Source organism: Lycium barbarum, chromosome 5 (assembly GCF_019175385.1).
Source record: "Lycium barbarum isolate Lr01 chromosome 5, ASM1917538v2, whole genome shotgun sequence".
Lineage (NCBI taxonomy): Eukaryota > Viridiplantae > Streptophyta > Magnoliopsida > Solanales > Solanaceae > Lycium > Lycium barbarum.
In genome coordinates this window covers 13,887,568-13,959,656 of record NC_083341.1, presented here as the reverse complement: position 1 = coordinate 13,959,656, position 72,089 = coordinate 13,887,568, and the positions used below count along the sequence as shown (strand labels likewise).

The following is a 72,089-nucleotide window of genomic DNA, read 5'->3' as shown; positions in this document are numbered from 1 at the left end:
ATACAATATCAAACTCACTTAGCAAAATTTGCCATTTGGCTAGCTTCCCAGTAGGCATAGGCTTCTGGAAGATATACTTGAGTGGATCCATCCTTGAAATGAGACAAGTAGTATATGCAGACATATAATGTCTCAACTTTTGTGCAACCTAAGTCAAGGCACAACATGTGCGCTCCAATAAAGTATATCGAGCCTCGTAAGGCGTGAACTTCTTGCTCAAATAGTATATTGCTTGCTCCTTCTTCCCCGTTTCATCATGTTGTCCCAACACACATCCAAACACATTTGCCGACACGGACAAATACAATAACAAAGGTCTTCCAGCTTCTGGAGGCACCAAAACAGGATTAGACAAATACTCTTTGATTCTGTCGAAAGCTTTTTTGGCAATCTTCTGTCCATTTGGTAGCAGCATCTTTCCTCAACAACTTAATTATTGGCTCACAGATCACCGTCGATTGTGCTATGAACCGACTGATGTAGTTGAGGCGACCGAGGAAACTCATCACGTCCTTTCGACTCTTTGGGGCAGGCAATTCTTGAATGACCTTTATCTTTGAAGGATCCAATTCTATACCCCTTCTGCTCACAATAAAACCCAACAACTTCCCAGCAGGAACACCAAATGCACTTTTTGCGGGATTTAACTTCAGATTGTACCGTCTCAACCTGTTGAAGAACTTCTTCAAGTCCGTCAGGTGATCTGAACTTTTCCGTGACTTGATGATGATATCATCGACATAGACTTCAATCTCCTTGTGGATCATATCATGAAAAATTGTAGTCATGGCTCTCATATAGGTGGTGCCTGCATTCTTGAGCCCAAAAGGCATCACCCGATAATAGTAGACCCCCCAAGGTGTGATGAATGCCGTTTTCTCAGCATCTTCTTCATCCATTAGAATTTGGTGATATCCTGTGTAGCAATCAACGAACGGCTGCAACTCATGCTTTGCACAGTTATCAATAAGTATGTGGATATTCGGGAGGGGAAAGTCATTTTTTGGACTAGCCCTGTTGGGATCCCGATAATCCACGCACACTCTGACTTTGCCATCTTTCTTTGGTACGGGCACGATATTGGCTAGCCACGTGGGGTACCTTGCAGCTCGAATGACCTTTGCATCAAATTGCTTGGAGATCTCTTCCTTGATTTTTAAACTCAAATTCGGTTTAATATTTCTCTTCTTTTGTTTTACCGGAGGACAAGATGGATCGATAGGCAACTTATGCTAAACAATGTCTGTGCTTAGACCCGACATATCATCGTAAGACCAAGCGAACACGTCTATATATTGTCTCAAAAGGTCAAAAGGTTGATCAATTCTTCCCTTTGTGACGGAGTCAAATAGACGTTGATTCTTATTTCCATCACGATTTCTGAATTTCCCAAATTTATGGTTTCTGTTTCATCCAAATTTGGTTTCGGCTTATTCTCAAAATGTTCAAAATCCTTAGTTAACCCTTCAGGTTGCATGTCCTCTTCATATTCTTCAGAATCTTGCTCGGCATTTACTATGGGCTCACTTGTTTCATTACGTGTCACATTCACAGTATCAGCAGATTTACTAGTTTTATTGCTGAAAAATAAAGAAAAGTTAATTAAATAAAGATGAAATAAGAAATATAAAAGCATAGTTCAGATTTGGCATTTAAGCTTTCAAAAGTTTGGAGGCAAAAACAACAAAAGCATAAACACGATTCAGGCCTCAATTTTGAATCGTGTTGTTTCATCAAACACTTAATACAAATTGTCTACAAGACTCCCGGAGAACCGGGGGCGGGGTACAAGTCCAATTGTTCAAAACATCTCTGGGTTCAGCATCCCAGATAGTGCGAATATGAATTAGTGACAATAAAATTTTAAATTCTTAAGGTAAAAAGAGAATTAATGGACTATATTCGTTGAAATTAAAGGAAAGATAAGTGATTAGAGGCATCATTTTTATGCTACAAGAATTGTACAAGATATTAATTTTAATAATAAAACTTTTTGGCTTAAGTATTTAATAAGAAGCATCTTTGTAACTTAATTAGGAAAATTTTAAAAAACTTTAGTTTGTTATTTCGAACTGAAAAAATCTCAATGTTTTAATTTACGTACCAACCTATAACTGATGCTAAAAAAGACCTATACCTACACTATAAATTTTAGTAGTTTTATAAGAATAAGAATCGTCCTCCCTAATCGATCATTAGCTACAAAAACTTAATCCACTCTCCTAGGAAAACACAAGAAGAAGAAAAAGAAATTAAGAGATCACTAATTATGGATGCGAATGAGATAACGAAAAAGGGGATGTATATAGGCAACTGAGTTCTTTTAAAGACATCGTTTTATTGAACAAACTTTTAAACTGACAAGAAGTCTTCTATAATGGTTAGAGGCTTTTTTTTTCTTTGTTTTAGGAAGGAATCTTCAAATTGAATTTCAAAAGGTACTTAATTTTTTTGGATTTAATTAGTTTTCATTTCAAGATGACATTAGTATCCCTTTTTAAAAGATTTGAGCCTAGGTAATTGCAGGTGATTAAACATGGTTTGCGAATCTGAATTAGTGACAATAAATTTTTAAATGCTTAAAGTAGAAAAGAGAATGTTTGTTAAAATTAAAGAAAAAAGACAAGTAAGTAGCAGAGTCAGCTCAATAAAATTGGTAGCCTAAAGCAAAATCTTAATAAGTGATCTCAAGTATATTCAATAAAACTAGCTCATGCACGTGCATTTCGTATGCCGCACGTGCATCCTATAAAATAATTTTAGTCGGATATGGCTAGTAAGATTTCTAGTGCATGAAAAGTACACATTGTTGTTTACCAACCAGTTTTTGGATATCACTAGTCATAATTTTTTCACATGCTTCCAATTGTTCAAATCTATATTAAAGTCTACTTTTATTTTTGAATTAAAAAATTATACTTTTTATTTTAAAATACTCATTTTTTTCAAAAACTAATTTATAAACCTAAGGCGATTGCTTTATGAGCTTCACCCTAAAGTCGGCACTGGTGATTAGAGACATTGTTTTTATGCTAGAAGAGTTGTACAATAACTTAATTTTAATCATCAAAAATTTTGGCTTAAGTTTTTAATCCGAATCGTCTTTGTAACTTAATTAAGAAAAAAATTAAATACTTTATTTTGTTACTTCATACTGAAAAAACCTCACTTCATGTATCATGTTTTAATTTACGTACCGACCTATAACTGCTACTAAAAAAGACCTATACCTACCCTATAAATTGTACGTAGTAGTTTAACAATAAGAATCGTCCTCCCTAATCTTTCATTAGCTACAAAAACTTAGTCCACTCTCCTAGGAAAACACAAGAAGAAGAAAAAGAAATTAAGAGATCACTAATTATGGCTGCGAATGAGATAACGAAAAATGGGATGTATATAAGCAACTGAGTTCATTTGACGACATCGTTTTATTGAAGTGAGTTTTAAACTGACAAGAAGTCTTCTATAATGGTTAGAGGCTTTTTTTTTCTTTGTTTAAGGAAGGAATCTTCAAATTGAATTTCAAAAGGTGCTTATTTTTTGGATTTAATTAGTTTTCGTTTCAAAATAACATTAGTATTCCTTTTTAAAGGATTTGAACCTAGGTAATTGCAAATTACAAGTGATTAGACATGGTTTGCGAATATGAATTAGTGACAATAAATTTTTAAATGCTTAAAGTAGAAAAAGGAATATTCGTTATAATTAAAGAAAAAAGACAAGTGATTAGCAGGGGCGGCTCAATAAAATTGGTGGCCAAAAGCAAAATCTTAACAAGTGGTTTCAGGTATATTCAATAAAACAAGCTCATGCACGTGCATCTCGTGTGTCGCAGTGCATCTCGTATGCCGTACGTGCATCCTTTGAATAATTTTAGTTGGAATATGGCCAGTATGATTTGTCATGCATGAATAGTACACATCGTTGTTTTACCACCCAGTTTTTGGATATCACTAGCACTACAAAAACAAATGCGTAATTTGCGGAGGTTGAAAGTTGCAATTCACGGAGGTTTTAGCCTCTTCTAGAAACTAGTGGAGACTAAAACCTCCGCAAATTGCAACTTTTAACCTCCGCAAATTACCCATTTTTTGTAGTGTAGTCATAAAATTTTCATATGCTTCGAATTGTTCAAATCTATATTAAAGTCTACTTTTATTTTTGAATTTAAAAAATATACTTTTTATTTTAAAATACTCATTTTTTTCAAAATCTAATTTATAAACCTAAGGCGATTGCTTTATGAGCTTCACCCTAAAGTCGGCACTGGTGATTAGAGACATCGTTTTTATGCTAGAAGAGTTGTACAAGAACTTAATTTTAATAATCAAAATTTTTGGCTTAAGTTTTTAATCTGAATCGTCTTTGTAACTTAATTAGGAAAATTTTTAAATACTTTATTTTGTTACTTCATACTGAAAAAACCTCACTTCATGTATCATGTTTTAATTTACGTACTGACCTATAACTTCTACTAAAAAAGACCTATACCTACCCTATAAATTGTACGTAGTAGTTTTATAACAATAAGAATCGTCCTCCCTAATCTATCATTAGCTACAAAAACTTAGTCCACTCTCCTAGGAAAACACAAGAAGAAGAAAAAGAAATTAAGAGATCACTAATTATGGCTGCGAATGAGATAACGGAAAATGGGATGTATATAAGCAACTGAGTTCATTTCACGACGTCATTTTATTGAAGTGACTTTTAAACTGACAAGAAGTCTTCTATAATGGTTAGAGGCTTTTTTTCTTTGTTTAAGGAAGGAATCTTCAAATTGAATTTCAAAAGGTACTTATTATTTGGATTTAATTAGTTTTCTTTTCAACATAACATTAGTATCCCTTTTTTAAAGGATTGGAACCTAGGTAATTGCAAATTACAAGTGATTAGACATGGTTTGCGAATATGAATTAGTGACAATAAATTTTTAAATGCTTAAGGTAGAAAAAGAATATTCGTTAAAATTAAAGAAAAAAGACAAGTGATTAGCAAGAGCGGCTCAATAAAATTGGTGGCCTAAAGCAAAATCTTAACAAGTGGTCTCAAGTATATTCAATAAAACAAGCTCATGCACGTGCATCCTATGAATAATTTTAGTTGGAATATGGTCAGTATGATTTCTCGTGCATGAAAAGTACAAATCTTTGTTTTACCAACGGGTTTGTGGATATCACTAGTCATAATTTTTTCATATGCTTCGACTTGTTCAAATCTATTTTAAAGTCTACTTTTACTTTTGAATTAGAATATTATACTTTATACTTTATACTTTAAAATACTCATTTTTTTCAAAAACTAAGTTATAAACCTAAGGCTTTTGCTTTATCAGCTTCACCGTAAAGCCGGCCCGGTACTGATGATTAGAGACATCGTTTTTATGCTACAAGAGTTGTACAAGAACTTAATTTTAATAATCAAATTTTTTGGCTTAAGTTTTTAATTTGAATCGTCTTTGTAACTTAATTAAGAAAACTTTTAAAAACTTTATTTTGTTACTTCATACTGAAAAAACCTCACTTCATGTACCATGTTTTAATTTACGTACCGACCTATAGTTGCTACTAAAAAAGACCTATACCTACCCTATAAATTGTAGTAGTTTAAAACAATAAGAATCATCCTCCCTAATTGGTCATTAGCTACAAAAACTTAGTCAACTCTTCTACGAAAACACAAGAAGAAGAAGAAGAAAAATAAATTAAGAGATCACTAATTATGGTTGCGAATGAGATAACGGAAAATGGGATGTGTATAGGCAACTGAGTTCTTTTAACAACGTCGTTTTATTGAAGAGACTTTTAAACTAACAAGAAGTCTTCTATAATGGTTAGAGGCTTTTTTTTTTTTTTAATTTGTTTAAGGAAGGAATCTTCCAACTAAATTTCAAACGGTACTTATTTTTTGGATTTAATTAGTTTTCGTTTCAAAATAACATTAGTATCCCTTTTTAAAAGATTTGAACATAGGTAATTGCAAATTAGAAGTGATTAGACATGGTTTGCGAATATGAATTAGTGACAATAAAATTTTAAATGCTTAAAGTATAAAAAAGAATATTCGTGAAAATAAAGAAAAAAGACAAGTAATTAGTAGGGACGGCTTAATAAAATTGGTGGCCTAAAGCAAAATCTCAACAAGTGGTCTCAAGTATATAAAACAAACTCACGCACGTGCATCTCGTGCGCCGCACGTGCATCCTATTAATAATTTTAGTTGGAATATGGCCAGTATGATCGGTAACGTCCAAATCCACTCCTCAAAGAGAAAGTGTACACGGGCATATGCAATATAATTTACGCAAATATGAGTGGGGGTCAAATCCACAGAGAACAATATAAAGGCAGTTGAGAAAGTGAAGGATTTATCACCAACTAAGCTAAGCCAAACACTTTTTCAATTATTTGATTTTTGATTTAACAACTAACAAAGATAAAACTAAGCTAGAAAGCAAGTAAAATGATCAATGATCACAAGCAGAGATATAAGAAACTCTCGAGTAACGATCCAATATATTTTATGATTTTACAATTAAGAGCGGGTTTATGTTAATAGATAATGATTTTTAAAATCTCATCGAAAGTCTTCCAACCAAATCAATGAATTTCACTCCAAGCTTTTCCAAGCCTTAGAGTGTGATATTAGACACAATCTATTTAACCTCAAGTAACTATCCTATTCTTCGCTCAAGTTATTAGATGGGTTTAAATCCCCAAATTCTTGTTAATTAATCCTTCCCAACCTCAAATTTCCTCTTCCGAGCTCATATCGAAGTAAATGGGCGAGTCCTAGGGTCAGCTAATCCTTTAAGAAACATTCTAGAAGAAGATTTGTAGACACCTGATTTTTGACCCTCCCTGGGGTGTTTCCCCTTATAGTGTTTAAATATTTCTTTTAATTTTAGTCTTGAAATGTCGATTTTATTCTATTTTTATTTAGTAGGTTTGTTTACAAAAAATAAGAAGAGAGACAAAAATATTTACTATTTCTAGAGTACAAGTTTTGTGTTTTAATGAAAGAAAAATAACAAAAAATAGATTTCTTTTAATCTAGTTTTTTTTTTGTTAATTAGCTTTTAAATTTTTCCTTAGTGTAATGATTTTTTTTAAAAAAAATTTAAAAGTAGTTGATTAATACTTTATCTTGGTGTTTTTATTTAATCAAAAGAAAAATAAAATGGAACTAATAATAGCCTATCACATAGCAAAATTCCACTCTATCCATATCCATGGCATATTTCATTTTGGGGAAAAACATATCCAAAAATATTTTAAAAAGGTTAAACTAAAAGCGGCACACCATAAATAGAAGCTCAGAACTAATTTCCTAATCTAGACTCAACGCCTAGAGACCAAACACACCTAATACACTACACCATAAAAATCAGCCATAATGAGCCGCAATACCAATTGCCTTCTCCGTATGAACTATGAAGCATAGTAGCTATACCCACTAAAATACTAAGAGGCAGCGTCCTCACCATTTTTTTTATAAATATATCTCAAAGATCACTACCCTTATCATACACAGGTCTTTTTCTTTGTTTTCCCGACACCATAAACCCATCTCCAACACCCAAAACAGAACTGAAAACAGCCCGTTCCACCTTAGCTCCACCATCCGAACCCATATTTCCACCAGATCTTCATTCTTTTTCTCAGTTGAAACAAATCTTTGAAGCATCACCTCCATTTTTGCCGACAAGCAGAGCCAGCGAGCTCAGGGTTTGATCGTTCGGAGTTAAACAAAAACAAGCGAGGTCAAAGTTTCCGACGAGTCGAGGTTTCCTGTCGACGGCGACAAACTGCAGTTCCTTGCAGGGGCGAATCCAGGTATAAAAAATGGGTCACATGAACATATGGTCACCCGACTAAACTCGGTATATTATGTATATAATCCGTAAAATATATCTAACATTAACTAAAGGAACACATGCTCAAACTACACCACTGAATGGAGCACTGGCTAAGTGCTACCTTTAATCCCTTAAAATTGTGGGATTGAACCCTACTAAATGCACTTTTTTTATAAAAAAAATAAAAAATTCTAAGGTGAACTCATGCACTACAAGAAAGTATAGAAATCGCAACAATTTTTTTTACATTTGGCAACAACTTAATTTTATTGTTGGCAAATGATTTTTTTGTTGCCAAAGAATTTATTTTTATTGCCATAATATTGATTATTGTTGCAAAAAGTACTTTTGGTAACAAAAAAAAAAAGTTGTTGCACGTTGTTGCAATAACAGCCGTTGGGAAAAGCTCATGCAACAAAATATTTTTTTTGTTACCAAATGTACTTTTTGCAACAATAATCAATCTATGACAAAAAAAAAATTGTTGCTAGATATATTTTTTCTTGCAGTGATGCTCTTGAAATTCTGGATTCGCCTCTAGTTACATGATATAAAGGTCCAATCTTTACTTTGTCTTTGATTATTACATGAAGTCTTCATGTTCAACATTACAAATTTAATTGAAGTTGGGATGAGATCTTGTTCTTAATGATTATATTAAGGCTCCAGTTCGCATGATTCATAGTATTATGTTTATCTCGTTTTTGTCTTTTTTTGAAGTTTAATGCCCGTAACTTTCTTTGCAATCCTGTTGCATTTCATTTTTGTCATGTGAAGTATTCAATGTTCTTTGTATTCTAAAATGATATGGAGGAATACTAACTCTAAGTTAGGTGCAGATTGTCGAGATTGTAAAAAAGATCTTTTATGAGTTCATTATGTCATTAGTTATTAATTAATTAGACTTAGATGCCATCCTATTAGCATATAATTGCTCGGTGGAGATTTAATTGTTTCTTTCATATTTGGTTCAAGTTTAATTTGTTCGGATAAGACTTGGTCCGTTAAATGTAAGTTTCATATTAATAACGACAGTACGGTTTCAAATTTTTTGGCCCTCGACATTGATCTCTAAATAATTAAGCCTAGATTAATTTTCAACAAGCCCGATTAATTAATTTTTTAGTGTGAGATGAGCGAGATGGGGTGCGGATTAATTTCAAACCCCGTTTTCAAGTATAAAAGAAAAGAGTGGTAAAACCAATTGTAAGGGAGTGAGACGGGTTGCGAACATGTTTCAAAATCCGTAGTCAAAAGAGTGAAAAATATTAACCAAATAATAATAAGTCTCGGATTTTAGAGACAAATAATTGACTTTAACGGTAGACTCTTTAGGCGCGTTTTAAATTGTGTTGACCATGTGGACAGACCCGTTCCTCGGCTACAACAACAACAACAACCCAGTGAAATCCCACATCGTGGGGTCTGGGGAGGGTAGAGTGTACGCAGACCTTACTCCTACCAAGGTAGCACGGCTGTTTCCGAAAGACCCTCGGCTCAAGAAAAGCATAAAAGCATAAAAAAAGTCAAATAAGGCTAAGAAATTCAAAGCGACATGGCAAAAAAATAATATAAAATAATGCAGTCGACACAGATACCACAGGATAATGAAAGCACACGAAATAGCAAATAATAGCATAAATCGGAGCACAGGAAATTATATTGCGATACTGCGACTACTAATAAGAACGGATAACGAGACTATCTACTAGCCTTCTACCCTAATTTGGGTCCTCCAAACCCTTCTATCTAAGGTCATGTCCTCGGTAAGCTGTAATTGCGTCATGTCGTGTCTAATTACCTCTCCCCAATACTTCTTCGGCCTACCCCTACCTCGTCTGAAACCATCCATGGCCAACCTCTCACACCTCCGCACTGGGGCATCTGTGTCTCTCCTCTTCACATGCCCAAACCATCTCAATCTCTCTTCTCGCATCTTGTCTTCCACCGAGGCCACCCCCACCTTAACCCGAATATCCTCATTCCTAATCCTGTCACTCCTGGTGTGGCCACACATCCATCTCAACATTCTCATCTCGGCAACTTTCATCTTTTGAACGTGAGAGATCTTAACTGGCCAGCACTCCGCCCCATACAACATAGTCGGTCTAACCACCGCTTTGTAGAACTTGCCCTTAAGTTTTGGTGGCACCTTCTTGTCACATAGCACTCCGGAAGCAAGCCTCAATTTCATCCACCCTGCCCCAATACGATGTGTGACATCATCGTCAATCTCCCCGCTGCCTTGCACAATAGACCCAAGGTACTTAAAACTACTTTTCTTCTGGATGGCCTGGGTACCAAGCCTCACTTCCACGCCAGCCTCTTGAGGTGCTTCACTGAACTTACACTCCAAGTACTCTGGCTTGGTCCTACTCAGCTTAAACCCTTTAGCCTCCAGAGTATGTCTCCAACCCTCCAGCTTAGCGTTAACTCCACTACGAGTCTCGTCAATCAGGACTATGTCGTCCGCGAAAAGCATACACCATGGCACCTCACCTTGAATTTGCCATGTCAATCCATCCATCACTAAGGCAAATAGAAACGGACTAAGAGTTGATCCCTGATGCAACCCCATCACAACTGGAAAGTGCTTTGAGTCTCCTCCTACTATCTTTACTTTAGTTTTGGCTCCCTCATACATGTCCTTGATCACCCTAATGTATGCCACAGGTACACTTTTAGCCTCTAAGCATTTCCATAGGATCTCTCTTGGAACTTTGTCATAAGCCTTTTCTAGGTCGATGAATACCATGTGTAAGTCTCTCTTCCTCTCCCTATACTGCTCCACCAACCTTCTCACAAGATGGATGGCTTCTGTAGTTGAGCGTCCCGGCATGAATCCGAACTGATTCTCTGAAATAGACACACCTCTCCTCACCCTCATCTCCACCACCCTTTCCCACACTTTCATAGTATGGCTTAGCAGTTTGATACCTCTATAGTTGTTACAACTCTGGATATCTCCCTTATTCTTGTACAGAGGGATCATTACACCCGCCCTCCATTCTTCGGGCATCAATGCCGTCTTAAAGATGACATTAAACAACCTAGTCAGCCACTCCAAACCTGCCGGCCCCGCGCTCTTCGAAAATTCCCCAGGAATCCCGTCAGGTCCGATCGCTCTTCCCCTACGCATCCTACGAACAGCACCACTAACCTCCTCAACCTTAATACTCGTACAATACCCAAAATCACGCCGCCTTCCTGTATGTTCTAAATCTCCCAACACAATGTCTCTGTCCCCTTCTTCATTCAAGAGTTTGTAGAAGTATGACTGCCATCTCCGTCTAATGAGAGTCTCCTCTACCAATACTTTGCCATGCTCGTCCTTGATGCACTTTACTTGATCCACATCACGTGCCTTTCTCTCCCTCGCCTTGGCTAGCCTGAACAATTTCTGGTCCCCTCCTTTCTCTTCTAGTTCAGCATACATGCGTTCAAAAGCTGCCGCTTTTGCCGTCGAAACCGCCAAATACATAAATGCATATAATTAAAGAAAAGTCATGTGGGTCATTCCGTTCCTTAATACTCTAATAATAACTATGTTGACCATGTGGACAGACCCGTTCCTTGGTTCAATGCACATAATTAAAGAAAAGTCATATGGGTCATCCCGCTCCTTGACCCTTTAATAATAATTGTGTTGATCATATGGACAGACCCGTTCCTTGGTTAAATGCATATAATTAAAGAAAATTCATGTGGGCCATCCCGCTCCTTGACACTTTAATAATATAATTAATGAAAAATCTTATATGCATGCACGCTCCTAAGTTTAAACAATTAAAACATTTCATTTATCCGAGAATTAATTATAACCGAGTATAAGCCAATAAAAGCGACCATGCTAGAACCACGGGACTCGGGGAATGCCTAATACCTTCTCACTGGTCAACAGGATTCCTTACCCGGTCTTTTGTTTTCGCAGACAAAATATAAAAGAGTCATTTCCTTTTGATTAGGGATTCAATAAGGTGACTTGGAACACCAAAACTCAATTCCAAGTGGCAACTCTGTAAATAAATAATCCCTATTCAAAATCGTCACTTCAAATGGAACAACCCTTTTAATAATAAAAAACACGTGTCCTTCGGGGCGCGAAAAAGGAGTGTGACAAGATTAAGTAAAGAAACAATGACCCACTTCATTAGAGATAAACATCATAAGCATAACAAGAGATTTCATCCAACTTTGCAAATGAAAATTTTCATAAACAAGATTAAAGTGATGGAATAAAATTCTACACACTTCGATATACAATACAAAGCAAGGAATTGAAGAAAAGGTTAAGAAATTTATCATTAAAGTGCTCCAATTTTCTCATCTAATGGTGTGGTTGATGAACCTTAGTTTCCAAGTCTTGTAAAAATGGCCAAAGATATGAGAAATTTCCTCCAAGCCTTCCTTTTGTAGTTCCACAATTTTCCAAATCAAAATATGACCAAAACAGCCCCAAACTTTCATATTTCAATTCTGACCCTTTTTTTTTTTTTGCAGTTTTAGCCACTTTTTTCATTTTCTTCAATTAGGCTCCTTTTTGTCTCTTTTTCACTTGGTTTCTTCCCGATCACTTCTAAATCACATAAACCTGCAAAATAGAAGTAAACGACAATAAAAACACTATTTTCTCAATCAAAACATAACAACAATCTAAGATTAAAGAAGAAATAATTTGGTAAAATATCAACTTATCAATGATTTCTCGTGCATGAAAAGTATACATCGTTGTTTTACCAACCGGTTTTTGGATATCACTAGTAATAATTTTTTCATATGCCGAATTGTTCAAATCTATTTTAAAGTCTACATTTATTTTTGAATTAAAAAATTATACTTTATAATTTAAAATACTAATTTTTTTCAAAAACTAAGTAATAAACCTAAGCCGTTTGCTTTATTAGCTTCACCCTAAAGCGGGCACTGGTGATTAGAGACATCGTTTTTATGCTACAACAGCTGTACAAGAACTTAATTTTAATAATCAAAAAATTTGGCTTATGTTTTTAATCTGAATCGTCTTTGTAACTTAATTAAGAAAACTTTTAAAGACTTTATTTTGTTACTTCATACTGAAAAAACCTCACATCCTGTAGCATGTTAAAATTTACGTACCGACCTATAACTGCTACTAAAAAAGACCTATACCTACCCTATAAATTGTAGTAGTTTTTTAACAATAAGAATCGTCCTCCCTCATCGATCATTAGCTCCAAAAATTTAGTCCACTCTCCTAGGAAAACACAAGAAGAAGAAAAAGAAATTAAGAGATCACTAATTATGGCTGCGAATGAGATACCAGAAAATGAGATGTATATAAGCAACTGAGTTCTTTTAACGACGTCGTTTTATTGAAGTGACTTTTAAACTGACAAGAAGTCTTCTATAATGGTTAGAGATTTTTTTTTCTTTGTTTTAGGAAGGAATCTTCAAATTGAATTTCAAAAGGTACTTATTTTTTGGATTTAATTAGTTTTCGTTTCAAAATAACATTAGTATCCCTTTTTAAAAGATTTGAACCGGCAATTGCAAAAATTTACGTATCGACCTATAACTGCTACTAAATTTACGTATCGACCTATAACTGCTACTAAAAAATACCTATACCTACCCGATAAATTGTAGTAGTTTTATAACAATAAGAATCGTCCTCCCTAATCGATAATTAGCTACAAAAACTTAGTTCACTCTATTAGGAAAACACAAGAAGAAGAAAAATAAAAAGAAATTAAGAGATCACTAATTATGGCTGCGAATGAGATAACGGAAAATGGGATGTATACAGGAGAATGAGGAGGCAACTGTGTTCTTTTAACGACGTTGTTTTATAGATGAGACTTTTAAAGTGACAAGAAGTCTTCTATAATGGTTAGAGCCTTTTTTTTTCTTTGTTTAAGGAAGGAATCTTTAAATTGAATTTCAAAAGGTACTTATTTTTTGGATTTAATTAATTTTTGTTTCAAAATAACATTAGTATCCCTCTTTAAAAGATTTGAACTTAGGAAATTGCAAATTACAAGTAATTAGACATGGTTTGCGAAAATGAATTAGTGACAATAAATTTTTAAATGCTAAAAGTAGAAAAAGAATATTCGTTAAAATTAAAGAAAAAAGACAAGTGATTAGCAAGAGCAGCTCAATAAAATTGGTGGCCTAAAGCAAAATCTTAACAAGTGGTCTCAAGTATATTCAATAAAACATGCTCATGGACGTGCATCTTGTGCGCCGCACGTGCATCTCGTGGGCCGCACGTGCATCCTATGAATAATTTTAGTTGGAATATGGCCAGTATGATTTTTCGTGCATGAAAAGTACAAATTGTTGTTTTACCAACCGGTTTGTGGATATCACTAGTCATAATTTTTTCATATGCTTCGAGTTGTTCAAATCTATTTTAAAGTCTACTGTTATTTTTGAATTAAAAAAATTATACTTTAATTTATACTTTAAAATACTCATTTTTTTCAAAAACTAAGTTATAAACCTAAAGCGTTTGCTTTATCAGCTTCACCCTAAAGCTGGCCTGACACTGATGATTAGAGACATCGTTTTTATGCTACAAGAGTTGTACGAGAACTTAATTTTAATAATGAATTTTTTTGGCTTAAGTTTTTAATTTGAATCGTCTTTGTAACTTAATTAAGAAAACTTTTAAAAACTTTATTTTTTTACTTCATATTGAAAAATCCTCACTTCATAAACCATGTTTTAATTTTCGTACCGACCTATAGTTGCTACAAAAAAAGACCTATACCTACCCTATAAATTGTAGTAGTTTATAACAATAAGAATCATCCTCCCTAATCGATCATTAGCTACAAAAACTTAGTCCACTCTCTTACGAAAACACAAGAAGAAGAAAAAAGAAATTAAGAGATCACTAATTATGGCTGCGGGTGATATAACGAAAAATGGGATGTATACAGGAAAATGAGGAGGCAACTGTATTCTTTTAACGATGTTGTTTTATTGAAGAGACTTTTAAACTGATAAGAAGTCTTCTATAATGGTTAGAGGCTTTTTTTTCTCTTTGTTTAAGGAAGGAATCTTCAAATTGAATTTCAAAGGTACTTATTTTTTTGGATTTAATTAGTTTTTGTTTCAAAATAACATTAGTATCCCTTTTTAAAGGATTTGAACCTAGGCAATTGCAATTTACAAGTGATTAGAAATGGTTTGCGAATATGAATTAGTAACAATAAAATTTTAAATTGCTTAATGTAGAAAAGAGAATTAATGACTATATTCATTAAAAGTAAAGAAAAAAGATAAGTGATTAGCAGGGGCGGCTAAATAAAATTGGTGGCCTCAAGCAAATTCTTAACAACTCAAGTATATTCAATAAAACAAGCTCATGCACGCGAATCTCTTGCGCCGCACATGCATCTCGTGTGCCGCTCGTGCATCCAGTGCGCCGCATGTGCATCCGATGAAATAATTTTTGTTGGAATATGGCCAGTATGATTTCCAGTGTATGAAAAGTACACATCGTTATTTTACCAACCGATTTTTGGATATCACTAGTCATAATTTTTTCATGTGCTTCGAATTGTTCAAATCTATTTTAAAGTCTACATTTATTTTTGAATTAAAAAATTATACTTTTTACTTTAAAATACTCATTTTTTTTCAAAAACTAATTTATAAACCTAAGGCATTTCCTTTTTATTAGCTTCACCCTAAAGCTGACACTGGTGATTAGAGACATCCTTTTTATGCTACAAGAGTTAAACAAGAACTTAATTTTAATAATAAAAAATTTTGGCTTAAGTTTTTAATCTGACTCGTCTTTGTAACTTAATTAAGAAAAATTATTAAGACTTTATTTTGTTACTTCATACTGAAAAAACCTCACTTCATGTACCATGTTTTAATTTACGTACCAACCTATAACTGCTACTAAAAAAGACCTATACCTACCTGATAAATTGTAGTAGTTTTATAACAATAAGAATCGTCCTTCTTGATCGATCATTAGCTACAAAAACTTAGTCCACTCTCCTACGAAAACATAAGAAGAAGAAGAAGAAAAAGAAATTAACAGATCACTAATTATGATTGTGAATGAGATAACAGAAAATGGGATGTATACAGGAAAATGAGGAGGCAATTGAGTTCTTTTTTGCAATGTCTTTATTGATGAGACTTTTAAACTGACAAGAAGTCTTCTATACTGGTTAAAGGCATTTTTACTTTGTTTTAGGAAGGAATCTTCAAATTGAATTTCAAAAGGTACTTATTTTTTGGATTAATTAGTTTTCGTTTCAAAATAACATTAGTATCCATTTTTAAAAGATTTGAACCTAGATAATTGCAAATTACAAGTGATTAGACATGGTTTGCGAATATGAATTAGTGACAATAAAGTTTTAAATGCTTAAAGTAGAAAAGAGAATATTCGTTAAAGTTAAAGAAAAAAGACAAGTGATTAGCAGGGGCGGTTCAATAAAATTGGTGGCCAAAAGCAAAATCTTAACAAGTGATCTCAAGTATATTAAATAAAACTAGCTCATGCACGTGCATCTCGTGCGCCACACGTGCATCATATGAAATAATTTTAGTTGGAATATGACCAGTATGATTTCTCGTGCATGAAAAGTACATATCGTTGTTTTAACCAACCGGTTTTTGATTATCACTAGTTATAATTTTTTCGTATGCTTCGAATTGTTCATATCTATTTTAAAGTCTACTTTTATTTTTGAATTAAAAATTATACTTTTTACTTTAAAATTCTCATTTTTTTCAAAAATTAATTTGTAAACTTAATGCGTTTACTTTATCAGCCTCACCCTAAAGCCGACACTGGTAATTAGAGACATCGTTTTTATGCTATAAGAGTTGTAACAAGAACTTCATTTTAATAATCAAAATTTTTGGCTTAAGTTTTTAATAAGAAACATCTTTGTAACTTAATTAAGAAAAAAATTAAAAACTTTATTTCACTACAGAAAAATGAGTGATTTGTGAAGGTTAAAAGTTGCAATTAGCGGAGGTTTTAGCTTCTTTTAGGAACTAGCGGAGATTAAAATCTCCGCGAATTGCAACTTTCAACCTCCGCAAATTACCCATATTTTTGTAGTGTTTTGTTACTTCATACTGAAAAACATCACTTAATGTACCATGTTTTAATTTACGTACCGACTTATAACTGCTACTAAAGTAGACCTATATTTATCCTATAAATATTAGTAGTTTTATAACAATAAGAATCGTCCTCTCTAATTGATCATTAGCTACAAAAACTTAGTCCACTCTCCTAGAAAAGCACAAGAAGAAAGAAAAAAAATTAAGATATCACTAATTATAGCTGCGAATGAGACACTGAGATAATGAAAATGAGATATATATAGAAAAATGAGGAGGCAACTGTACTGAGGTTACGGTGTCGTTTTGTTGAAGAGGACTTCGAAAAGGACAAGGTGTCATCTTCAACAGACAAGGTGTCTTCCATAACGGTTAAAGACTTCGAAACTGAAGTGCTTTTGTTTAATTTTTTTAAAGGCATGTCGTTGTCTAATGGTACTTCTATCCAATTTACGCCTCATCAATGTCATCTTGTTGTCAAGTAACACATACATCCTTTATCAAAGGTATACCACTTTCTAAGCCCGATTCTCCAGTAAGTGTTGTGTTTTCTCTAGCGCATTTCCCAATCAGCTCTTGTTAGTGTCATAACGTTGTCCAGCAATATAATGTAAATTAGTGTCACACACATGTTACTGCCAAATAAGATATTTTTATTTAGCACTTCATTAAGATCACAATATTTCAGTTTATGCTTTGTTAGTGCATGTGATATCACCCTCTAACAATACATTACTCTTCGATCATAGCCATGTTATTATCCATCAATATTTTCGTAGAAACAGCGAAGATTTCAAGTAAAGCTTTATAAAGGAGGCAACTTTTCACACCCTGAACCATGACTTGGGCGTAACACGACACTCACAGATTCGTCGTCTTGTAAATCAATGCATGCATCGTGAAATGTAGGCCCCGGGTAAAAGGAACGTAAGTACATTTGAATTGCACTTGTATGTAAAGCAACTGAATGGATAAACATGACACATGAAATAATAGAGATTGAAACTGCAACTGAAACTGTAAGCAGACATGAACATGAGTATAGCTTGGTATGAAATTATAGTATAACATGAGTAAAACATTTTTAGTGGGAGAGCCTTAGTATAACCGACATGTAACCACCACGTGAGCACGTGGCGTCTGATCTCTGCCTGATCAGCTAAGCCATCTCATACCTTGTTCGGGTACGAGACATGAGCATGACATGAATGGATCCATAAAATATCCCGAAATAAGAAACATGAAGGAATCGTCCTAACTGGGCGGAGTGATCCTTATCCTACGCTGACATATGTAGTTTCAGGTATTAAACTTTCTCGGTAATCTGTGCAACTCCCAAAATATGAACATGAACATGGTTGGCTGAATAGCCCATGATTTGTATTACATGACTTGTAAACATAATATGGCATGCATGGAGTAGAGTAATTGTAACTGAGAATTCATGGAATTCAAAACATGAGTATTCGTGGATTACGAATAGATTCATGGTAATCGAATTGATATTCATGACTACAAATAACAGAAACATGATTGATTAAGATAATATAGAATTAATGACATGTATCTAGAGTCTATCATGAACTGAGACATAATTCTCTAATTCTGAGGAGAAAACGTGTTTCAAACGTGGCGTGGGGAAGGACAATGATGTTTCGACATGTGGATAGAAACCCTATACACCTTTTTTTTTTTCCCTCCCATTTTACCCTATACACCTTAATTCCTTCCTTGAAGCATATTACAACACCTCTAGGTCTCAATCACGACACAGCAAATGGGAGTTACAACGTATTCTTCGACAAATGATAAATGAAAAGCAAAAACTTCTCATAAAAAGACCACATAAGGTAAAAGGTAGCATAACATAAAATAGGTAGCATAGAAAGTAGCAATATTATGGAATTTTTATTATATCGAAAGGTGAAGCCTTGGACGATCAAGGGTAATTAAGTCCATTCACATAAAATTCATTCCAGCTAAATATCTAGAATATAACATCCGTACATTCTGCAGTGAAGGTTTTATTTTTTTATTTTTTATTTTTTATGTTGTAGAGTCAATATCTAGGAAAATTAGCTATACTTTTAAGCAGTGAAAAGTCCTCTTAAATGCTAGGCCTTCGTCTTGCATACTGCATAGTTCAACATCTGACATATCATTGGAGTTTTCATATCCACATTCCATTAATTTTAGGCTAAATTTATTTCACTGTTGCATTATTGACAAATTTAGTTTTCTATCGCAATTTAATTCAAACTACTTAAACTTTGATTAATATTTCAAAATGTATCTTTTATTATATTGACATGAGAAGAACAACTTATAATATTTTTCATGTAATTTTTGAATATTTAATTTGCAATTTATAAATATTAAGTTGATCTAATCCAAATTATAGCTTCAAATATTAGTCAAATTATTTCTCGAAAAAACGAAGAGTGTCACATAAATTGGGTTGAGAAGATAATATGTTATTTTTAATATTTAATTCGAACCCACCTCAAAATTGTAGGAATCTATAATTTCTCTATTTGCTCGGATTAATTTTAAATGTATGACAGAACAAAGAATGTTAATTTGATAAGAGAATTAAATTCAACATATTTATTAAACAATTTGTAAAAACTTATTACTGTAATTGCGTATTTGAAATAAAATAGGTGGCTAAAATGATTTCACCTAATTACTAGAAAAATGATTTTTTGACTTAAAAAATAACAATAAACAAAACACTCTATGGACTTCATAGTCCTTACAAGATAAAGAAGCCTAGCTAGAAAATAGAGAGTGAACGAGCTTCACTTCTGTAATATGATAATGAGTTTGAACTAAACTCAGATTATCTTCCGAAAGAGTAATTTATATTTTAATAGAATTGATCAATAATTTTGAAAATAAAAATCCAAAAAGATTAGCACATGAAGTATAATAGAGTTTTTTGATATTATCATAATGTAGAATGTGAGAAACTTGTTAATAAAATATCAAAAGGTAAGTAAAAACGTACATTCTCTTCGCAACTTTTAAGAAAATGTATAAATTTTGTAGTTTAAAATTATAATGCAAGTTTTATAAACTTTTTATTTTTATTTCTTTCCTACGGAGGATTAATTTATATTCTTTAAGTGTCTTACTCTCATTCTTTTTAGTGCGTACTTCAAATAATTACAATTTTATATAATAATAATAATAATAATAATAATAATAATAATAATAATAATAATCGCAGCAATATAACAAAAAAAACTCTATTTTGAAAATCTAACAATTAGTTGCAGTACAAGATTTGAGATTTTGAGCAAATAAAAATTTAAGATGAATGACTAAAAAACTTTAGAAATTACAAGTGTATAACTTTCCTTGTTATAAAAAAGCAAAGTACCGCATGTGCATAGAAAATTAGAATATTCGTTCTTCTAACTTTGATAAACTCGCATTTAATCTTTTTACGACACAATGAAATAAGCAACAAGAGCATTAAAAGTGAAGATTTATTTAACTTTAGCTGTTGATAATTTTCACGAAAATGTTCATTCGACTATTTCGATAAAATTTAAATGATAGAAAGAAGTATAACTTCGTTTTTATAAGAAGATGTCACAAATAAATCAATAAGTGACCTATGAAATCTGTTGTGAGACTTCTGAACCAATTATATTGTGCCTATTTTGTTATCACTAAGACCACTACCTTCATATTAATATTGTCATAGGTAAATTTTTAGTGTAATAGACAAATCTATGATTGATAAAATGTCATGCTTCGGTGTATCAATTGACTATATGTTCATGAAATTCGTCTGTGTATTTTTTTTATTTTTTTTGAGAAGGTCTATGTGAAAAAATAAACAAAAGGAGAAGAAAAGACAATATTTGACGGCAAAAAACTATCAAAGGTTGTAATAAAATAACAAGTATTTTTCATTATTAACTAAGTTTGAGCCCTGGATATAAAATCGCTTTTAGTAGAAAGTGTTTTACCTTAACAGTTAGATTTTTTAACACAAATACAAATTAATCGAGTGCAAGACGGGTACGGAATATTGAACGAAAAAACAAAAGAAAATATTGGTGTCAAAATTATTGCGCCCGTGCAAATCTAATCTAGTAGAAACATAAACACTTATCATGAAAAGTCCACATAGTAAAAATATCTTGAACAGGGAGTGCCGACTCTAAACATGGGAGAAAACGCCAATCACCTTGAAAAATGGGAGATTGGAAGGCTAAACGAAATTGCTCCAAAAATAATCTATCAAGGCAATGACATTAATTTTTGTTCCATCAATGACACATTCTACTTCCACTGTGAAGATTATGAAAATATAAGAGAAAACGAATTTTTTTATGTTAGGTCTCATGGCACATAAAACAAAAATTGTGTCAGTCGCCACTCATTATTTAACAAATGGAAAAAAATTTATCTGTTTATTTTGCAATAAATTTGCACTAGTATGAACACAATTGAGCGATAGACCAAACGTGAGTAATTTCGAATGTGGATTAAAAAATTATTCATTTCTTAAGATGTTCTAAGTTGAAAAAGTGGTGCGACTTGTGAAGAGCACCTATTAACTGTGTACAAATTCTGCCAAACGTTTAGGTTGAGGCAGGGAGGGAATCACATAATTTCTTTCTCTATATAGTTTTTTGAATCGTTTGTCTTTTCTCCATATATTTCAATCGTTTGTCTTTCATGTGGTTTCAGTATTTGTTTCCTTGGAACATTTGCAGCAATACTCAAATTAAACTTTTCAAAATTGATACTCCAATAAAACGTCATGGTTATCCTTATCTCACTAACACCATCAAAATGTTTCTATTAAGAAAATGTATATAAATATATATGAAATAAAAGTATCAACAAATTAAATACTTTCTCAGTTTCATTTCATCATAAATATTAAATACTTTCTTTATTTTATTCACATGGCGAGATTCAAATAATGAGAGTCAAATAATTAAGAGCATGATTCTGCTGAACATCATTCCCCATTTTGTGGTTGTTAGCAAGTAGAGGGTATAATTATGCACCATGGCCGTGAATTCAACTTGCTGCTAGTATTTGAAAATTCACCACCGACATGCGATTTTGTTACTGTTAATATGATACCAGCATGCTCTTTATCTCCTCCAAGATCTCACCATGCCTTCGAGCTGTGTCAATTATGAATTTCTTGATATCGTCAAGATCTTGTCTGAGTTCTTCATAGCAGATATCATCTTTGATGGTAGCCATTGCTATCAAAGTATCGAATGCCTCTGATACCAATTTTATGTGCTTAATCAATTAAGAACAATTCTGTAAAAGCTAAGAATGCAAGAATAACTTCTGAACATTTAGACAATAAGGGAAATTCAGTCAAGTGTAGAAGAGAGCGAGAGAGAGTTTATTATCAACAAATTGAATGAATCTAAGGAGTATACAAACCAACCTTTGTATCCCTTATTATCCACCTACAATGACAAGTTTATCCTTCATTATTAATTGGTAAATAACAATTAAATACAACTATATAACTACCGACAATATGTTTTCAATAAGCATTCAATCAATTATTGATCATATTGATGTCCAGAAAGGTGACTGCATCCAAAAGTATATAGTCTGTACTCTGTCTCATGTCAACCTTAAGTCGTCGAGCGAGAAATATTTTGAGTTAATATATTTTTTATAATTACATTATAAAAGAGTTCTTTTTTGAAAAGGCATGTCGTTGTCCACCGGTACTTCTATCCATTTTGCAACTTATCAGTGCCATTTTGTTGTCAAATAACACTACGCACTTTATCAAAGCTACACTACCTTCTAAACACAATTCTCTAGTAAGTGTTGTGTTATCTCCTGTGCATTTTCCAATAAACTCTTGTTAGTGTTATGATGTTGTCCGAAAATATCCGTCAATTAGTCCTCAGCTTGGCCACACACATATTTCTATTTAGCACTTAATTAAGATTTAAGATCACATTATTTTCAGTTAATACCTTATTTAATGCATGCAATTTCACCGTCTAACAACACCATACTCTACGATCAGAGCTACATTTTCTTTCATTAATATTTTTTCAGTCAACTTTAATGACATACCTCTATATCAGATCATCAATAGGATAATAGCTTTTTAAGCACTCTTGATTTTTAAGTGAGCTACAATTCATTACAAAAAATTCTCAAACTAAAATATTATTCTCTTGATTAGTATTCGCATGGTACTAATGAATGTCAATCCTCTGTTGAGCAAAGAGACAAAAGAAAAAGAAAAATAAAATGTAAAGTTCATGCTTCAACAAAGACTAAAAGAAAAAAGAAAAATGAAAAAAGTGATATATGAGGCCCAAAGTGTTAGAAGAAAGGTAGGGTTATAGCATTAAGTTTTATTTTATTTTATTTTTAAATTTTCTTCAGTGTACGGTATTTGTATTGGGGCTCATTCAATCCGGATTCGCGCCGTGTGAGACCTCATTCAAGGAAGAAGTGCTCCCTAATTTTTTTCTATATCCTTCATAACTAAGGCTTGAACTCAAGACATCTGATTAAGAGTGACAAAATTATATCCATCCACCACATTGTTGGTTAGAATTAGGCTGATGTAGCTGACAAGTCAAGAGTAGTAATCTTCTATAATAGAAAAAGCAATGCTGAAATTTGTCTGTGGACCAATTAGCAATTCTTTTATAGGAGTAAATTTTCTCTTTCAGGTATAACTTTTTTATAATCTTTCTTTTATCACATATGTTTTCACTTAGATAATTTAATTAGTACAAATGCATAAAGTAGAATCTAATTAGAGGCTAATTTAGGGGGATAGAGAATACGAGATAATAATTATAAATTCTTTGCTTAAGATAACTTACTTTAACGGTACTCTTATAATGTACTTAAATACAAAAATATTCAAATTTAATAGATCAATCTAACTTTTTGAAGTATATAACAAACCCTTGATGAGTTGATGTTATGACTATCATTTGCCGTTCCAGAGAGTCACATAATGTGTGGAACTATCTAGAAGGTTAATTACTACATCTTTTTATTTTTGTACATTATATTCTTTTGAGTGTAAATGCTTTAATTAGGTTTTGAAAAGAAGTGTTGCGGCAATGCTCTGTGGGATAGGATCCCCTCCAGTAACAAAGTGGTTTCAGGCTATTATTTTCATATTTATGAATGTTGGTAGTGATTGAGTTTTTTCTTTTTCTTTTTTTTTTCCCGGGCCCTTCTGCCATCTAGTTTACCAAACATGGCTGGAGTATATAGTGCCCGTCTGCCCCTATACACTTCAATTGTATAGGTAGTGTATAAGTATGTATATTATATGTTTAGGTATGTATATTATATGTGTAAGTATGTATACATATGTATAGGTATGTACAGTATATGTAATTATATAGATGTATGTATATCTAGTATAAACTATACACTACTTATACGGTGTGCACATATTTTGTAAACAAGATAGCGGAATGGTATTTGACTGTAATTTTCCCTTTTTTTCCTTTTTGAAATAAAAATGACATATATTTGTTTTTTTTGTTTTTTTTCTGTTTATTGAATTGGTTTTATTTGTTCTTATATATTTGTTCTGTTATTCGATGTTTTTGAAGAGAAGAGTGAAATGTGGATTAGATACTGTAATTGCATTGAGTCGTGTATGAAAATGGAAGTTACAGGGGTGTCCATGAGGAAAGAATGGATTAACTTGATGAGCCGTTAAATGAATTGAGATCATAAATTGCTAATGAAGTTTTTTTCTTTTTTTGTTAAATGGAGAATTTCCTATGTTTTTTCCAATGGACTTAACTTTTAGCAGTTTTTAGCCTCATTTACAGAAAGGAAAAAGGAAAACAGCTGTTAGTACAGGAAAGCGTAAATTCCTCTTTGATGGTATATTGCAATGGGATAATTACATTTTTGGACCGCTCAAAAGAATAATAGCCAATAAATGTATATGTTTTGTACATTAAGTATAAATATACATATAATACTCGTACTGTATACACACAATATACATAAATATACATAATCAGTGTATAGGTTTTGTATATTTTGGCTAGCGCCCGTAACTAATTTTGGTTGTCGGGCCAAAAATGAAATAAATCCTGTATTATACTTGTGCATTCGATCAGAGGGAGAATGAACCACCAGCAGGGGGCAGACTGTAGACTTAGGATTCTTTGCTGGATGGGAGTTTACCTTTTGAAAATCTACTGCTTGCTTGTTAAAACTGGATAAAATTGGGCAATTTATCAAAGCAGAGAATTAAAGAAGGGGTTTGGAGGGATAGGCTTTCACTTTTATAATAATTTTGACAGAGGTCTACTACTGGTCTCTATAGTGATGAACAAATAGGATATTTTTTTTTATATTTGGATTGATGATTCGACTTTGGAGAACTCCTTGCGAGATGCATAGATGTTTGTCTTGAAGTGAAGGATTAATGTTGATCAGATTAGTATGGGCTTACTTATCTTGTGCTAATGCAGTTTGTGACATGCTAAATGAGGCATCTCTATTCTCTATGTTCTTTTATTCACTGTCATCCTTTTCAGCAAGCTAGATGTGATGCTTTATTATAATTTCTAGGCCTACTTTTCTGTAACGATGCATAATTGGTTATACTTTTGAGTGTGATTCTCCAACCTTCGATGGTGTTTTATCTTGGCTTGATTGACAGATAGACTAACTAGTTTTAAAGCTTCGTTTTCATTTCTTCTCTAAATGATACGTCAAATTCTGATTTGCTTTCCCAAACTATAACTCCTATGTATTCTACTTGTAACATAGCATGATTAGTGGTGTCTGCATTTTTAAGTTTTTCCTAACTTTTCACTTTCCCACGATATAAGAACAAGTGTAAAGGCACAAAACTGAATGCTCTTTATTGGATCACTGCAGCTTTTAATGCAAAATGAACAGCCACTTCCCTAAACTAACTCCTCTAGAGGAGGAGAACTAAACTACTTTGCTAAACAAACTCCTTGAATAAGGAGATTTATTGAAAGAATAAAGGAACAACTAAATCCTAACAACTAGCGACTGAGGTGGTCAACCAGTAACAACCTAAGCATTAAACAGTAAAATCTAAGCATAGTAATCAGTAATAAGGTAAACTTGCGCTTAGTACGCTCCCCTCAAGGTAGGCAGTGTGTAACAACGCATAGCTTGAATAAATGCCTGTCAAAGGCCATCCTTGGAAGAGATTTGGTGAGAGCGTCGGCGAGTTGATCTACAATATCAATATGAACAATGTGAACTTGGTTCTGCTGGATTTGCTTGCGACCAAAGTGAAAGTCCACAACAACGTGGTTCATGCAGCTATGGAATACTGGATTTTCGCATAGATAAGTTGCACCAACATTGTCATAGTAAATGGTTGGTGCTAGTGCAAGTGGAACATGTAGTTCTTTTAGCAGATTTGTCATTTGTCACCCAATTTGTTTCAGCAAGTGCAATTGCAACCGCTCGATACTCTTCTTCGCTTGATGAGCGAGCAATTGTCTTTTGTTTCCTAGATGACCAGCTCACAGGACTTTGGCCAAAAAACAATATTTAACCAGTAGTGGAGGCTCGATCACTCACATCTCCAGCCTAATCCGCATCAGAGTACATATACAACAACAACAACAACAACAACCCAATGAAATCCCACATCGTGGGGTGTGGGGAGGGTAGAGTGTACGCAGACCTTACTCCTACCAAGGTAGGACGACTGTTTCCGAAAGACCCTCGGCTCAATAAAAGCATAAAAAGAAGTCAGATAAGGTTAAGAGAATCAAAGCGATATGAAATGAAATAATGCAAGCGACACAGATAACACAGGATAATCAAAGCACAGGAAATAACAGATAATAGCAGAAATCTGAGCAGAAGAAATTATATTGCGATAATGCGACTACTAATAAGAACGGAAAACGAGACTATCTACTAGCCTTCTACCCTAATTTGGGTCCTCCAAACCCTCCTATCTAAGGTCATGTCCTCGGTAAGCTGTAGTTGCGCCATGTCGTGTCTAATTACCTCTCTCCAATACTTCTTCGGTCTACCCCTACCTCGTCTGAAACCATCCATGGCCAACCATCAGAGTACATATATAGCTTGAAATCATTATCAATTTGTATGCGAAGACCAAACTGAATTGTTCCTTGGAGATACCTGAGTACTCGTTTGAGTGCTTTCCGAATGTGCTTCAGAAGGGAAGTGCATCAATTGAGACAATTTATTCACAGAAACTTATGTCTGGACGAGTGATGCTGCCCAACAGTGGGGATCCTAGTTGCACACCTTTTGCATAGGCCTGAAGGTAGTAAAGGTGTTCCTTATACAAATTTGTTATGTTCTGGAAGTCACTTGTGATACTACATTGGACTATAATTCCATTGTCTTTTAACTTTTTGAAGTTGTCAAACAAATAATACAAGGCAAAATCTCACTGGAACTAGTTGCATTTTGACAACTTAGAAACTAAGATATGGACTATGAGTGGAATTAGTGAAGGAAAACAAAATTATTAGGAATATGAAAGTTAATGGAAGGTGTCTTAAAAGTGTCATATGAAGGTTCCTTCAAATGAATTGTGTTAAATTTGGAAATAGAATTGATCAGAAATTTCCTTTCTCTATTAAGTACTATCAAAGTTAGCGACTAGGTGGCATTTGGATAAGAAAACAAATTGCTGCTGCCCAACAGTGGGGATCCCAGTTGCACACCTTTTGCATAGGCCTGAAGGTAGTAAAGGTGTTCCTTATACAAACTTGTTATGTTCTGGAAGTCACTTGTGATACTACATTGGACCATAATTCCATTGTCTTTTAATTTTTTGAAGTTTTTCAAAATGTACTCAAAAGAAGAATTTTTGTCTAAAAAGACACCTCATTTTTTTTCAGGAAAGCAATTTACCATTTTGAAATACCGAGAAAGGGATTCATCTTTTTCAACTAAGAGCTTCCTTTTGGTACTACTATGAATTGGGTTAATCCAGGACTTTACTCACAATGGAGTCAACTGGTCTGAGAATAGACAGTTGCAATAAATTCTTTTATGCTAGAAATCTTTTACATTTATTGATTCAATTATATGATGAAATATTTTGTTTTGGTCGCATTATTTGAATCAAATCAAAGCTATGAATGTTTTTTGCTGTCCTCAATGTATGAGGTGTTATCTTTTATTCACATGGGATATAGACATCTTTCAAAGCAACTTTTTACAATTTTGCGTCTAGGCTATATGGTCTCACGTTTCTGAACTTCCATTCTTTATATTCTTCACCCCTCGACATTAGCCCATTAGCAAATTATTCCTTTTCTTTAAAGTGGACGCAATAGATGCACGTGCTTTCTGCTTGGGATTTTGGAAAATTTCCACCAAAATGTGAATCCATTAGTTCTTAGTCCCTCGACTAGGGGGGCTCGGGCACGTCTACTCCTTGTCAACCTAAAAATGACAGAAACTCTTTCTTAATGTCACTGTGACTTTAAGGAAGGACTTTTAAAGATTTTTCAGTCATTGCCCTAAACACAATTGAGAAAAAGCAGACACAATTTAGATAGCGTTTACACATTCAGCTTAACCTAAAGTTATTAGTACTTATATTAGCTTAGCGTGGAGTACCAATGTTGATCTTGTTCGCCATTTGCTATTGATATCAGTTTGAACAGACCTTAGTGCAGACACAGCGTGTGTCAGACTATCCATTTTGGCTTTGCAGTGGTATTGTCATTAGTTTCCTAGAGAAATATAATATATAAGCTTGAAAGCAGATAAATGAACTTTATTTTGATTCAGAAATTTGTTTAGAGGAATTTCAGGCATCTAATGGAGATCTGACGTGAGTGTTTACTTTTTCGTCAGGGTTCTCCTGATTTGAAAGCTGCCAGAGAGGTAGCTGACTATATTGGAACTCGTCATCATGAGCTCCACATCACAGTTCAGGTTTACTTTCCTATAACGTTTTAAATATTCCTCAGGTGCATAACTATCACTATTTTGACATTGTTTTCTTTTGTTTCTACTGCCAGGAAGGAATAGATGCATTGGAGGAAGTGATATATCACATTGAAACATATGATGTGACCACTACAAGAGCCAGTACACCTATGTTTCTGATGTCTCGGAAAATAAAAGCCTTGGCAGTGAATAGGGTTCTATGTGGTGAAGGTTCTGATGAGATTTTTGGTGGTTATTTAGATTGAAAGAGATTAATTCCGTGATTATTTTCATTGATGAAATTGGTAAATATACCATAGTTACAATGTCCTAATAGGATACAAAATATACTAACCTAAATTAGAAGATTTACAAAATATTCTATGACTACATATTTACATTATTTATCACACCCCCGCAGTCGAAACGGGAGGTTTACGAACGCTGAGACTGTCCTGAAAATCCTCAAATAAGACCTGCGGCAGTCCTTTAGTGAAAATATCGGCGAGCTGATAGCGGGACGGAACATGAAGGACACGTACGTGGCCGCGCGCCACCTTCTCACGAACAAAATGGATATCCATCTCAATGTGCTTGGTGCGCTGATGTTGGACTGGATTCCCAGACAAGTAAATGGCACTGACATTATCACAATAAACCAAAGTAGCCTTAGGGACCGGACAATGTAGCTCCAAGAGCAGGTTACGTATCCAGCATGATTCAGAGACAACATTAGCAACCCCCCTATATTCTGCTTCCGCACTGGAGCGGGAAAGAGTAGGTTGGCGTTTGGATGACCAAGATATCAAATTGTCTCCCAAAAACACGCAATAACCCGACGTTGAACGTCGCGTGTCGGGACATCCCCCCCAATCAACATCAGTATACGAAACCAAATCAGTAACTGAATATGGATAGAGATGCAAACCATGATCAAGAGTACCCTGAATATACCGAATAATCCGTTTAAGAGCAAGCATATGCGTATCTCGAGGAGCATGCATATGAAGACAAATCTGCTGCACGGCATAAGAAATATCCGTTCTGGTGAAGGTTAGATACTGAAGAGCACCTGCAAGACTCCGGAAATGAGTGGGATCTTCACAAAGATCGCCAGAAGCGGCACTGACCTTCGGCTTAGTGTCAACCGGAGTGGAAGAAGGCTTACACGATGACATTCCTGCACGCTCAATAATCTCCGTAGCATAACTTCTTTGTGAAAGAAACATACCACCCTTGTGACGGGTCACCGCAATGCCAAGAAAATAATTCAAAGGACCTAGGTCCTTCATTGCAAATTCTGAGCCAAGAAGGGCCATAATCGAACAGCGGAGAGTATCAGAAGAAGCAGTAAGAATATTATGACCCACATATAGTAAAATGTAAGCTAAGTCGTGCCCTTTGCTGTAGATGAACAATGAGTTGTCGGACCTGCTATTAACAAAACTAATGGAATAAACAAAGTCAGCAAATCTTTTATACCAAGCTCTCGGTGCTTGTTTAAGCCCATATAAGGACTTGCGCAACAAGCACACATAATCGGGATGAGATGGGTCTCAAAAACCCATTGGCTGATGCATATATACTGTCTCCTTGAGCTCGCCATGAAGAAATGCATTTTTGACATCCAACTGATGAATGGGCCAATGCTTAGAGAGAGCTAGACTCAAGACAGTGCGAATCGTAGCTGGCTTTACGACCGGACTGAAAGTCTCACCACAATCAATGCCAACCTGCTGTGTTTTTCCATCACCTACAAGACGGGCTTTATGCCTCTCAAAAGCACCATTAGACTTTTCTTTATGAGTAAAAATCCACATAGACCGAATAACATTCACATTAGGTGGACGGGGTACCAACTCCCACGTCTTATTTTTAATAAGAGCATCATATTCATCATTCATGGCCAATTTCCAATTCGGGTCACGTAGCGCATCCAACGGATTACGAGGTATGGGAGACCTGGTAACTGCCGTATGTAGATTAAATGGGTGCTTGGGCTTAAAGATCCCGCGCTGACTACGAGTGACCATGCGCGTTTGGGTAGGGGGCTGCTGGATAGGAGGAGGAGTGGTAGAGTTTTGTGGGCTGTTGGCAAGCTGGCTGGGCGTAGGTGCGGGCTGGTCCAGCGTAGAGGAAGGGAAACGTTGCTGCCCAGCCGAAGGTGGCGTGGGCAGCTGGCCCAGACCAGGCGGAAAACCACTAGGCAGCGGGGGAGAGGGACACGGCTGCGGTGGAGAGGGGCTGGTGGCGAGATGACGGATCACATAAGGGGAAAAATCATCATCAAGGAAGTCATACGTGGTGGGAGTGGAAGTGTGGATTTTAGAAAACGGAAATTGAGTCTCATCAAATAACACGTGACGACAAATAATGATTTTATTGGAGGATAAATCAAAACATTTGTAGCCACGATGGCTTGGTGGATATCCCAAAAAGACACATGGAGTTGACCGAGGTTGCAACTTGTGAATAGTAGTAGACGGAAAAAGGGGATAACATAAACACCCAAAGACCCGGAGATGAGAATAAGATGGTTTCCGTTGATAAAGGACTTCTAAAGGGGATTTGTGACCCAACAACTTGCTTGGTAAAATATTAAGGAGATAAGTCGCCATTTGCAATGCATGATGCCAAAAAAATGGAGGAATGGAGGCATGAGCAAGAAGAGTTCGGATGACATTATTTATTGAACGGATTTTTCTTTCGGCTTTCCCATTTTGAGAGGATGTATGAGGACAGGAAAGACGGAAAGACATCCCATTGGATGTACAAAATTTTCCGAATTGACCATTATCATATTCCTTCCCATTATCGCATTGGACATTTTTGATAGGACGTTCAAATTGAGTAAGGATATGAGACTTAAAATCTATGAATTTTGAGTAAACATCAGATTTTCTAGCCAAAGGGAAAGTCCACAAAAAATTAGTAAAATCATCCAAGAACAAAACATAATAACGATGCCCCATAGAACTTAAAATAGGAGAAGTCCACAAATCACTATGAATAATGTCAAACGGAAATAAAGTCTCGGAAATAGAACTAGCAAAAGGCAACTTAACATGTTTACCAAGAACGCAAGAATGACAAATACTAGATGAACTAGAACTATTACATTCAATGCTTTTATTGTGCCTAAGAAAATCCAAAATAGAAGCTCCCGGGTGGGCCAAACGATCATGCCAACGTGTAGAAGACAAGGCAGCAAAAGTTGATGGTGAATGGATGGGGTGTTTGAAGGTGGACAATGGATAAAGAGCACCCCTACTATTACATCTCATGAGAGCCATCCCCGTTCGGAAATCCTTCACAGAAAACCCATAAGGATCAAATTCAACACTTACATAGTTATCAGTAGTAAACTTACGAACCGATATTAAATTCTTTATGAGTTTTGGAGCAAGAAGGACATTATTTAATAATAATAATGGAGGGTTCAGGGGAGGCAATTTAGCACGACCACAACCTTGAATTGGAATTGACTTACCATCACCAACAACAATGCCAGTATTATGATTGCTCAAATTAAAATAAGACGAGAGAGTACCTTTTGTGGATGTCATATGGGATGTGGCGCCGGTATCCATATACCAATTTGGATCGGGTTGGCTCAACGTCATCGTGTGCATGGCCGACTCAATATCAGTCGGAGTCCACTGCGTCGTTGGGCCTGCTGCTGCATACGCCTGCTGCTGTGGCCGCGAGCCCAAAATTCCAGGTTGGGCCATCGACCTGCCACCAGAAGAAGGTGGCTGCGGCTGCCACTGCTGCTGTGGCCGAGCCCACTGCTGGGTGGGATACGGGCAAGGGGGAGCCCATTGCGGCATCCACCCCCATGGCCACGGTGAAGAGGACTGCTGCCACTGCTGCTGCATGGGGGACTGCTGCCGGTCGCCTGAGGCACGACCACCATGGCGACGGTTGGAACTGCCGCCGCCAGAACCACAGCCACCGCCGTTATTTTTCCCGCCGCTAGAGTCACGATTTTTGTGGTTATTTTTGCCCCGATGATGGTGAGCACGACCTGAATTTTCCATAGTAGTGGAGTCATCAAACTCACGTTGGGAATTAGCCACCATAGCCGTGGGCGAGTCATCATGCATTTCAGCCAACGCCTTTTCCTCAAGGCACAGACTTGACCGAGATTCAGAGAATGATGGAAGAGGCTTACTTTGCCGGATGTAGGTGCCCACATTCTTGTACGCCTTGGTGAGGCCAGCCACCATTTGAAGAACGAGGCGGTTGTCGGTCACCGGAGCCCCCACGCTTTTGAGTTGATCGGCCAAGGTCTTGAGTCGTTGACAATACGCCGAAGCGTTCGGAAAATCCCGCAACTTGACATGAGAGAAATCATGTTCCAATGCAACGGCACGGGAGTTTTTGTTGTCTTGAAAAAGATTACGGAGGCGATCCCAGGCCTCCTTTGCTGATAGATCTTCTTCGATGATCGTATGCAATAAGTCAGTGGAGATAGTTGCATACACCCATTGAAGTACCATGGCATCCAAGGTGGACCACAACTCCTTGTCTTCGTCGGTGGAAGGAACCTTCTCCTTTCCGGTCGGGAGAATGTGGGAAAGGTTACGGTGAGACCGGGCATGAAGCTTGAATAATTCGACCCAAGCCGAATAATGATCCGTTTCCATCTCAAGAACGATAGGAATGTGATTCTTGATGTTGGAGGCAGCCATAGCAGGATGGAACTTGGTGTCTGCCATTGATGGAGAGCAAGAAGGTGGACGGAAAAAAAGAAGAAGGAAGAGGACGACGGAAAAATTAGGGCAGCGGAAGAGGAGGAAAAGAAACCCTAGTATCTGATACTATGAAAGAGATTAATTCCGTGATTATTCTCATTGATGAAATTGGTAAATATACCATAGTTACAATGTCCTAATAGGATACAAAATATACTAACTTAAATTAGAAAATTTACAAAATATTCTATGACTACATATTTACATTATTTATCATTCCACAAAGGCACCCAACCAAGAGGAGTTGCACCAGGAAACTTGTAGAAAGGTGATTTTATTTTTGTTCTTTATGGAAAGGACATAGTGGAAGTAACTAAATTCTACTTTTAACTTATGTTTTTGTAACTCTAATTGTTGTTTTGATGTAAAATCCAGATTAAAGCTCTTCATCTTTATGATTGCTTGAGAGCCAATAAAGCTGCTTCATCATGGGGTGTTGAGGCTCCTGTACCGTTTTTAGATGAAGAATTTATCAATGTTGCCATGAGCATTGACCCAGAGTGGAAAATGGTAATCTACCGTGACCCCTTCCAGAAGAATGCATCTCTTTCTTGTCTGAAACGTTTTCTCCATGTCAGAGTAAATTAGGTAAAGGAACTAATTATTATTATTATTATTTTTTTATTATTATTATTTTTTTTTTTTTTTTGTAGCCTGTGAATATATAGAAAGGGCCTTTGAATTGTGACTATCACAATTTTATTTATTTGTGGCTCTTTTGAGGTTCCTCTAGCTAGTTGCTGAGTCTAATGTTGTTTTCATCCATGCTAGAGAAGGTCTGGCAAGTAAAGCAATAGAAAATCGTTTAGGTCTTTGACAAGTTCCCGACAGTCAAATCACTAGTCACTCTGATACTACAATGGTTAATTTACATGTGCTCAAGATGGATTCACATCCATATCGTCATCATAATGTAGTTTAAGGAAAATTAACATTATTTCTGACGTGGCCTCAAAATTAGAATATCAGTCAGCTGTTATGAGTCAAAATGAAGCATTTGTAGAAGATCTCAGTATAATTTGCTGAAGGAGTTCTGTCAAAAAATTACAGGTCAGGCCTGATATTGGAAGAATTGGGAAGTGGGTTCTACGCATTCTGATGATGAGCAGAATCCTTATCTGCCGAAGGTCTGTTTCTTCTCTTCAATAAGTCCTTGGTCGAATTTGTTGAATTATGTATCTTGCATGAACCAGGTGACTTGCGTATAGGCACAGAACTGACATATAAGATGTGCAAGCATTGGCATATATGCAAACATCCTAAAACATGTATGCCTGTTAAATATCAATAAAACAATTCATTTCTCAAAAGTTATCATTTGTTGAGTGGAATCATCTCTCGTCTTTTTTTCTTTCCAGCACATCCTGTATAGGCAGAAGGAGCAGTTCAGTGATGGAGTCGGGTACAGTTGGATTGATGGCTTGAAGGATTACATAAACAATCTGGTGAGATTTTTGTTGTTCTGTTCTACCACCCCCTCCCCCGCCCCATTCGCATTCTTCTTCAGTGCCTTTGCTGTCCCACTGTGTCTATTGACTTATTCTCATACATTTGTTCCAGGTTTCTGATTCAATGTTAGCAAATGCAAATTATGTTTATCCGGAGGAAACACCAACGGCAAAGGAAGCTTACTATTATAGAATTATTTTTGAGCGATATTTCCCAAAGGTGGATTTTACTCACTGGTTGTTTCTATACTTTTTAATCTCGTTCCAGAACTCATGTATCGTTGACTGTTATTTGAGCAGAATGCTGCAAGGTTAACCGTTCCAGGAGGTCCAAGTGTGGCATGTAGGACTGTGAAAGCAGTAGAATGGAATGCAGCATGGTCCAAGAATCTTGATCCATCTGGTCGAGCTGCACTTGGTATTCATGCCGATGCTTACAAGGAAGCATCAGAGGGTAAAGAAAATGCTGCTGCGAAAGAAACCTCTCAGAAGCTGGAAGTAGAGAAGGCTGCAGTAGCTGTTTGATTGTATTTGGTAATGCACATATTCAGGTTCATCCCAGTGTAACAGTTTCCTAATGTGGTTTATCGACTGCAAAAATTGTACTTCATATATTAGCTGTGCCTAAATCTCAAACTAGTTTGGGTCGGTTGTATTGAACCTTATCCGAAAATAAATCTGTCCATATAGTCAATTCTGTCTTGGGTTCAAATACCTTGGTTATGTCTTATGCATTTCATCCGGGTGCTGCTGTTCTCTTTTTGTCTCCGACTGAGTTGGGTTTATTTGAACACAAGAACTGTTGCTTTGTTTCGAAGTTCAAACTGCTTATTGATAACCTAATAGCAGTTGATATTCGTATGAGGAATGAAGCGAATACTTGGACGAAGGCTTGCATTAGTTTATCTGTTGCAGAATTAGGAAACATTTTCCTGTGTAATTTCTGTTATACATTAGAACCTGAATATGTGCATTGAGAATACTAATAGCAGTTGATATTTGCATGAGGAATGAAGAGAATGCTTGGACGAAAGCCTTCATTAGTTTTGCAGTGGTAGAATTAAGAAACATTTTCCTGCGTCATTTTTTATACATTAAAACCCCAAAAATTGTACTACTTGCCTATATCTAGGCCTTGTTGCTTTGGTTTGACAAGAAGAATCTAACACTGCCGCTTGAGAATTCAAATTTTCTTGAAATTTCCCTTAGATAACCAAATAATAGTATACGCACAGAGGCTAGCAGATCTAGAAGAGTAAAAGAAAGCCAAAAAAAGTTGTAAAAAGGGTAATGCAGAATAGATCATATTATCATTATTGAGTTCATGGACCATGAAACCCCATCTGATGCAAACGTTAGAAAGGACCATATCTTACTCGAAACATCATAAATTACTCTATATATTTCCAACCAACATGCAAGTTACACAAAAGATTTAACCAAAGCTAATGCCAGTGACTACCTTGGAGATGGAACCACCTTTGGTGTCTGTTCAAACTTGACCTCATACGTTATCTTCTCTAGGTTATCTATCAAGGCTTCCCCTTTAATATGTGTAGTTATAGATGTAACTATCCTTATTAAGCTCGTCAATGCATGTTAAAGATTTGAAGTTACAACCTACATAAAGAAAAACAAATTCCATAATATATGCGTATGGGGATCCATTGTTAGTAATTATCAACAAGTGTTAAATCACCAATAGATACAGATAGTTGGAATCCCTCCATCCTTAACCAAAGGAAATGAAACATAAAAATCAAAAGAGAGAAAGTATATGACGTTATTTCCTTTTCTTCGTGATCGAAGAAGAGACGAAGAACCCATGCAAAAGTTTTAGTATACCATTTCTAACTTATTAAGGGAGGTTTGCTTGAAATGCAAATTTACGTTATTAGTTTTTGTTTTATTTTCCTTTGAGCAACGTTTTGAATTTGAGTCCCGAGAAAGGAGAATTTCTTGGAAGGAAGTGCTTTACTCTCCTTACTGAGCCCATCCAACATGAATCCATGTTAGTCGAGCCAGTAGACTAATGAAAGTTGTTTTTCTATATCCATCTGAAAAGTTATTTTCCTAATTTTTAAGGAACTTATTTTCCTAGAGAAAAAATTTTGACCAACCAAATATGAGAAATTGAAAAACATATTTGGAAAACTTTTTCCTCCTTACCAAACACACCCACTCCAACGTTAACAAGTACTCCATTTCAAATTGTTTGTCGAGTTTTGACTTGACACAGAGTTTAAGAAAGTAAATAAGACTTTTGAATCTTTGTGGTCTTAAACTAAAGATATGTAGAATGTAACAAAAGGTTCCTTTAATCTTGTAATCTTAAATATGTCACGGGGAAAGTTGAAATTAAAGAGTTGTCAAAAAGGGAAAAAGACATTCTTCTCTTAAATAACGGAAAGTAAGACAAACAAATCAAAACGGAGAGTAAATAACTAGCGGTATCTGCCATAACAATAAGGACTCCGTGGCCCAATGGATAAGGCGCTGGTCTACGAAACCAGAGATTCTGGGTTCGATCCCCAGCGGAGTCGCACCTTTTTGTTTTTTTTTCTGTTTTCTGTTTCCACTCTTTAGGAGAGTTTTCGAAATAAATTTCATCTATTTGCGTTGTATCCTAGTGAGCAAAATAGGATAAAAACTCCAAATATTTACAAATGTGCAAAATGTATACATTAAGGATTCATATAACCATTAGATTGAGGCTAAGTGTAACGTTTTGATAATATAAATGAACACTGTCGAATAGTCTTTCCTTTTATATCGGATTCAATATCACAGGTCCTGTTTCATATTGTACATATTAACAAACAGATCACAGATTTAAATACATATTCTCAACATATAGTATTATACATTGTGATATCAAAGAGAGAATGGCAAGTCTAAAAGTTTCAGAATTGGTTCCTTCTCCGGCTGAGGATTCTCAGCAACTTAGGAAAGCTTTTGTAGGTCTCTTTCTTTCTCTTTTACCAGCTTGATGAATTAATTAATTCAGATCTTACTCATAACAATTGCATTATGATCACATGCGGATTCATAATTCTGAGTTTACGGGTTCTGAGTTCATTGAAAAGGCCAGGTTACTTGGTTATGTATAAATAGTTTTGACATATTGAGTGGATTTCTTAACATAAATACAAAGTTTTGGCCAAAATTACTGGTTCTGATGAACTCGTAACTAGAACTCTAGCTCCGCCCTCGATTATGATGGTTAGTCCAATATATAATGTGGATGATAATTTGCAAATAATTGATTAAATTGAGAGGAAAAGGTCTTATTATCATATTATTCATCAACATCTTCAAAATAATACGATTCCTCATCATAATTAGATTATTTTATTGTGACCCTTAGCATTCCTCATTTATCTGGACTTGAGACTAATTAATTATCACAAAGCTCACATAGGAAGAGTTGCTTTTCTAGTTGAACAAGTTATGAGATTACTAGTCACTCTTATTTTAATATTTTTGTGTATATAGGGAGATGGGTTCGAGCCGTGGAAACAGCCTCTTGCAGAAATGCAAGGTAAGGCTGCGTACAATAGACCCTTGTGGTCCGGCCCTTCCCCGGATCCCGCGCATAGCGGGAGCTTGGTGCACCGGGCTGCCCTAGGGAGATGGCATTATAGTTTGAAACTTCCATTTGAGGATTGTCATTGATTCAATGTGTATGTAGTCATCCTATACGAATGAACCCGTTGCGCGTTTAAAATTATGATTTCCAGAATTTTGTATCTGTTGAAATTTTTGTGATTTTTCACGTATACATCTCTATTTTTCATGTAAAAATGCTGAGTTCTGTTGAACCCGTTCAATCCATGCAACATCTGCCTCTGAATTTGTGTGCTATCTTAACCAAACATTTGCAGGATTGGGAACGGATGAAGCGTGTATTATTCGGATCTTGGGTCATAGAAATGCAGCACAGCGCAAGTTAATCCGAGATACTTATGAAGCAACTTATCAAAAGGATCTTCTCGAGGACTTGGCTGGAGAAATATCAGGTGACTTTCAGGTTAGTTTCAGTTTCTTTCTCCTTCTGATAAGTAAGTGTCGGAATTTTGTTAAATATGCAACACCACTAAGATACAAACACGTTTTTTATTCCCAAGAAAATCAAAGCCAAAATATCGCTTTAACATGAGTATCGGAGCCACATTGGCACGAGGGTGGTCAATTGGATCTCCTTCTCTAGAAAATTATACTTCGTCCATTCCAATTATGTGAATAGTTTGAATACAAACAAAGTTCTAGAAAAATTGAAAACTTTTGAAACTTGTGGTCTGAAACATGTCATCTCATATGTGTAACTATAAAACTTTTAAAACTTGTGACCTTAAACATGCCATAAGATTTGTGTGGTTATAAAAGCTTCTCATTAAGGGTAAAATCAAAAGTGTAAAGTTAATTGTTTTCAAATTTAGAAGCGTGTCATTCTTTTTGGAACGGACTAAAAAGGAAAGTGTGTCACATAAACTAAAACAGAGAGAATAGTGTTGTGCATGAGTGACCATCTTTTTTATGTATACATATTGGTTGTTGAATCTCATTAACACAAGAAAAATTTCTATAATGCATTGGCAAAGAGAGTTAAAAAGATATTTTATATCATGAGTTCGACTTCTAGATATGACATTCTTTTAGCATTTTATGAATACCCTCGTCTCCAATCCTGCCTCCGCTGATAATTGCAATCCAAATGGCGTTACAGCGTCTAGTGCATTTGTGGACTATGGGTCCAGCTGAGCGCGATGCATGCTTGGCTAACGAGGCTATCAAACGTCTGCCTGGTAGCAGCTGCATTATCATGGAAATTGCTTGTGCCAGGTCTTCCGTTGACCTCTTTAAGGCGAGGCAGACCTACCAAGCTCTTTACAAGAAATCACTTGAGGAAGATGTTGCTGATCACTCGACTGGGGATTTTCGTAAGGTACTTTTATATGCTTTCATTATAAGGGCATAAATGAAGGTACTTATGTCTAACTAGTGTCTGAGAGTAAGCAAGCTACCTTCATTTAATATATGTGTCGTTGAGTCAATAACATGCTTTGCTCTGAGTCAGGAATCTTTGCTCTTCTCTTCTGCATTTCCGCTGCCTGCCTTCTTCTTGTCCGTCCTTAGCTGCCATAATTAGCGTTATCATGATTTTGCTTCTTTGTCATTTTTGGTTTCATAATTTAGTTAGTCCAACTTCTTTGTTGTATCAAACTTGTTTACTCTCTCAAATTGTTTAAATCATTTTAAACTTTTTACCACATAATCTGTTACACCTGATTGCCACCTTTATAATTCAAAAGTATGAGCGGTGTTGTCAGGCGCAAAACATGTTGAGTGTTTCACCTCGCTTAACGGGTGCTTTAGTGTCGTCATCAAGGCTCTAAGGCGTATTTTTCCTTGTTGATGAGCATAATGTTGAAGAGGCGATACTAAACAATTGATATTTCACTATATCGTAATCTTTTTTCAATCTCTTTGTTCATATATTTGTTATTCATGCTTATAATTATTAATCTTGGACTGCACATATCTGTATTTTTTTCTCCATTTGCGCCTTTCTTCATTAAAGCCTGCCCTTTTATTTGCGCTTAAAGCCCCACCGGACCTTAAAGTTTTTTGCGCTTTTCACCTTTGATAACACTGAGTATGAGATAACAATATAAAGAGTTACAAGTATCATTTTGATTTCTCTTTTTGATATAAATGATGTTTTCTTGTTTCTCAAAACTCAGAGAAACTTATGTAGTTTACCTTATACAAATTGTTGAGCTGGTTCTTCTGTAAACTAATTAATCCCCAAACAGCTTTTGGTTTCTCTAGTAACTGCATTAAGATATGAGGGAGAAGAGGTGAACATGGAATTGGCAAGTGATGAAGCAAAGGCTCTACATGAGAAGATCTCTGACAAGGCTTATAGTGATGAGGAGCTCATCAGAATTCTTTCGATTCGCAGTAAAACACAGCTCAATGCAACATTTAATCAGTACAATGATAAATTTGGCAATGCCATCAACAAGGTAGAATCCGTAACACCAGTCAAGAAACTCATGTTGAAATTTCTTTACTTAAGTCTTGTAACTTTTACAACCATTGTCCAAAAGGGGTCAATTTGCAATTCCTTGTTTGAAGTTCTACACAAGGTTCTGGGGCGGATGTACAAAATAAGCTATGGTTCAACCGAACCTAGTAGCTTTGGCTCAGGTCCTATATATGTGTTAAGAGATCTACTAAATATGACAAATATTAAATTTTGAATCCAGTAACTCAAATGGTCACTGGTTGCAGTTGTATCCTAAACTCATAGAGTTCAAATCTTGGATCCACCTCGGACAAGATTCATGTCTTCATTTGAAGAAATACCCCTCCGCAACTACAAGTTTTTGAGTACTTGAATATCATTGTTATGAATTTTATTTGATTAGTCATTGGTAATATGCAGGATTTGAGAGCCAATCCTAAGGATCAATACTTGACCTTACTCAGATCAGCAATAAAGTGTTTGACAGAACCCGAGAAGTACTTCGAGAAAGTTCTTCGATTGGCTATGAAGGGGTGGGGGACAGACGAAGATTCGCTTACTAGAGTTGTTGCAACTCGAGCTGAAGTCGATATGGAACTCATTAAAGAGAAGTACTACAAGAGGAACAGTGTGACTCTGGACAGTGCAATTTCTGATGACACTTCAGGAGATTATGAAAAAATGCTTCTGGCCTTAATTGGGCATGGAAATCTTTGAATGACATAAGTATGGTGTAGGATATGAGAAGTGTTTCCTAAATTCTGCAGTTTTGAGTTTACTTCAAGGATGTGTGTGTTATATAGACTTAATAATCCAATGCGGTCTTTTTCACCTTTCCATGAATCTTGTGGAACAATAACAATGCCTCAATCCTAGGTAAGTTTGGGTCAGTTATATGAATCCTCATTTATATCTATGTCGCTCCATTTAAGCTCATCATGGTTCTGTATTTTATAAAATAGAATTAATTTTTTTTTAAAAAAAAAACATAATAATTGTTACAAAATAACTGCTAGAAATAAATGGACCTAAAGTAGACGTACTTTTACTAAAACTTAATCCCAACTAATTGTTATCACCTGTGTAAATCTTTTTCTTCCATTATGCCTATTTTTCACGAGGTCTCCATGAATTCAAAGAGAGTCCATTATGCCTATTTTTCACGAGGTCTCCATGAATTCAAAGAGACAGTATGTCTTTTGAAACTACTTTGTTCCATATTTTAGGTCTATCTTTGTCCCCTTTAATACCTTCCTCACTCACTGCGGTTTCACACCGACAAATTGGTTCACGAGGTCTTCATGAATTCAAAGAGACAGTATGTCTTTTGAAACTACTTTGTTCCATATTTTAGGTCTATCTTTGTCCCCTTTTAATACCTTCCTCACTCACTGCAGTTTCCCACCGACAAATTGGTGCATTTGAAGAACGATGTAGGACATGTCCAAGTCATCTCAAGCAACCTTCTCTCGGTTTATTATATGTGTGCTACTGCACCTTCCGAATGTAGTCATTTTAATCGTGTCTATTCTCTGGGACTAAAGCTACGAGTTACTTTATTGCTTGATATTTGCAAGAAAATAGTAACTCAAACTGGTTGTTGCTCATTTGCCCTACTAAGCGAAAAAGAACATCATTCTACTCACCATTTTTTTGAATGAATTGCTTTCGAAGTCCCACCTCTTTCCTAAGAAAAATTTCCAGGCCAGTAATATTAGCCAAAAACAATCCCAATGGAAGGATAACTGATCAGCCCGCACCAAATCTATGGTACAGATGCACCTAGAATAGTTGCTAGCACCAGTAAAACAAATATCATGAGCATTAGCCAGAAAAGTACTCCAGCAGCATAATAGTCCTGTATTTAGAATCGAATTAGGGTGTTTATATTGTTCATATGACATGATTGACACTTCAAAATTTACAGTCCTCATTCATAAACCACGTCAAGTATCAACAGACCTCAAGAGTCAGAAGCAACCAAAGTGTTGCATTTACATGTTAGTAAACATAAGTAACGAGCAGTTTGATGTGATTTACTTAAAATAAACGGATGCTGCTCTCTCCACCTGGTGGTTTGCGTACACCACCATAGCAAACTCTGGTTGCGGCTTTACCATCGGAGAATATATTGCTACCATTCATTTCTCTCAGCTTAGACCTGCTCAGTGTCTTTTCTGGAGATCCAGGAGGATTCCCTCCCTTGAAAATGCCATTGCCAGTTAACTCTGCAAATTTCTGGTCATGTATTTTCTTTTCTGGAGATCCAGGAGTCTCTCCCTCAAAAATGCCATGGCCAATCATCTCTGCAAACTTCTGGTCATGTATTTTTTTAACACAATTCACAACAGGTTCATCAGCAAACATGATATTGCTTCGACCACCAGCAGGCTGCAAAATGCACAAGAGAAAATGAGAGCCATACTAGCTAAAAACGCCAATATAAGGAAAACAAGAAGAGTCAATGCCAACTTTCAACAATATATCCATAACATAAGACAACATTGGAGAAATCTTTAGAACAAGTAAAAAATTTCAAAAAATAAAAATAAAAAATTAAGTCATTCGACAGATTTTCCAGTTCCACGTTAGAAGGCATCTTACTGGATTGGAACTCTTTTTCTCTGAACTCTAGACCTACGCGAGACGTTACAAAGTTATTTGACAGATCGGCTCCAGCTTAAAAATCATCTTACTGAATCCCAACCTTTTTCTTTTGTCAACTTTATAGCCACCTGAGGCATTTTAATACGGTAAACCAATAAAAAGTTTCCTTACATCTAAATATCATTTTCACGAGATACTCAACTCTATTTGAGAAAGCAGATTTTGGGAAGGGAATGAGTAGATCAGTTGGGATGGAAACAAGTCTCAATAGGTAACTTACATTAGAAACCTTGACAGATGTACGCACAGTTCGTGGAGCAGGTTCACCCATGTCTTTGTTTTCTTTGGCAACCAACGACTGTGCAGCAGCCATTGATCTTGGAGGAACTTCTATGGGAGGGCCAAAGATGTCACTTCCACTAAGTTCCTTGCTCTTTGCATCCGAAAGCTGCTTCTTCACTTTGCTATCTGACTCGGTTTCTTGGTTTCCACTCAACTCGCTCTGCTTTGCCACTTCTGTCAGAGCGGTAGGCGTCTTCTGGGGGATCTTTTCTTCAGTACCAAATGAAATTTGGCTTTTCCCATTTGCACCTTGCTACAATGGCATTGTAAAATTTGACCATTGCTATTCACTGAAATCAGTATTAAGTTTTCTTAAATAAGAGGAAACTAGTACCTGAACGATCCGCACAGATGTCCTGTTGTTAGTATTACATTTAACAGGTCCAGCTTCTGATGCACCATCTTCAACACCAGCAGAAAATATATTGCTACCACTAATCTCCTTCAGTTTATACCCTGAACAAGGTCTCCTGAAGATAGCAAGTTTCAAACGGGATTAGTGCCAGGAATAAGAGTACACAAATTCAAAGCCATTGTCAGTACTTGGTTTTCCATTTTCTTTCCAAACAATAGGAATTTCTTTGTCTACAAACACTAGTTACAACACGGAAACATAATCCTGATGACCCTGCAGGCTTTTGATTCCTCTAGTCGCAAGTCGTGTGAGAAAAAGAATTACCACAAAGTTTAGTTTCAACAGTAGAAATGCTGAGACTAGGCCAGTCATCAAAGTTACTGCAACTCCTCCTTTATTATCATTATTAACATAATAATGATAATATAACTATTTTTACGCCAGTCATCAAAGTTACTGCAACTCCTCCTTTACCATGTTATCCACCAAATTTTTCCTCCAAGTCTAAAGTCAAACATGTGTCGCAAATAGCTAACTTGATAAAATTCTCAGAGCTGCAATTTCTAACACCAAACAACCACAAAATAGCATCCTAATCACATCAGTTACTATACAGAATTACGTTCATTGCCCAGCATTGATCAACAATGCCCCAAATAATTGGTCTCTCGATTCGAAGGCATCCTAAGATGTAAAATGGTTGATCAGTTAAGAGATTAAATGTCACAAAACCTATCAATTGTAAGCAGCATCAAATCTACTTTTTGTTTTAAAAAAAAAAAAGTCAAATTGATAACAAATAGAACAAGTGTTGGGACAGATCAAAAGCATTTGAACCAAGACCACAGAGAATAACACCTCCGTTCTATCGTACATTCAAAACAAATCCGAGACCACCTTACTAGGAAATGCAACAGAGAATAACAAAAATATCATCTCTATCGAACACTGGAATAAAATGAAAGGGAAATGTTCAAAATATACAGCCCAACATAAAAAAAATATTACGCCACGTAGCCCAATATACAACATTGTACAATATTATACAGCATTATACGTGGGGGAAAACATGATACATAATATATCAACCTTGTATAATAGTGTATAAAAGGTGTTTATACACAAATATATGCTAAACCGGGTAACAAACTCAAAATATGGGCTACGTGGCCTAAATACTTTCTCCCAGAAGACATGAAGCGTAATTTTTCCAAATCCTTAAATACATTACCAGATATGTGAAACATAATTGTCATCGAAAACGGAGAAAATATGACATTAGGCTAAATTCAGGACTCATTTCAATACAATAGAACATATATTAGGTTAACATGCAATACAAGAAAGAAAAAAAAAAAGATTCAAACAAAAATGAAATATCAATAAATAAAAATCTATATAATACACCTCTTTCTATTCATTCATTTATTATTTCGGGCTCATTTCCTCCCAGTACAAAATATTAAAAAAAATCAAAACAATTTAAAAAGCTTATTTTTCCCTCACCTTTTGTAAAAGCTTTCAGTTTCCTCATCAGTAATATCCCCTCCAAACAACACTTTACTAACTCCCTGAGAAGGCTGCAAACAGAAACATCAAAAAGACAAAAATAACCCTTATAATTAAAAGCATCTCTAAAACATAACATATGAAACATAATTGTCATTAAAAGAGGAGAAAAATATGATATGACCCTCTCTATGCATGTACGATTGTGACATAACACAGGCTATCTATTATACTCCCTCCGTTTCAATTTAAGTGAATCTTTTTGGAGTACCAGGCTCAAACTTTGATCTTAAATTTTGACATAAATTTTTCAAGTTTATAAAAATAAAATTTATATATTTAGAAACTATATAAATATACTATAAGTTATGATAATTTACAATTCAAATAATTTAGAAAAAATGTAAGGAAAACGTGGTAACGTGGTCAAAGAAAGACGTCGAAGACTCCAAATAGTAATAGGTTCACATAAATTGAAACAGATGGAGTATTTTGTAGAAGGTTATTTAATCAATTCACCCTATGTATCTTAACATGACACACACGTGAAAAGTTAAAATTAAAGAATTGAAGAAAAAAGAAAGAATTATTAAAAAAGAAAAGTAAGACATACAAATTAAAACACAAGGAGAATTAGGTTAACATGCAATAGAAGAAGAAAAGAGGCTACATTGAAAAGACAAAAACAACCCTTAAAAACTCGCCGGCTAAATTATACAAATAATCAACGGAAAATTAAAATTGAAATAAATTACATGATGAGCACGATGGGTGGATGAAGGCGGTGGGTCCTCCGACGTCCACGTCAGCAGGTCGGCCGTACAAGTTTGGGAATTCCGTTGTGGCGTGGCTTGTTTCTCCATTTTTTTATTTTTTTTTTGGCCACCGAGTTTTTGAGAGAATACTCGGTGTTTTCAAATCAAATTTTGAATGAGTTGTTTTGTCAAAAGCTACTTATTATTTGTGTTGGTAACGTTTAGAATTTGTGGGGCCTATGACACGTGGATTGTCAACCCCACGTATAGTGGAAACTGTAAATAAATATCTTTAAAATGAGGGGATAAGAACTTACTTGTATCTTAGAATAATAGGGAGGATGTTTTTGATAGACTCTCGATTGAATAAAATTTGATCATAAGCTAATCGAAATTACTTCATTTTATCCTTGGTAAAAATTTTGATCCAAGCATATTCTTACCGTTAGTAAATTATACTATTTTTGTTAGCCGTTGTTATTAATAGTTTCCCAAGATAGCTTAGGTGGATTCTACGTACTTAAATTCTTCGAGAAGAAAAATCTCACTCCACTTGTAGAATTACGCAAATATGTTGTTATTGTTGTTGTTGAGAAAAAGGATCTAAACTTACTCCTCTACTTTTGACTATATTTAGACCTCATATTTTGTACATTAAGTCTATCTATTTTTTCGACTTAGAGTCTGTTTGGATGGGCTTATGCTTATAAGCTGCAAAAAAAATAAGTTGGGTAGTCTAACTTATTTTTTTTGGCTTATAAGCTGCTTATAAGCTACTTTAGATAAGCTAAGTCAAATAGACCCAATTATGTTTTTGAGCTTATTTTAAGCACAAAATGACTTTAAGCTGGCTAGTCAAACACTCAAAAAAGCTGAAAACAGCTTATAAGCAACTTATAAGCCAATCCAAACGGGCTCTTAATCTCAATCTTTCAGATCTTAATTTTTACTGTGTTTTGGCATTCCGTAAATCCGTATAGGTGTGGCTTTTTTCTCCGTTTTTATGCCGCCGAGTTTTGAGAACCACTCGGTGTTTTGAAATGAATTGTTTTGTTTTGGAAATGTTAGAGTTTCAAAAGCTGTTTGTGTTGGTAACGTTTAGATTTTTAGTTCGTCAATTTGTGGGGCCTGAGGCATGATGTAGAATTGTGATACGTGGAAACTTTTAAGAAAGTGAATCTTTTTAAAAGGAAAAAATTCAAATTTGCTCCTACGCTATTTGAAATTAGTAACTTAATTTGGTCTTTCATTAAATTTTCGATCAAGTATATCTTTCCCGTTAGCAATATTATCTCGTAGTATTATTTATGTGCAGGGGTGGAGCCGCAATATCAGCTACGAATTCGGACGAACTCAATAACTTTAATTCAAATCATCTATTTATCTTTAAAATTAATTAAATATGTACAAGTTATTAATTTAGAATTCAGTACAACAACAACATACTCAGTGTAATTTCCACAAGTGAAGTCTAGGGAGAGAAGAGTGTACGCATACTTTACCTCTACCTTGATAGAGAGGTTGCTTCTGATAGACACTCGACTCGAAAGAAAAAGAAAAAAAAATTCAAGCATGTTGTCAAGAAAAATATGGCAAGACAATAATAAGATAGAGCAAATGAAAAGGTAGTAATACGCACTGGTACGCGGTTACTAACTAAAACTACTAAATAGAAGAACACTCAACTAATTTAGTAGGCATTTGGCCATGCGTTTTCAAACCATGACCCCAAATCAAAGTTTGGACATGCGTTTTCACTCATGATTTTAAACCATAGTTTCAAACCTCAAATCATCCAAAAAGGCATGATTTGGGGTTTGAAACGTATGGTTTTAACTTTTTTAAATATAAAATTTAACTCATAAGTTTATATTTTGTAAAAAAAAAGACCCATAATTTGGTAGATATTTTTAACAATTACCCCCATCAATCATTTACCAATCTCATTAACTTCCACCAACCTTTATTTATGTCTACCAACCTTTAATTTATGTGGGAGGCTTATATTAAAGAATAGTTATATTATTATTCATGTTAAATTTTCGTTTTTATTAAACTAAAGTTTGATTAATTGATGTTGTATTTTTTAGAAAAGCCTTCTAGTAGTGTACTAGTTTTGTTATGAACTATGACTTGCTCATTTGGTAAGATTGTATAAGAATTGAGAATGTTTTGATAGTTTCCACAATTTGTGTTTGTGGGGTTCTTATGTCTATTAGAGAAAATACAACTTAAAATACCCAAATTGCATGGCCAAAAACCATGTTTTCAAACCATGTCCAAACGGGCCCTTAGAATCCAGTAACTTGAAATAATAAGGAGTCATTGGAAATGGTTTGAAACCATGGTTTGAAATTATGAGATGAAATCATGATTTGAAACCATGTTTGGACATGCAATTTGAATTTCTTAAGTTGTATTTTTTCTTATAGACATAAAAACCCCACAAGTTGTGAAAACTATCAAAATATTCTCAATTCTTATACAATCTTACCAAATGACTAAATCATAGTTCATAACAAAATTAATACACTACTAGAAGGCCTTTCTAAAAAATACAACATTAATTGATCAAACTTTAATTCAATAAAAAAGAAAATTTAACATGAATAGTAATGTAACTACTCTTTAATATAATCCTCCCACATGGTAGACATAAATAAAGGTTGGTAAATGATTGGTGGGAGTAATTGTTAAAAATATCTACCAACTTATGAGTCTTTTTTTACAACATATAAATTTATGGGTCAAGTTTCATATTTAATTTTTTTGAAACCATGGTCTGAAACCATGAGATGAAATGCATGGCCTGTAACACCTCGTGCATTTGGGATAAGATTTGACTCGTAAGACGGGGGTATAATGAACCCAATTTGAGTAGTGTATAAATGGTATTTGAAACCCAATCAAGACATGAGAAGAGTCCTTGGGCAAAGGAAAGTCGAAAGCTACCCTACGGAGCGTGTTTTCAAGTGAGTTTGCACCATGTCTCAATTAAAATGAGTATACGGAAAACTCTGTAAGGAATTTGGAAAACTTTCCTTCTTGAAAGTTTTATATCTTTGAAATACCTTTCCAACAGTATATTATGGAGGTCAAACAAACATCTGTACAAAAAGTTATGCCCGTTTTACTAAAACAATGTTCTGCCGATTTACGGTGGAATCTACGAGCCGTAAAAATTATACGGGCCGTAGATTTGGGCCGTAAAATTGGTCCAGAAAGCCCAAATCACTGTAATTGATTTACGGTGGGATCTATGGTTCGTAAAAATTTTACAGGCCGTAAAATAAGGCGTAAAACAGGTCCGATAACAATTTTAAAACTTCGTTTTAAGCCTTTTTCACTTCATTCTTCACACCCTCAAGCCCTAGAACGACCTTCTATTCTCTCTCATCATCAATAACACCAAAGTAAGCCTATTCTAATCATTCCAAGTCAATTCTAATATATATCCTTGTAATCTAAACAAGAAATCATCATTCCTAACTTAGGGTTTTCAAAAAAACCCATCTCAAGGTTCAAGATTTAAGATTCAAGATTTTGGAAATCTTCTTCAAAGTTCAAGTTTTTAATTCAAGTTTGGAGCATTACCAGATATGTAAAGTTGCTATCTACGTGTGAGAACATCATTGTTCTTCCCCATGCCTCTTAATCCATAAAGTATGAGTATTTACGAAAACTAGGGTTTCTATACCATGCTTATAACAACCCTAAGTCCATGTCCATGACTATATTATGTATGAATTGCTATTATTCTATCATTGTGTTCTTAAAAACTCCATATGATTATTGAGAATCCGTCTGTAATCCATGAACACCCATATCTCGTATTCCATGGGTTCTTGCATGCATGTTTTTAAATAAAAATGCTTATTTCATGAATATCCTACATGTCTACAAGTTTTCATGCAATTGTATTATATAATTATCTTCATGCCATGATTCAAGATACATACAATCTAAATATAAGTTATTTCATGAAACCATATTTACAAGTTATTTCGTGAAATCATGATTACAAGTTATTTCACGAAAGTCACGGGCTTCTTAGCCAACTATATCATGTTCATGTTTTTGGGAGTTGCACAAGTTACCGAGAAGGCTCAGATGGCCTGAAACTACGTAGCCACCAGAGGACAAGGATCGCTCCGCCCAGTTAGGACGATTTCTTAATTTTACACTGAATGGATCCATCAGGCACGTTACCACCTTATACCCTGGCAAGGTATGGGGGCTCTGCTGGTCCGGTGAGGTACCAGACTCCACGTATCTAAGTGGTAATATCATGTTGTCGGTTTATGAAATGCTCTCCCTACTTATCATGTTTTACTTATGCACTTCACTTTATAATTCCGCTCATGTATGCCTCATGATGATTCAGCAAGCCATGTGGTTCACTCGGTCACATGCAGTTAGGCACCGAGTGTCGTGTTACGCCCAGGCCATGGTTCGGGGCGTGACATGTCCAAACGTTGATTTCATCTCATGGTTTCAAATTTCACGTCCAAACGCCTACTGAGAATCCAAAATTCGTAAGTTTCAAATCTTAGCTTCGTAAATGTTTAGGTGGACTTTACATGTTCAATTCTTCTAGAACAAAGATCTAGATTTACTTCTTACTATAATTTTAAATTGTCCTTATGTTAGAGCTCCATTGTGTGTCAAAGGTAAAAACAAAACAAAAAAAATGATAGCAAAGGTAGAATTAGACTGAAAGCGAGGACAAAATTGCTCAATTTTGAATAATACAAAAATAAATTTTCATTTTTTTTCTTTTTAAGTATGAAAAGTATCTCTTTCTAAGGTGATTTCACATTAAAATTGTAGTTAGTTAGTATCTTTCTCATGTTTAACCTCTAATTACATCTTGTCAAAACTATATCACTAACTGAATTATCACCAACAGGATCCGTGGCGCAATGGTAGCGCGTCTGACTCCAGATCAGAAGGTTGCGTGTTCGATTCACGTCGGGTTCAATCCCCCCGATCCAAATATCGGATCCATTCTTTTTTCTTTAATAAGTAACCTTTTTTCCCTCCTCTCTTTAATTACTAACCTTTTCGCCTTTCTGTTTTGTCATTCTTTCCCTAGGAATATCTTCTGTTTGGTCTTTAGTAATTTGAATCGAAGATGCACAATAAGAAAAATTGCATTAATCAGGATCTACATTATCTGGGTCAATTCAATTTTGCCAAAATTTCCAATACATTCCATTTTGTTTCTCATTTTAATTATTTGTAGTGTTTCATGTTTAGTCATGTTAGCATTTTTACTTTAGGTCATACACTTGTTAACAGTCGTCAAGCATTCGTAGATTTATACGTTTAAGGAAAATAACAAACCTTTTATTAATTTTTACTTTTATATTGTATAAAATATTGGCTCGATATGAGTTTAAAGAGAGGATTCATATAATCTACCTTGATGCGTAATTGTCCTTTCTGTTGACACTTGGAGTGTTTGTTATAAGGGAAAATGATGCGGAGGAAAATAATTTCCATGAGGAAGTCAATTTTAATATGGAAAAGGGCCAAAAATGTCCCTCAACTATATCAAAAGGTCTAAATATACCTTTCATCCATCTACTTTGCTAAAAATATCCTCCCGCTCACCTTTTTGGCTCATTTTTGCCCTTGAAACAAACTTTTTTTTTTTTTTTGCTGAAGGTGGTTGAAGATTGCTGATTTTCAAAACCAACTAACTAAACTCTAAAAATTATGTCAATAAAATACACTGCACCAGCTGATAGCTGAAGCAATATATATAGTAGTAGAAAGAAACAAAACAGGAAAAATTCAAAGCAAAGGATAGCAAGTAATAGTACATTTCAAGAAGCATTACATATTTTAGCAAGTTCACATGCTCATATAACTTTCATCAGACGAATCTTTATCAGATATATATATATATATATATATATATATATATATATACTAGTAACATTTTTAGCAAGTTCACATGCTTCTTTATCAGATTTTTTATCTACCAAATCTGAGCAGTGAGCATAATATTTTATCAAACAAATATATATGTCCCCAAATAAATGTGAATTTCAATCAAATGCACTTGTTTAGCCTTCTTCTGTTCTAGCTCTTTGAACAACAATGGCACCACATGTTGTGTTCCTTCCATACAGCATGATGAGCCACTTAACCGCATTGGTACAAATTGCTCGACTCTTCGCTTTCCACGGCCTCAGGGTCACCATCATCACCACTCCGCATAACGCCCTCATTTTTCAGTCCTTGGTCGATAAAGACTGTCTCGTGTCAGGAAGCAGCATCTGCATCCGGACACTCAAGTTTCCCTCAGATGAGCTAGGCTTACCTGAGGGAATTGAAAATCTTGTCTCCGCCCCTAATGTGGAAACAGCAGGCAAAGTTCACTATGGCGTTCTTCATCTGCTCCAGAAACCTCTGGAGCAGATGATTCGCCAGCTGGATCCTGACTGCATTGTCTCCGACATGCTCTTCCATTGGACCGTAGATCTGGCTGAAGAGTTGCACAATCCGAGGTTCTCGTTTCAACCAGTCAGTTTCTTCTGTCCGTGCGTCAGACATTGTCTCAGGGAGTACACACCTCATAACAAAGTGGATTCGGATTCTGAGAGGTTCACGATCCCTGGCCTACTACATGAGATCAAAATGAAACGCTCCGAGATTGAAGATTTTTTAAAGAGGAGACTTATTATGGGAAGATGGTAAAGTCAGTCGTAGATGCTGATCTTTGTAGCCATGGCATTATTCATAACACTTGCTCCGAGCTGGAACCTGGCTACGCCGAGTTGTATGAAAAGATTAGAGGGGCGAAAGGGTTGGCATGTAGGTCCCCTCTCTCTATTTATCAACAAAGATGATGTCAAAAGTTCTAAAGAAATTCACAACTCCAATTCTTCTGTTCCTAATTGGAGAGAGTCTGATGATTGTTTGAGTTGGCTTGAAGACCAAGATCCTAACTCTGTACTCTTTGTTTGTTTTGGTAGCAGTACAAGATTTTCAAATGATCAACTTAGGGAAATAACATTAGCTTTGAAAGAAGCCAATTGCCCATTTGTTTTGGTAGTTAAAGAGCAGCAAGACCATCATGATGGTAACATCAATAAGGAAATGTTGAACAAGAATGGCAAGTGCTTTATTATCAAAGGGTGGGCCCCACAGCTAATAATTCTGCAACATCGAGCAATCGGGGGGTTAATGACTAATTGTGGTTGGAATTCCATACTTGAAGCTCTAACTCTAGGTGTACCATTGATTACATGGCCCTTGTTCTCAGAGCAATTTCACAACGCTAACCTTTTGGAGCAGCTCGGGCTTGCAATTAGGGTTGGAGCAGATATGTGGAACTCGGGGTTTATTGTGTCATGTCCTGTGATATCAAGAGAGAAAATAGAGTCGGCTGTTAAACGTTTGATGTGTGATTCAGAGGACAGTAGGAAAATACGAGCAAATGTCAAGTTGATGGTGGAGAGGCTGAACAGTGCCACTGAAGAAGGAGGTTCCTCTCATTCAGATCTCATTGCGTTGATTGAGGAAATCAAGCGTTGTTCTTTCAACAACTCCACTTGAAATTTATGTTTAATTCTTTTCCAATTTCAAGGACTAAGTGAATGCTGTGATCATTCAGATTAGTCCCTATTAATCAACATCTCTTGTCTACATTTGTTGGACTATTATGTACTATTTCTTAAATTATTTCTAACACGTTATTAGCACACAAATAGGCCACGACACATTATCATATGCTGTATTCCTGTCCAACTTTAAATACATTGTTGTCCCTATTTGGTCATTTGAAGCTTTATGCCATTTCTTGAGTTAACATCAGTTTGATCTGTGTTTCATAAATCCGGCTTGATTCGTGGTGGTATAATCTTAGCCATAGAAGTGCCAGTCAAGACAATATTTTGTTTACAAAAATTACACAAACTATCTGTCTCATTTCTGTAAAGTTATGTTGATTTTGAATCTTTGTGCATTAGCACTAGTTCAGCATGTGCATATGCCTTGATATTAAGACCATTAAATACCTGCATTTTGCCTTAGATATGAAAATTTAATCTCAATCAAGCTAGTACATCATTAAGGGGTCGTTTGGTTTGAAGACAAGCTATGTTGGGATTAGTTACCCAGAATTTCCTGTTTCTTCAATCAGTTGCAACCGGACACGGTCCCTCTCTCGTGGATATGTGCAATAAAGGAAGGAATATATGAAGCAACAGATGGCACTGGAATACCTATTGCAGTGTGCAGTGCCCTAGCAAGTGATGCAGCATTTTCTCTATCTGTTTCAACTTCCTGTGATCCTGTTGATCCTTCGGGATTGGTTTAACCGAAAATTTGTTGAGCTAAATTAAATATATGTAGAATGTATCAAAATGCCCTTTAATCTTGCGGTCTTAAACATGTCATGTGGACAGTTGGAATTAAAGAGTTGGCAAAAAAGGAAAGAGACATTCTGTTTAAAACGGACTAAAAAGAAAAGTAAGACATACAAATTGAAACAGAGGGAGTACGTCTTAAACTCCGTGTCTAGTCAAACTACAATAAAATATAATGAAGTGCGTGTTATTTTATAATAGAAACATCTTACATTTTATTATATGAACTTACTTAAAAAACAAGCAGCCCAGTGCACAAAACATCCCGTGTTAGCGGGGTCCAGGGAAGGCCGCACCCCAAGGAGTGTGATGTAAATAACCTAACCTAATGTATGCATTAGTGGCTGCTTTCATGGCTCGAACCCGTGACATATAGGTACCGTTGCTCCAAGGCTCCCCTTCATTTTATGAACTTAGTAAATTATTAAGATACATTGATATTATCCGGATACAGGTAATTAGATTCGAACATCTCATTACATGGTAAGTTATATAATGTCGTCAAATTGACCTCTTATATAAATAAAACTGAAGTCTATACAGTACTCATTCTGCCTTCTTCCTTGAAAAAGAAACAAAACAGAGTGATGAAGAGGAGAAGAGGTTTCATCCGATAACCTGTCTACACAGATCAATCGCAGCAATGAAAGCATTGCACACATAATTCTTCTCTATTTCTCTGTGAAGTCTCTACTCACATTGAAACGTATATGCAAAACTTGGTTTTCGTTGATCTCAGATCCTTACTTTCGTCATGCTCATACTATATGTAGTAGTATTAAAAAAGATCCAAGTTTTCTTACCCCTTCAGGCTTCTACATTTCTAACTCATTTAATAATCAAGTCAGTAATATTTTCTTACCCAAAAGAGGAAGGGAACCTTCTCTGCCTTCTCTTTCGTTTCTTGGTAAAAATTTCAGAATTTTACAATCATGTAACGGCCTCTTACTCTGCCGTTTAAGTGGTGGATGCTTTTGTGTTAGCAATTCCACAACTGGAAAACTCAAGATTCTACCATCCGCTAAGGTGGATGCTGAATATCAATGGACTAATCCATTTACTCTTGCTTTCGATCCTTTGCGATCACCTAGTTATAGAATTGTTTGTTTCAAGAGATTTAAGAAAGAATCACCTGAATCAACCGGAAGAAAGTACTATTTCCAGATCTTTATGTATTTATCTGAGATGGGTACTTGGCAAGCCAACACTTGTTTTGAAGTGAGGATGCGTTAAGATATGTCAGCGGGGATCTTCTCAAACGGGATTTGCCATGAACAATACATCCGTTTCGACATTAATGAGGGGAAGGTGATGCTAATAACATTGCCATTTATTAAATGGGTTCATGTATATTCATGGCAAATTGGTTGCCTTTGGCAATTGGGATGGCACTGTCTATTGTGCTATAGCTAAATACCTGAAGTGGAGTTTGCATGAGCTGGATCAGGTGACTTTTAAGTGGACTCGACAAAAGTACATCGTTACTGCTTATCATCTTTTGAAAGACGTGGTTCGTGCAATCACGAAGGAAGAAGGGACAGAGCAAGGGCGACGATACGTATGATGTAACAGAAAGGAGTTTTCTGTAATTGCTATTGTCAAAGGAGACAAGGAAGAGGACACTGTAGTACTGGCAGCCGTTTTTGGCAGAGTCATTTCTTATAATTTGGCGCGAAGAGAGGTTAAATTGCTTCTAGACCTGGGATTGCCGAGTGATGTTTCAGGAGATGTGTGCTGTAATTGTATTAGTGCTCATCAGTACATAGAAACTCTGTCTCCTGTTTAACAGTGTAACTTCTCTTTGTTTTTATTTTTCAAATAGCTATAGTGGGGTTGTTAGCATGAAATGTCTTGTCTTAATCCAGAGTAGCCAAAGTTTTTGGTTTGTGTGCCTGCATTTCTAAGAAGAACAATGTTTTGATCTCTGTTGACTGATCAAATCTTAACTTTCCTTTAATTTTGTGGACATAATGAACCATAAAATATTAGTTATATAAACTAATAAAGGAATCCCTCTTGGCTCAATCGTTCATTTGATTGGAGTAGCTCAGATCAAAATGTTGTGAATGAAGAAACCCCTAATAAGGAGCGCTTCCCCCCTTACGTAAGGTGCGCATCTGGATTAGTCGGGCAAATAGGTAACGAATACCAGATGGTTATATAAATAAATACTGCACAGGCTTATGCTGGTATCAAAACAAGCTTAAGATAAAATTACACAGAAAGATAAGTCAACTAGAATTGTATACAAGCTACCAGATTACATAATTAACAGAATCTCTTGTAATTTCCATTTGAAATTCATAAGCATATACAGTTCACAAAACTATATCACATCTTTGATTAAAAGAATTCAATTTTTTGTTGCCAATTCAACATTTAAATTGTCTGTCGTAATACTACATTACGGGAGAGTTCGTGCATGTTATATTCTTTGTACCTAGATATATGTAAATATATGTTTGAAATCTTGTCACAAGATTCAACTAACTGAAAGAAGTCTTTGCTCATCGTCAAGTAAGGCTTGCCGTTCTTCAGATGGAGAATTACCTGTTTCTTCAGTCTGTTGCAACCTAGCACGATCCCTGTCTCGTGGATAAGTGCAATAGAGGAAGGAGTAGAAGAAGCAACAAATAGCAATTGGAATGCCTATTGCAGTGTACAGCGCCTTGGCAAGTGAAGCAGCATTCTGTCTATCTGTTGCAATTTCCTCTGAGCCCGTTGATCCCTTTGGAACTGGTTTAAAACCAAAAACATGTTGCGCCAAAATCCCAACCAGTGGAGGAGCAAATGATGATATTACAGACTCAAAAGAACGATCCAGAGCATAAATGCTAGTTCGAGCTCTCTCTGGAACTATCTCTGCAAATATTGGACTGCATACATATCAAGGATGAGTACTTTTAGTGAATCTTTCAGGTAAAATTTGAAAACAGATAGTAATGAAGTAAATCCAGAAAGACCAACTAAGATGTCAAAGATAAAAAGCATAAGCGCAGAGTCATGTTTGCTGTTAGCCATATAAGAGTATTGTGAATGCACCTATAAGTGCTCCTTGGCACCTCCAGTGCGCATACATGCGTCTAAAATTGTCTATACGAGAGAACTTAACCAGAACGCAAAGACGGAATATGGAATTTTGAGAAGGGCACAAAAGAAAAAGAAGTGGTAATGGTTTGACGAAATATATGAATAAACAAAGTCATGCAGAAGAGCAAAACTTAAAAGAAGCTAGATTGATCTCTTGAGGGTTCTGAGATCAATTACATACTTGGTATGAGTTTAAATTATGGATATATGATAGCATTGGAGATGACTTAAAACAAAGAAGTGAAAATAGCAAATCAGCATGGGACCATATAAAGATTACAGCAGCAACTGAAAGTTATTTATGTGTAAGCCACTCTAGGTAAAGTTTTTGAGATGAAGCTTCCAGTTTGGAGTTCAAATCATGAATTAAATTCTGTCTCCTGCTTCTTTCTACTTTAGTTACAGATGATTCAAATGTACTCTGTAGTATTAATTATTCATGTTGTTTAATATTAAGTTTAAACTGGTTTAACTTAGTCCGTATCAGGCTAAAATGGTCATAATGATGTAACCAAAAGTTTAGCTAAAAAACTTGTAAAATCAGAACTGGCTAGTCCCTTAAAACAAAATAAATCGATATTACGAAGAAAAAAAAAGTTTAGACTTTATCCAAATCAAAACTAAAACTGTAATTTCCCCAGGTCTGGAGATCCACGCCTGCTAGATTTAGCACTTAATCTTTAAGTTTCACTTCAGGTCATTTTCCCCCAATGCGACTGGTATAACACTCAGAGTCACCATCTCCACTTAAACGAAGATCAACAGAAGGAATTTTTTTCTTCTTTTCTTCTGGATACAAAATCTTACACATATTTGAATCAGTGTGTCGCTTGAGATACTGTTGAAATTCAATTGTCTTAGGTTATGGCAGTGTAATAGAGTTATTGACTAAACCACCATAACTCTGTAAAATATGCATCACAAAAACCAGCAAGAGTCAGCATATGTCTATCAACTAGTTCATAATTTGGAGTCACAGCTTCATAAAGGTCATGCAAAGCAAATCTCAGATTTAATTCAGCTCAAGAGCATGTCACGAAATCATATGACTATGTGAAATCAGTTCATAGTTTGATAAGATACTATTTTAGTACTGTACTATTTTTTAGTTTCAACCTTCAGACAGTAGCTAGGTCTTCTTACTCCACTACACCCCATCCCACCCACATGGAAAAGGGAAGAGGACAATCTGCTAAGTATTCTAACAAATGATACAGTGGATCCAATGAGACATACTTGTTAGTTGCTGGAGCATTCCATGATATGCATAATCCCATGATTAATAAGACTAAACCATGCGTCATAACTGTTGAAGGATCATAAGGCAATAACAGCAGCAGAATTGCAGCTAAAGGAACTGCTGAGCCAGAGCTTATCTGGGCCAGAATAATTCTACCAGAATTAGGCAAATGCTTGGCTAGGACATCCCCCATTGTTCCTCCAAACAATGCACCAAATGACTGAGCAACATTAAACGAAGTCCAAAGGAAGGCTGTTGCTTTGTGAGAGAAGCCAATAAGCTCCAACCACATAGGGGCGAACGACAATGCTGACCACGGGAATGACCCAGAAACCCCTTGTGCAATAAGTAACTGAAAGGAAGGTACTTTGATAACTTCTTTTGCTTCTTTTAGCAGTTGTCTCACTTCTTCTTGAAATGGCTGTGGTGGAGGTTGATCTTTTGCATTGCCATCACTGTCAAGAAAGCGGGGATCGCTGGCAAAGAGACGGACCGAAATTCCAACAGCAACACTAATCATACCAACCAGATGGAAGGATATTCTCCAGCCAGGGATCCCCATGAATGATGTTTCAGCTAGCAGCACAGATATAAGGCCTCCAAGGGTGGAGCCAAAATTTGATGTTAGTTGTAGCCATCCAAAAGCTGTACCCCGGTTACTATCATTCGTTGAGTCAGCAACTAGAGATTGGATCGCTGGTGTGACTATTGCAAGTCCTATTCCATTCAATCCTCTAGATATTGCTATCTGTAGAAAAACATGAGATTGCTAGAGAGTAACCATACAGCTCAAATTCAATAAAGATAAGTAATACTTTCCTGTTCAAAAGGTGGATACTATACATCTGAAGAATAACAAAGTGATAATCATCTGCAATGAATTAATTCTGTTCCTTTTGGATGATCATTCCCAGATTTCTGCTGGTTTCATCAAATATAATTTACCTTATAAAAAAATGAATCAAATCTGATTGTCCCTCTACTATGTCAATGTGCGCATATATCATATGAAGAGAGGAAAGCAACAAGAAACTGGAGGACTCACTGAAATAGTTATGTCTCAAGAGTCTAAGCTAACTTATTTTCCACAATCCACTACAAGACCAAACAAACAAGAAGATTGAGAGAGACAAAAGAACAGATACTTGACCAAAACAAACAATAACTGCTTATATATATAACTTGTTAGCATTAGATAGTACCTCAAAAGGATAAAATTCTAAAGGCTACTCATCAGAAAAAAAGAATTCCTAAACCCATTAATAAGGAAAGCAATAAAATCCCTTACACGCCCCCCCCCCCCCCCCCCCCTCCTCCCAAGCTCCCTATTGCATCAAACTTTCCCATCCTAAAGGAAATAGGGTCCATTTCTTCAATTTCCACAATTTTAGCTTAATCCAGTCAGGTTTCTACTTTCCAACCACACCAGTGTGCCAAAAAAGACACCTAATTTTTTGAAGTCCCCCTTTTCAGGTCTCTCAAACATCACCTCTTGAATTCAACAGTCTTGTTGTCATTAGACAACATTTAGAAACAAGATAAATATAGTAATACAAACCAAAGTTTCTATCATCCAATTAATATCAAGTTATCACACACTCCAAGCATAAAATCCCTTCCACACCTCTCACTCAACCCCCCCAACACCCCCAAAACCCAACTCCTAACCCCAAAAATACTTTCCATTTCTAAATAAAATAGACCCCTTTTCTGTAATTCCCCAAATTTTAGTTCAATCCGACCAGATTACTATTCACAACCACACCAGCCTCCAAAAAAAAACACCTTTTTTTCTTAAAAATCACTTCTTGAATTCAATTTTTCATGTCTCTACACATATAAATCAAAAGAAAACCCCAAAATCAACACTAATTTCATAAATTATCAACTGGGGTTTCACTAATTCTCTAATTAAACACCATATATAAAGAGAGATAAAGCATGAAACTCAGTAAAGTTAGAGGAGACAGCAACAAGGAAAGTAGCAGCAGACCAAAAAAAAGCACCAAGAGCTATAACACGAGCTCTGTTATGACTAGCAGAGAGATAAGCAGCTAATGGATAACAAAGGCATTGAACTAATGATCTGAAGAGAGTAAGTGAACTAAGACCAGTTGGATCAGCATGCAAATCCTTAAAAATCACTTCTTGAATTCAACATTCTTGTTGTCAATAGCTCTGATCAACAAGAGACAACGTTTACAACAACATACCTAGTATAATTCCACCAGGTGGGGCGTGGGGAGGGTAGAGTGTACGCAAAAGTTACTTCTACGATAACGTTGAGAACAAGACAAATAACAGAAAACCAAAGTTTCTATCATCCACACGCTTCAGAGATGAACCCCCCCCCCCCCCACCCACCCAAACCCCCCCCCCCCCCCCCCCCCAAAAAAAAAATCCATTGTAAAATAAAATAGACTCCTTTTCAGTAATTCCCCAAATTTTAGTTCAATGTTATCAGGTTTCTAACTCCCAACCACACCAGTCTGTCAAAAAACCACCTTAAAAATCAATTCTTGAATTCAATTTTTTTATGCCTACACAAATAAACCAAGAAAATCCCAAAGCAATACCAATTTCACAAATCATCAACAGGGTATTAACTCATTTCTCTAATTAAACACCATATACCTCAGTAAAGTTAGAAGAGACAGCAACAAGAAAAGTAGCAGCAGACCAAAGAAAAGCACCAAGAGCTATAACATGAGCTCTGTTGTGACGAGCAGAAAGATAAGCAGCTAATGGATAACACAGGCATTGAACTAATGATCTGAATAGAGTAAGTGAACCAAGACCAGTTGGATCAGTATGCAAATCCTCTCCAACTTCTTTGTACACACCAGGTAATAAAGTCTCATCAGCTTTCTCCATTATGCCAGCAAAGTTGACTAATACAAGAGTCAACGTATCTGATCTTAGGTTCTTCATTAGTTCCACCATTTTTTCAGGCGAGTTTGGTGAAGATCGTTGACTAGTTTTAGAAACCAAATAGGTGTGAAGTTTTGGAAAATGTTTGGCAAAATCAATGAAAAGAGACACGTGAAAAAATTATGAAATAGATATGTAGGACCCATATAGTTGACACAATGGATAAGATTAATTTTTGGGTTAATGGTAAAAACACACTCTTGAACTATCATATTTTTTTACGAGTTTCCACACTAACCATTAGTTGTTCCCTCTTAAATGAACTCAAAAGTGAAATTTTGATTCAAAATAACTCACAAAAAAAAAATTACAAAAGTGCCTTTTGGGCACAAAATTAATGCGCAATAGAAATTAACTGTGAGGGTTACCATGCTATTACGCACTAATTTTGTGCGCAATAGGGGTTTAATAAAGTGGCTAATCGTCTCTTCCCACCATCGATCCCACCACCTTTTTTAAGAACTATTTACGCCATTAACACCAAAAACCCGAGGTCCCACGTTCCAAAAATGTTGTTTGCATGTTATTTTTTAACCCGAAAGTCAATATTCTCGGTATATTCAAGTCAAGGAACAAGTTTCGAAGTTTGAATTTTAGAATAAAGCATCATAGAACTCGATTTCAAAAACTCAAAAACAACCTTTAATATAGGTATTTTACTATGAATTTTCTAATTACATTGTTAAATATATTATTTTCCTAAGCATGATTAATGTTTAATAGTGGCAGATTTCGGGAAAAAAAACTTTACGCAACTTTTTTATGCGCAATAAGGGCTGTCCACGCACTGCTCAACCCATTTTTTAATTTTTTATTTGTTAATTATCTGATTAGTTAATTGTTAATTATTTGTTAATTATTTGTTAATGATTTGTTAATTATTTGTTAATTGTTTGATTATACGAAAATATATCTCTTAATAATATCTTTATTTGTTAATTATCTAATTGTTAATTTATTTATTTGTAAAATTGTTTAATCCATGTTAATTATTAATGTGCTAATTAGTTATCTAATTTTATGTGTTAATCTAATTTTATTTGCTAATTAGTTATCTAATTTTGTGTGCTAATTAGTTATCTAAGTTTGTGCGTTAATGTGCTAATTAGTTATCCAATTAATTATCAATTGTTAATTAGAAATAGTTAATCCTTAATATAATATTAGTTTGTTAATTGTAGTTAGTATAATAACTAATTATCAATTATTAATTAGAAACAGTTAATCCTTAGTTTAGGATTGAAAATATCATTAATATAATATTAGTTAGTTAATTGTAGTTAGTATAATAATTAATTAAAAATTATTAATTCGCAAATTAGATAGTTAATATAATTTTTCGTTAAAGGATTAGTTAGTTAGTATAATTTTTCAATAAAAGATTACAAGTATAATTTTTCAATAAAAGATTACATAATTAATATTACATGTTAAGGATTAATTAAAAATTATTAATACAGATACGACACTTCTGTATATCCCAACTTCATCTGAGGCCTTCGATCCATCAGTACTTCATCTACAGGCTACTCATAGGTCCAAGTTATTATGGGATGAGGTGATAGATTCCAGTACGTTGTTCCGTCCCCGTAGGGTGGAACATGCGTAGAATCTTTTAGGGGCTTGGCCCCCACATCTTCGCGTCTTAGATATACTTTATCGGGGTGGTATCTACCATTGCGTTACTGCTGGTCGGGTACATCATGAAAGGGCTTTTGTGACGGTCATGGTTGAGTGATGGCAACCGGAGACCCATACATTTCATCTCCACACTGGTGAGGCCACTATCACGCTTCAGGATATGGAGGTCATGTATGGACTACAGGTAGATGGACGCCCGTTATACATTAAGGAGCCTTAGCCGTCGCCTTCATATCGAGAGGAGTTGACTAGGCTCATTGATTACGTGCCTCAGGAGGGTGAGATCTACGGACAGACTCGACTGCCGATGGTTGCCCTCTGTACTCAACATTCTATTACAGACGGCATACCTCAGGTGGAGGTCTATCGTCGTTTCCATCTGTACTTACTCATCATATTCGGGGGTATTCTGTTCCCGAACACATCGGGTTCCCATATGAGCTTAAAGTATTTGCAATTTCTAGAGGATCTGGGCGAGTTGGGATGTTATAGATAGGCGTTGCTGTTCTGGCTTACTTGTATCGAGCATTATGTCGAGCGTCTATGGGCGATAAAAATGATGTCTTTGGATTTCACTCGCTCTTCCAGGTAATATATTTAAGTGTTTGTAATTTTATTCTAAATATTGATTTTTGAAACGACGACTAATAAAACATTTTTTTAGTGACCCTTTCAGATATGGGTGTTGTCTAGGATGAGGCCTTTTCAGCCCGTAGCTGTGCGCCGTCAGCCTGACTTCATTGCTGAGGGCATGCCCTACGCGCGGAGATGGACGGGAGGCGTAATCTGAGATGTGGATACGCACCACAGACTTCTTCCGTTCAAGGATCAGCTAGATCGTATGACGGCGGACATAGTAAGTTTTTTTGATTTTACATTATTATCTTGATTGGAAACCCCAAGACGTGTCACCCAGATGGCCGAGGATATGCAGCACTTGCGGGACAGTATGAGGCGTTGGTAAGTTTACCCCACTTAAAATTAATTAAACGTCTTATATATTACGCTACAAATTTACTCAATCATTAATATTTGCAAACAAATGCAGCTACAGACCGTACAGACAATACGCTGGGTGGGCATGGATTATATGAATTCCCCCGAGATAGCGGGATTTGCAGCCCGGATTTTTGAGCTAGCCAATAGTGGTATGTGACAATCACAAGAGCTCAGACGTATCCATGAGCGTGTTCCAGAGATCCCATATCAGGCAACGGCTGGTCCTGATCGTGCTCGTGGAGGCGATGGTGATAGAGGTGGTGTGGCAGAATGGAAGGGGGTGTCATAGGGGTGGGGCTAGAGGGGCCAGTGGCCTAGGGGGGTAGGGACAGAGGGGCTGGTGGCCGAGGTGGTGGCGGTGGAGGCCTCCGTCTAGTAGATAAGCTTATTTTTGTGAAACACCACTTATTTTAAAACAAAATAAAAAGGTAAAAGCATCACTTATTATGAAACTAATGAAGTAATATTTTCTTTAATTAGTTTACATAAAATTTACTTTATCTAAAAAGACCAACGACATGCATTTAAGATAATTGAAAAAATAAATGTGCTAAGTCATATATCATAAGATTAAAATTAAAATTTATCAATAAATGAGAAACAAAAAAAGTTATTATTCAGAAATTTTTCATGGAGTTTTAGAGCCTGTTTGGCTTAGCTTATAAGCTGTTTTCAGCTTTTTTTGAGTGTTTAGCTGGCCAGCTTATAAGCCATTTTATGCTTAAATAAGCCTAAAAAAATAATTGGACCCGTTTGGCTTAGCTTAAAAAAAGCAGCTTATAAGCTGCTTTTTTTTAAGCCCATCCAAACAGGCTCTTAATTCACTTTTATAATTTTAAACTCAAAGATATTTAGTGAACTCTATAACGTGTTTTACTTGTTGAAAAAATATTTATAGCAAGCCTAGTTCGAACTCTAGGACATTGTCCTTGCATTCAAAAGAAATACCTAATTCACTGGTGATATTTATTCTAAAATATATATATATATATATATATATTATATTATTAATTTACTCATTATACTTATTTTAACACTTTATTATAATTTCACGCATGGTACCTACTTTAACTCCGTGAAAAGTTCTTGAACTTTTATAAGCTCAAAATAAATGGATCGTATTTCGGAGCTTCAAACCTCAAGAAGTTTTCAAACTCTAGTAAATTCTGGTAGAGTTCCACTTGTCAAACTCTCAAACTCTAATACTCTAAAGTTGGAGATGTTATGTAATTGAGATAGGAAATTTTTTGTTTAAATTCTGTTTTAATGGCTATTTTTTAATTTTTCACTTAATCGTAATTAATTAATACTCCCCCCGGATAAAAAAAAATGTCCACTTAGTCGTTTTTTTTATGAGTAAAACAAAGTATCCACTTATCAAATCAAGAAAGAATTAACCTTATTTTTCAGATTTGCCCCTATTAAATGTTACTAGTTATGTGAGGTCCGTGTTAAGCCTGAGCCCAAACTCAAGATATAAAAGTAGATATTTTAACTAAAGAAATATAATTTGTGTTAGTACAAGTGTACAACAACAACAACCACCATATACCCATTGTAGTTTCACAAGTGGGTAGTTATATGAAAGCAAAATTTTCATTCCACTCCTTTAATATTTTAACTTCCATTTTGATGAAATTATTTACTTCAAATCAAATGTGGAGCCAGAATTTGACATTTATAACTTATGTATCCTAATTTTCTGAAGTTATTTAGTTCTAAATAAATAATCTATACATAGTTAATGAACTTTTAAGACAAATACATAATTTAACTTGTGCAACGGATGGAGCTGCTCCTCTCTTAATTAAGCATTAGGGGTTCGGCCCGGGCCCAAACTCAAGATATAAAAGTAGATATTTTAACTAAAGAAATATAATTTGTGTTAGTACAAGTGTACAACAACAACAACAACCATATACCCATAATAGTCCCACAAGTGGGTTAATTATATGAAAGCAAAATTTTCATTCCACTCCTTTAATATTTTAACTTCCATTTTGATGAAATTATTCACTTCAAATCAAATGTGGAGCCAGAATTTGACATTTATAACTTAAGTATACTAATTTTCTGAAGTTATTTAGTTCTAAATAAATAATCTATACATAGTTAATGAACTTTTAAGACAAATACATAATTTAACTTGTGCAGCGGATGGAGCTGCTCCTCTCTTAATTAGGGATTAGGGGTTCGAACATGGATATGGAAAAAATCTTTGGAGGAAGCGCTCCCCCCGAATAGGCGCGATACAGTGCGAATTATCTGGATTAATTGGACTCAAATGCGGATATCGAGCACCAACCAGAAAACCAAAGAACATGAAAAATGAGGTAGTAGGTTCGATAGCTTTTCAAAAGTGGACCTTAAAAACAAAAAACAAGAAAATTGACTTAAATAAATAAGATTAGGACCTAAAAGTAATTAATTAAAAAGTTTTAAAAAAAAATTGGAAATTATTGTGAGGACTATAAAAGTCCCCAGGTTCGATAGCTTTTGAAAAGTAGACCTTAAAAACAAAAAATAAAAAAATTAACTTAAATAAATAAGATTAGGACCTAAAAGTAATTTTTTTTTTTTTTAAATTGGGAAATTATTATGAGGACTACAAAAGTCTCCACATTTGCTCTTATATATAATAGTAATATGATCAAATCACAATGCCTATTTAATTAGGGACAGTTTAGTCAAATTACCTATATTTGTCTAGGAATTAGTATTTTCTTAAGAGGTATGCAAATGGCTAAGTTGACTCTTTTTTTTTATTCGGAGGGAGTATGTATCACAACCTCATTAAATCATTTCATTGAAGTAAGCTAACATGACTTACTATAAAAATTTGGGGGTGCGACTAAAATTTATTCGACCGATTTCTGTTACAACAGCAACAACAACATATCTGTTATACCCCATTTTAATCGAGTCAAAGCGGAGTATAATATATTGGTGATTCCTACATTATTTAACTTAAGGAGTCGCCACCTAATTATTTTAACAGTGAATTAGGACACCTAATTATTAAATAAGTAAATGCTAAATTTAACTTCATTCAATGGTCTACTTAACTAACGTGATTCTAGGTAAGGGTCCTAATTATCCTAAAGTGAAGGGGTTAAGCATCATTTAAGATCCGTCAAATATGATTTACCAACTAAACTTAGGTTAATCAAAAGATTAAAATATATTACTAAAAAGATTATAAAGAAAATAATGTCTATTATAACTACGTGCAAATTAGCTTTAAAAATATGGTAATGCTTAAAATTTATTATTTTAACTATGCAAATTAGCTTTAAAAATATGGTAATGCTTAAAATTTATTATTTTAATTATAAAATCCCAAACGAGGTGAACGTAAAGCCATTGCAATTAAAAATGAGGATCAAATGGGTTTTAATGTATCAAAAGAGTTTGAAGGTATTTGTTTCCAATTAAAAGAAAAACACCAAACATTTAACTTGCTTGCAGGGTTTAAAATAAGTTTTGAACTTGAACTTGATTCTTAAACAAAGTTAGTTTCATTGAAATGCAAAGGAATTCAGTTCCCAGTTATTTAAAATTTTAAAAGAAAATGGTGGGTCCAATGGACCGAAAATATGGCGTTAAACTACAAGTGCAAAGCCAAAATAATTCATCTCAAATTTCCCGTATGAATCAAATCTTTTCTTAGCTCATTATTTGCAAAGTACTTCAATGAATTCACTGTGCATTATCCGAACTTAAAAGAGTAAGCTTGAAAGAATTAATTTTGGAAAGGTTTGTCATGTTTAGATTTTGAGCAAGAAACATGCTTAAAAAAACATGCAAAGATCATTCTTATTTTTTTTAAAAAAAATTTGAACCTCCTGTGAATAAAGAAAAGAAACATATTTCATGTTGAGCTACTTCTTTGAAATTGAACGAAAAAGAAAAAAATAACTTGGAGTAGTGTTCTGGGAATTATTACTTTCTATACTTATTAAAATAATATTCCCCGTATCCCCTATAATTTAAGTGTTTTAAGGTCAATAATCTTACGGGAATCAAATAAAACATTTCACAAAGAAGAAACAAAATAGTTAGTAATCTTAAGACGAGCAAAATGCAACAGTAGCTCCTTTCTTCTCCCCTCTTCTCCTTGCTTTTGTTCAGATGTTTTCAAGAGAGAAGAGAATTGAATGTAGAATAGACATGGGTTCAAAATCTAGCGACGATATCGAATATCAGAATGAGAAATTTAGTGGCGGCGAGAGTCTTCTTATGAAGACTCCATTTGCTCCCGCAGTGTACATGCAAAGGAAAATATAATAAGGATTAGAAACGTATGTAACTATTAAATAAGGCAATATAAACTCATATGAGCGTTCAACTTCCAAATACACGAGTTAACATTAGGCATAAAGTAAGTTGCAGCAGATCTTAAAATTGTTCGGACACCTAACTAACATATACATTCCGCTATAACTATATGCTGACAAAATAATTTTTTTCTGGGTAGTATTTTCTGGTATGGCGAACATTAGACAAACATCTCATACAATCTAGTCGTAAACTAAACCCAAAACAACGCACCTTATCATTAAACTGGTAACAAAAACTTATTAGACAGCGAAGGAATAATCTTACATGGAAAACACCCACATACAAACGTATCTGTTTAACGTCTAATATTTACTCAGTTAACTGTGGAAGGGCTCTTGTTAATACTATAGCTTTAAATACATAACACACTTCGATTTATGACTCGATATTAAGCAAGAGCACAGCGAACTGATTACCAGACTTCAATCAATTAGTTCAATTAGTACATGGTTCAAAGACATAATTGGAAACTCATGGTTGTTAAATTCAACTGTCTCAAACAAACAATGGCAAGATAACTAAAACTCAACCTATCATATCAAACGACAGTTGTCTTTTATTGCGTTTTCACAAATCAGGTCCTATTATATATACAACCAAACCACATGCTAAAATTAATTCTTCCACGCAATGACACAGAAAAAGAACATTAGCAAAGTTTACGAACACGCTTTAAAACTACATGAGTCCTAATGTCATGATTTTAGGAGTGTGTGAAAAGTTTAATAACACATATAAGAGAAAACATATCCAACACACGATTTTAATTCATCTATCTATAGCACAACATATTTCTGCATAGCATGAATAATGGACACACCAGGACATGATTCCGAAAACCACAACATAAGAAAGAACTGAACTTAATTCTCAATAATTAAACTACCGGTTAGGAATTCATATCCCGAAACATAAAATGTAGACTAACAATCGAATCAACAAGAATGGTGGCACAAAACTTTGAAGCATCAAAAATCGACAAGCAACATGCTGAATTCTCAACTCTATATTCGAAACATGAAACACAAGGAAGCCAACGATACCCTCGCAATATGCACAGAGCAAAACATATTTGGTTGAGCATCTAATAGTCTATACAGCTAGAAACATAGTCTATACAGCTAGAAACAAACTCGCCGCATCACATGTGTTGACACCCAATTTTGTCCCGCCTCTCTTCCAAAATACCTATTTATGCTCCTAACATTTTGTGGAAAATTAAAAAATATATATATTATAGTTTACTAATTATTAGCCTCTTATCAATACCGCTGTTGCATTATTCTATCAATTATTATTATTACTATTACCGCATTTATTATTGTTATTATTATTATTATTATTATTATTATTATTATTATTATTATTATTATTATTATTATTATAGTTCACAACTTTTATCATTTCAGCATTTTACCAGCTCACGCACGCGCGTCACATTTATCTTGGCATAATTTTTTTTTTTTTTTTTGTATTAGGCAATATTCTGTCATCCTTGGTATATCATTAATTAAAATGGGTCTTTTATTCAAGTTCAGAAGCCAAACTATTTCTTGCACTCAGTCTGTACTTTTGACTTACCGGACCCCAAATCAAAGTCCGATTAACTCCTAACATTTTTTGGACTAGATCATATTTTTTATCCAAATTTTTAGACCAGTCCATATTTTAATTTACTAGCCATTCTTTTAATACCCGGTCTAAAAAATCGACCCAGTCCACAAATGGACCGGGTCCGACCCATTTTGCGTTCAAAATAAGGAAACCCTTTTAGGGTTTCCCTTCATTCTCCTTCTCACCAGCCGCCTCCCCTCCCCTCTTCTCCTCTCCATCTCCGCCTCTCTTCCTCTCCGCCCTCTTCTCCACCCCCCCACCCCCCCCCCCCCATCGTCGCCTCCACTACACCACCATCTCCCCATCTCTTTCTTTCCTCTCTCCTTCCCTTTTACCCTAAAACCCCGCTGCCATCCCACGCCTCTGTTCCCCACTAATTTTCTCCTCACGTTCTTCCCTCTATCTCCCATACCGCTGCCATTTCCACTACTCCACGCTCACTGTCACCCCACTTAATTTTGTCCCCCACCACGTTACACCACATTCCTTCACTCGTCTGACGCCACTCCCACCACTCCTCTGACACCCTCCACTACACCACGACACTCACACCACTGTCATCCCCACTCAATTTTGTTCCCTACGCCGCTCTCTCTTTCCTTCAAGAAACCCTAGATCTCCCCTATAAATATTGATTTCTATGATCGTTGAGGAAGGGGGTTTTGGATTTGAAAAACCCCTACAAGATAAACTCTTTCAATACCTGAAACCCCTTACTAAAACTCGGTCTTGGATCCCCAAAATCCCTTCAAGAAACAGGGGAAAATTCGAACCAAGGCAGTCTGAAAACCCCCTAAGAATCGAAGTGCTTGAATCGCCAAATTTCTCTAAAAGATACGAGTCTTTAATTGTTCTAGTTCCCCTGTTAAAACCTCGGCTTTCGATTTGCTCAATATCGTCATAAATATTAGATCCTATTCTTTTTTTTGCTGTGGATATTCGTCCGAATCCGAACATACACGAGTTCGAATTTCAAAGTGTTCGAGTAGGTATCGAGACCTTCGCCTCACTTCGCTGCACCCGAAAAAGGTCGGTAAACCTTCGTTTAGTATTTCGCCTCCTATTTTAGTTTTAATTGTTAATTTCTGTCATGCCTTAGTTGTCGTATGTTTGGTTGCTGCTTGATTTAATTTCCAGCTCAGTAGTTAACAGAGCTTAGTTGTTTGTGTATC

At 35.3% G+C, this 72,089-nt stretch overlaps 3 protein-coding genes, 2 non-coding genes and 2 pseudogenes across 5 annotated transcripts; 5 read left to right on the top strand and 2 right to left on the bottom strand.

Moving 5' to 3' along the window:
* Window positions 1-27,476: 27,476 nt before the first annotated feature.
* Window positions 27,477-35,746, top strand: LOC132639214 (asparagine synthetase [glutamine-hydrolyzing] 3-like; annotated as a pseudogene).
* Window positions 35,747-37,551: 1,805 nt separating this feature from the next.
* On the top strand, window positions 37,552-37,624 carry TRNAR-ACG (transfer RNA arginine (anticodon ACG)). Its single transcript has one exon. It is a non-coding gene; the product is annotated as a tRNA-Arg (tRNA).
* Window positions 37,625-37,793: 169 nt separating this feature from the next.
* On the top strand, window positions 37,794-42,038 carry LOC132642311 (annexin Gh1-like). Its single transcript, XM_060359546.1, has 5 exons — window positions 37,794-38,042; window positions 38,966-39,111; window positions 39,808-40,026; window positions 40,898-41,110; window positions 41,533-42,038. The coding sequence occupies exons 1-5, from the start codon at window positions 37,967-37,969 to the stop codon at window positions 41,827-41,829; spliced, it is 951 nt and encodes a 316-aa protein (XP_060215529.1). The 5' UTR covers window positions 37,794-37,966; the 3' UTR covers window positions 41,830-42,038.
* Window positions 42,039-42,949: 911 nt separating this feature from the next.
* On the bottom strand, window positions 42,950-46,864 carry LOC132640515 (uncharacterized). The gene is made up of 5 exons (XM_060357125.1): window positions 46,681-46,864; window positions 45,923-45,996; window positions 44,396-44,531; window positions 44,000-44,314; window positions 42,950-43,503 (listed from the first exon to the last, which is right to left on the bottom strand). The coding sequence occupies exons 1-5, from the start codon at window positions 46,786-46,788 to the stop codon at window positions 43,153-43,155; spliced, it is 984 nt and encodes a 327-aa protein (XP_060213108.1). The 5' UTR covers window positions 46,789-46,864; the 3' UTR covers window positions 42,950-43,152.
* Window positions 46,865-51,588: 4,724 nt separating this feature from the next.
* TRNAW-CCA (transfer RNA tryptophan (anticodon CCA)) lies at window positions 51,589-51,660 on the top strand. Its single transcript has one exon. It is a non-coding gene; the product is annotated as a tRNA-Trp (tRNA).
* A 944-nt stretch (window positions 51,661-52,604) lies between these two features.
* Window positions 52,605-54,452, top strand: LOC132642310 (solanidine UDP-glucose glucosyltransferase 1-like; annotated as a pseudogene).
* Window positions 54,453-57,275: 2,823 nt separating this feature from the next.
* Window positions 57,276-62,406, bottom strand: LOC132640513 (uncharacterized). Its single transcript, XM_060357124.1, has 3 exons — window positions 62,026-62,406; window positions 59,388-60,139; window positions 57,276-57,937 (listed from the first exon to the last, which is right to left on the bottom strand). The coding sequence occupies exons 1-3, from the start codon at window positions 62,332-62,334 to the stop codon at window positions 57,544-57,546; spliced, it is 1,455 nt and encodes a 484-aa protein (XP_060213107.1). The 5' UTR covers window positions 62,335-62,406; the 3' UTR covers window positions 57,276-57,543.
* Window positions 62,407-72,089: the final 9,683 nt, after the last annotated feature.

Coding starts and splice junctions, on each gene's coding strand:
- LOC132642311 (XM_060359546.1), top strand. CDS start 37,967: ATGGCAAGTCTAAAAGTTTCAGAATTGGTTCCTTCTCCGGCTGAGGAT. Junction 39,112..39,807: donor AAATATCAGGTGACTTTCAG/GTTAGTTTCAGT, acceptor ATGGCGTTACAG/CGTCTAGTGCATTTGTGGAC. Junction 40,027..40,897: donor CGACTGGGGATTTTCGTAAG/GTACTTTTATAT, acceptor ATCCCCAAACAG/CTTTTGGTTTCTCTAGTAAC.
- LOC132640515 (XM_060357125.1), bottom strand. CDS start 46,788: ATGGAGAAACAAGCCACGCCACAACGGAATTCCCAAACTTGTACGGCC. Junction 45,997..46,680: donor CCACCCATCGTGCTCATCAT/GTAATTTATTTC, acceptor TTCTGTTTGCAG/CCTTCTCAGGGAGTTAGTAA. Junction 44,315..44,395: donor CATCTGTGCGGATCGTTCAG/GTACTAGTTTCC, acceptor ATGCCATTGTAG/CAAGGTGCAAATGGGAAAAG.
- LOC132640513 (XM_060357124.1), bottom strand. CDS start 62,334: ATGGTGGAACTAATGAAGAACCTAAGATCAGATACGTTGACTCTTGTA. Junction 60,140..62,025: donor TCTCTTCTAACTTTACTGAG/GTATATGGTGTT, acceptor GTTTTTCTACAG/ATAGCAATATCTAGAGGATT. Junction 57,938..59,387: donor AATGCTCCAGCAACTAACAA/GTATGTCTCATT, acceptor ATATGTATGCAG/TCCAATATTTGCAGAGATAG.